The sequence below is a fragment of the Leuciscus leuciscus genome (assembly GCF_965113295.1).
Source record: "Leuciscus leuciscus genome assembly, chromosome: 3".
In the NCBI taxonomy this organism is placed as follows: Eukaryota; Metazoa; Chordata; class Actinopteri; order Cypriniformes; family Leuciscidae; genus Leuciscus; species Leuciscus leuciscus.
In genome coordinates, this window is record NC_138727.1 from 40,963,153 (window position 1) to 41,035,241 (window position 72,089).

Below are 72,089 nucleotides of genomic sequence, written 5' to 3' on the forward strand. Positions count from 1 at the left end.
TTTAGTACTGAAAATAGTGTGGAAAAGCTCCTTTTTACCTTCACTGGGTAGTAAAAAAAAAAGTTGCCTTGGAACATAAAAATATGTGGGTCAAAATGACATGCGGACATCAGAATCATAATAGAAATTGTGAGTACACTTCAAAACACATCAGTGTATCCTCACTCTGCATGCATGTTTATGACTCTAAATGAGAAAAAGTCACAAAGCGTTAAGAAAAAAAATTATAGGTTAACCGGTATTTCCGACAACTCAAAAGTCATAATGGGTCAAACTAATCCCCAACATCATACAAGGGTTAAAGGAGACTATTAACTTCAAAATGAATGGTGTCTCAGTCATCTTTTATTAACTCTCATATAGTTCCAAACCTGTTTTCTAACTGGATCCCTGAATTATTATTTTTTTCACTGGTATGGTCTGGTCTGCTGAGATTTTAACCATGTGCTTGCTCATATGAAGCATATATATATATATATACATACACACACACAAAAAAATTCAAAACAACTTTCAGTGTTACACAATTAGAACATTTATTTTCAGTCATTATTCCACCATGTCCCGGCAGAATGGATTAATAAATTATGATATCAGTGGGGTGGGGTTGGGGGAGAATACAATTTTAAATATTAAAAATTAAAAGCTACATGTTTGTGAAAAGATATTATATTACAGATTTAGTTAAATCATTCCAAGGTCCTCAGAGACAACCTCTCGTGTTTGGCTTAGCTTCTTTTCTTCGAGAGCCTGAGGAGTTTTGGGTGGTTTGTTAACTTTGCTGTAGATGGGTTGGTTCTCATCAGTCATTTTGTTTTGTTGAGAGCTATTGTTTTGGATTGCCTGTATAACCTCGGGTACACTATAAATGGGCTCCTCAATCCTCTGGTCAAGTTTTTTACTTAAGTTTAGTGCGACATGGTCATACACCTCAGCGTACACAGGTTCTTGCTGCTTGTCGTTGTTCAACATTGTCTTGACGGCCTGACAGTCCATCGTGTCAGTAGGGTTGGCATGGACACAATTGTTGGGTTTTGGGCGGATAAAATCAGCAGGATCAGAATACACTGGTTCTGAATCATCCCTTTCAGGAGATGGGAGAGGATCTTTATGATGCGATGTGATGAGATCTGATGGCTGTGATTCATGTCGGCCTAATATAATTACAGGATTTGAATACACAGGCTCAATCAAGCTAATATCGCCACTAGGATTTGAGTGTGTACTTTTTGAGGAGCTTATGCAATCTGCAGGGTTCGCATATACAGCTTCGGTTGAGCCAATAGGACTCGCAGGTTTTGTATGCACAGGATTTGAGATGTTTGGGCCAAGAGCATCTGCTGGATCAGGGTACAAGGGCAGTTTTGAGTCAGAAAGCTGAGGGCTGTTGTTGCCCTCTGTATCAAGCAAAGGAAAACTTTCAGGGCGTTTGGGCAGGGGTGAGCGAGGAGAGCGAGAACGTGGAGAATGTGGCGAGTGCCTGTCTCCAGTAACGGCAAGGCTCTTCTGTTGCCGAATAGCTGACTCAATAAGGCGGAGAATCTCTTCACTCTGCCTGGTCTCAAAGTTAAAGGTGCCAGGGCCTGATTCACAGCGCCTGCCTGCTTCTATAGAAAACACCATCTGGAGAGGAATAGACAGAACGTTGAAAATATTTGTATGCACTATTTGTACAAAAAAAAATATTTCAATGGAAAAATTAGATAAAAATGGATGTTAATTGATTAACTTGATGATAATATATATATATATATATATATATATATATATGTGTGTGTGTGTGTGTGTGTGTGTGTGTGTGTAAGGTATAAACACACACTGACAGACATATATACATACACACACACATATATACACATATATATATATATATATATATATATATATATATATATATATATATATATATATATATATATATATATACACACCCACGCATATATATTATGTAATTTTTATGATAAATGTGATTAAATCGCAATTAATCGATTTGACAGCACTAATTATAACACATAAAAGTATTAACATTTGCTGAATATTATAAACTAAAATAAATCATGAGTTTGTGTACCTTCATAGTAAATTACTGTTAAAATTATGTTGTTTTTTTGCTGGTAAAAAAATGACTCACCTTAAAATTTACACTGAAAAACATTAAAAAGATGCTTCACATGGAGCCCCTTCATGGGTTAAAAAAAAAATGTGTTATGGTAAAAAATGAGAGGGATAGGATTTTTTTTCATCCCACTTCATATTATTTCCATCAGGAGTTTTGTAAACAAACAGAAATGCACCGAAATATAATTTTTCCTCCCGTCTCATTTTTTCCCCATCACTGTGCTCTGGGGCTCTGTATTAATATATGTATGGTTATAATTTGTACAATCACAATGCCGTCCTGTAGTAGGCCTACATTAAAACTTTTAGGCTGTATCACAGCTGCCGGCGTTTTGCCATGAATTTAACAACATCTTTTTTTTTACACATCATCACGGTCCTGCACTTTATCAAGTCCATGGTTACAGCTGACCTTATCTCGCCCGTAGCGGCGCAGCAGCTTGTATGGCCACTCCATTACAGTCTTCCTGGTCTCCAGATCTTGTAGAACAAGTATGTCTTCACCAGCTTGCAGCCAGTACTGTCCTTTCAGGCCACAACGAACTGAAGACTCATTCTGCAGCGCAACTACTTTGAACTCACTCACTAAAATGAAAGAGATATTGAGATTAGATGATCAGAATTAATCTTAAAGTGTGATTCATTTTTAACCTGGTAAAATAAAAGAATGAATGAATGAAAATTCAGAGTTCAGAGATTATATAATCTATTTATGTTTTAAACCAGGTCTGCATGAAGGTCCGAATTCAGGAACATGACAGCAAATTGTTCTGATAGATTTGTGTGTACTCACGTTGTTCTCTGGACATGTAGATCTGATTGTCCTCCATTAGTGGTACCGGTTGTGGAGCATTTTTAGTGTGTTTCTATGACAGAAAAAAAATATGAATACATACACTACCGTTCAAAGGTTTAGGGTAGGTAAGATTTTGATGTTTTGAAAGAAGTCTCTTAGGCTCATCATGCCTGCATTTACTTAATCAAAAATACAGTAAAAACAGTGCGATTGTTAAATATTATTACATATATTTTACAATATATTTTAAAATGTCATTTTTTTCTGGGATGGCAAAGATGAATTTTCAGCAGCCATTACTCCAGTCTATATTGTCTATGTTCAGAAATAATTTTGAATATGCTAATTTGGTGCTTCAGAAACATTTATTATTATTATTATTATTATTATTATCACCACACATATAAGGCTATAAGTTGAAAGCAGCTGTGTTTTTCTGTTTCAGGATTCTTTGACAAATAAAAAATTCTAATCAAAAGAACAGCATTTATTTGAAATAGAAATACAATCTTTTGTAACATTATAAATGTCGTTACTGTCGCTTTTGATCAGTTTAATGCATCCTTGCTGAATAAAAGTATTTCTTTAAAACAGAATCTATATGCTTAAAAAAAAAAAAAAAAACCTCACCTGAAAGGCAATGTTACATATTATGTCCACCCATTCTCCACAGCTTTCTCTCTCTGCTGCAAACACCAGCTTCTTGTCCTCAGTCTCCAAACAGAAGGCAGCCATGTTTTCCCCTGGACAAGCCTCTGCATGTGGAGGCAGCTTGACGACACTCACACAATCAGCCAGACGTACAACTTTCCTCTCCGGGTGTCGTCTGACCACCACAGTTGACCGTTCGTGAACGGCTTCTGATAATTCTAACCGTGCAATGCCATGCCGACTAGCCGGATGAAGGGCCAACCAATATCGCTTCCATTTCTGTTAATAACAAATCAAATATTATTACTTAGCCTATTTTTATCATTTCCCTAATGCATTATTATGCAGTATACCAAATTAAATTAAATTGTTTGACAAGATCCAGTCAGATGGATGTTCATCAGGTGGAACTTGTACTTCAGGTAATGAACACACCTCAGTCTGGACTCATTGTAATTTTTTTTTTTTTTTTTTTTGAAAAAAGAACTCATGTTGGAGGAATGGATGTAGATTACTCACTCAGCCAATCCCTCATTTACCTCACATGTGTGTTAGGCATACTGTCTATGGTGTTAGGCAGGGCCTGAGAATGCAGTACAACGTGAAGTGCACTTTCATAAGGGCGTGTTTTTCTGTCAAATGGAATGTGCCGTAATATGAAAATCAAGACCGAGATGTGCGCACCAAGTTTCAACTTGTCGTAGAGGCAGTTCCGTCTCATACCAGAACATAACTTTACACCAGAGAGCTCATGGTAAAACATGCGAGCTATAATCTTTTTCTTTTTTTTTTTAACTTGAGCAAATACCATCAGGATTATTAGCCCTGCTTTATATAAGTTTTTACAAACAAGAATATCAATATTAAGAGTGCATCATGCCAAACAGTTTCATAAGCATTTTTATTAAGACTAGTTTTTATTTAGATCAGCTCAGAACATTTTGTAGTTTTAGACTAGAGGTTGACAAACAAAAACAAACGTATAAACAAAATAAATGACAATGTTCCGATGATGTCTTACCTCGCCATGTTTCTGATGTTGTAGGTAAACTTCACCTTGTTTCCCACGTGTGTCCATGTCTATTTCCTTAACTCTGACAGATCAAAAAATTGCTTTAAAAGAAGTTTATACTTTTACAGTACAATGTGTGACCTCTTTAAACTGTTAAGACATATTACCAAGCCTATTACATGAGGTAGAGTAAGTGCAAACTTAGACTCCTCCTCTTAATGAAAAAAAGGACAACCACTGTTTGATTTACAGCAATATTCACTTGATTTGTATATGAATGATACTTTTGAATGTTTTTCTTATTCCCTCAACTTCGATCTATCTAATCAAGGTAGCCTATAAATAAACAACAAACAGCTGGATAACCATGGCACACATTTTAGTTGAAAAGCCTTATAAAAAGTGTATGTATAGCCATGAGATAATAAAGGCTTAACTAAGATGTGTGCCATGGTTATCCAGCTTTTTGATGTTTATTTATACATTTATTAGACCTAACAGAGATGTAAATGTTGAGGAAATAAGAACAACATTCAAATGTATAATTCAGACATAAATCAAGTGAATATGTTTTTACTTTGTTGGACTATGTTGAACTCTTGACCATGAACCTTTACTGTACTCCACCATAAGCACTCTCTACAGTTGGGCATCAAGTATAAATACACATTAAAATATGCTAGGTCTCACTATTTGAAATCATAAGCCCACATGGAATATAAAGAGAATTTAAAGTACAAAGCCGCTGTGCACAAACTATTTTTAGTAGGGTACAATCTCAACAAAACTAAACCTTCATTTATAGAGCACATTTAAAAACAACACAAGTTGAACCAAACTGCTTTACAGTGTCCAAAGCAAATATCAGAACTATGTACATGCTCAGACTGGCACACAGACATAAACTCATACACCCTTATGGACACACAACATTATCTAATGTGTGTTAAAGTGAGCAATGGTCTAAAAATGGTCGTCATTCATTCACAAACACATCTTTCACACTATTATTTACTGAAGGATCAAGTATGTAAACACCATCCTCCTCTCTGACATCGTTCAATTGTTGCACCAGCAATTGAATGCCAGATTATTCGGACAGCAGGAATTACCTACAGCAGTGTGCCCAGGCTCTTGAACAGCACTTCATCCGGGCTGCTCCTCATATCTGGTTTCACACCACTTCTACAGACCTTCACTCAAACTTATACTGTAAGGGCAACCTGGGCAAAATCTCTAATGCAGGAAATACAAGACAGTTGTATGGTAAAACATCTGCTTGGATATATAAACAGTGTGGAAAGTCTCAGAACAGTACCTATGGGAAAATGTATCTTGATTTGAAAAAAATCATGGTAATTGACCTTAATAAAATTTAAATAGTTATACAATCATCAACAGAATATGAATATCTTAAAGAATTAAGAAACCAGGGAAACCCACTGGGCAAAGAAACCAGGGAAGTGAGAAACTGGTAGAGCACTCAAAAATAAGTTATGAAAAATCTTGAAAGTTAATGTGAAATATTCTTTGCCCCTATGAGCACAAAAAAATACAAAACTCTTGTCCCAAAAGGTGGAGCAGTTTCGCTATGACAGTGTTTGATTAAGCAACACCTGACACATCTGTCTGCAGTTATACCTGGGTAATCCAAATACTGCTCTAGGCAAACACATACTAAAATGTAAAGAGTTATACACTGAAAAGATGTCTTCTGAGTGGCTTTGGACTAATGTTTAGGCTAGCCAGTCGATGGAGTAACATGAGACTATAGACACTGGGAAAATCCCTCATTTCAATAGTCAACAAGAATCCTGCCAGAAACAAGAACAGCTACTGCTGACAATTTACAATATACTGCATCGCATCGGTCAATTAAAAACCAACAAACAATGTGACGTTAAAAAGCCTGAAAATAAACATTAAATTATTAAGGAATACATTTTGTAGCAGCATGCCTTTATGATTTAGTTCAATTTACAGTGCAATAATTATTTAGCTCACCAACTGATGCATTTAATAGCAATTTGCAGGCCCAAAACTCTCAATATCACAAATGATCAACCCGGTTTGAATGAAACGCTAACATCACACTGGTCTAATACTGCTTATCTACCCTGAAACCATTTAATATAACATAAGACCCCCAAAAAAGGCTTTTGTTAAAGTTAAAATTGTAATATGTTCCTCTGGTATTCTTGACAGGATGTTTGTCAAAACAAGTACTATAATGCTACAGCATTTAATGAAGTAAAACTTTGGGATGAGAACTATCAAGACTGAGGTTTAGTTTACATTACATAGAAAGCACAAACACAAAACATCTTCCAACATCATCAACCTGCTTGTTTTATTTGATTTTTTTCCATTTTTGTTAATGCATGTTGCACACTGTGACAGAACTTCAACGGAGGAAGGAAAAAAGAAACAGGAAAATGTTTCTGTGAAAATCCCTCAAAAGTTGTCAGCTGCCACCAGTTCTGTCCATCAAAGAATGGTCCACCTGTCAACAGTCCTTGTACTGTAAGGTTTCCTTTGTCCCAGCCCTTTCCCCTCCCACTCGTATGACACACACCTCCCCGCCAAACTTCCTTTTAAAGAAAATAAAAGAGAAGACAGAAAAAAAAAAGAAAATGGCAATGACACGGGGACAAACTGCTAGTCACTATCACGATAGTGGAACTCACACAACTGTTCCTCTGAGATTAATACAAAGATCTTCCAGGAGAACTAGTCACAATCTGCAGCGGTCCAATAGGAACATTACACGGAGCAACCCGCCCACGTTATACATGAGACAGACGGAAATAAAAAGCTTATAGAAGAGCATCCAGCACCCCCTCCCCCCACCCACAAGCCCCACCCCATCAAGCCCCACACAACCCCAGGAAGATTGAAGTATGTGTGAGGGTGACCCCTGGCCACCAGCGGTCACATAAAGTCTCTATAAAGGAGCCCCTAACTGGAGGGTCTCTAGTATTTCACTCCAGGAACAAACTCCTTGGCCTCTGGGTTCAAGCTGCTTTTGCGCTGAGAAAGAACAGAAATGAAGTACACATGAGTACAATATCACAAAAGTTTATTTGAGATCTACAAAGTGGTTTCCTTTCAGGAAGGATGACACTTACTGCGATGTCTTCGGCGTTTCCGTCACTGACCGACAACCCGCTAAGCTGCTGTTGGATCTGCCCTACACCAGGGGGAAGGTCTCTGGCAGGAATGAACCAATCCTGATCCTCCTCCTCCAACATCTCCTGGAAACAGCGTTCAAGAAACTCCTGCTCCAAAAGTTCCTCTTCCACCTGCAGCAAGACATCAGACCCATCAAAATTTGTGTATGAAATTGTAAGGTTCCCCTTTTCAAGAGTCATTACGGTCATTTTAACTCGCTGTACAGTTAGATGAAGACAAACCCACTGCAAATGGATGTAAAAACAAATTGAATTGCAAATGTGAATACAAATCAGACTATGCTTGACGTAATGTCAGTCAGACAGTGAGGAGCACTAGACCATCACATTCAAACATTTCGCTTTCAGTCAGAGTCACTTGCAGTTTTTCGCAAATCTGCGATCACTGAATACAACGCAAAATCAACAAAATGGCGCATTATTGGCAATCCTGCATAATCGCCATTACACCACAAAAATTAAAATGTCTCACAAAAAAATTTAAATAATATTATAACAACTGGAATTAAACCGAATTTAAATAAAGTTGAAATGCATTATTTTCACAAGGTTACAGATGTTGTGCACGCAATGTCAGTGAGTGGTCTGTGAGAGAGGAAGCGTACTTTTCTCACCTGCCATGGTCTGGGTGAAGCGCTTAAGAAATATGAATGAATGACCAAATAAAAAAGTATGATATGCTTGATAGTTCTTAAAGTTATTGAAAGCACTATATACTGCGAAATAATTCACTTTGGCACTGACATACTGTGTGTCAGACTGGCTGGGCATTTCGGTGCGTGCTTTTGCCGCCTGTAAGCATGAGAGTACAAAAATCTGTTCTCTTAGGCTATTTGTATTTGAATGGTCAAATACATACATAATTATGTCAAAATGCCCACCTTGACGTTATGTCTTAAGTGAACTACCGGGGGGGGGGTGATGTCAGTATTGGATCCACGCATTACTGTAGGTCTCAATGTGACAGAAACCTAATATACATGCTGATGCCTGCGTTGTTAAAGGGGTGGTTGATTATGATTTCACTTTTCTAACTTTAGTTAGTGTGTAATGTTGCTGTTTGAGCATAACCAACATCTGCAAAGTTACAACGCTCAAAGCGATATATTTTCTTGGCTTTTTAAGGACTACAACAAACGGCTGGTAGGGACTACACGAGCTTCCTCCCGGGTTAGTGACATCACCAAACCTAAAATTTACATAAACCCTGCCCCCGGGAACACGATTTATAGATTATCATGACAGAATATGCTAATCAATGACTAGAAGATAGACACATAAGCTACATAAATTCATCAACTAACCATTCAGAAACGTCCTGTTGCATTCTACATGTTGTCACTTCTTGACTCTCTCCATCTTTGTCTGACTCCGGTTCTAACATAAAAGGCTAAACATTTTCAGTGCATGTCTGTGTGAGAAGGTAATCGAAGTCGTTCGTTTGCATTTAAAGGGACAGACACAAAAACGGTGCGTTTTTGCTCACCCTCAAAAAGTGACAATTTTAACATGCTATATAAAAATATCTGTGGAGTATTTTGAGCTAAAACTTCATACACACACTCTGGGGACATCAAATACTTATTTTACATCTTGTGAAAAGGGCATAATACCACCCCTTTAAAGCTACACTGTGTACATTTTTTTGTTGATTCTTAGCAAAAAACACTTAGTTCTTTCAAAAATATATGTGCTCATTAATGTATATTTACTTCTTTCAAGTAATAAAGTATTCTCGTAAGTTTATAATGTGCCATTGAAAGTACATACGGGTGAGGGGTTCGAATGCCGGTCGCCATGTTGCCCCTCCATCTTGAAACTACATTAGCCAAAGAGGGACATACCTGTAAATTCAAGCTTCGCCTTTCGTGCTTTACACTCCGTGACACAGAGACGAATGCGAGGGGGAGATTACTCGCGACTGCCGGCAGATTTGAAAGATTGCTGACGGAGGATCACGCCTATTTTCGAGGACATGTAGCAGAGTCGCCAAGGAAGCGAAAGAGAGAATTAAAACATCAACGCGACAGGCAAATCAGCAAGACCAAAGTCAATACTGGAGTAACTTTTCCCAGATGGAAAGAGCTCATGAGGAGCAAAGATTTTAAAACGGACGCCGAAGTTGCCTGCTTTCTTCTCGACAGGTAATTCAGCCTATTTGTGTAAATTCGAAGTTTTATAGTTGCTTGTCTAACCATAGCATAGTTGTGCATAACGCCAGAACGACCTCTAGTATAACTTGCGTTACTTTTCCTCACGTCAATGGAGAAAAAGTATTGTTTACCTTGTAACATGAATCTGTGCTGCGACGGATCACAGGTGATAGTTTTAAAGGCGCAATTGGACGAAGTCGAACTGGAAGCCATGTTAATCTTGGAATAATACGGCCACCGTAGGAGTTAAAACGCCCTCGAAATTGAAAGGAACAGAAACTAATATTCACTGGGTAGTCATATACAATTTCACCGCTAGATGGAGGAAAATATCACACAGTGTAGCTTTAATGTTCAACAACAGGACAAAACCAGTACTTAAACTTAAAGCACTGTTTGTATCTATCTCTATGCTGTACTTATTTGTCATTTGTTTCTTTGTTCTTATTTTATGACTAACTGTTTATTTGATCATTTAAGAACTGTTTAATTGTATTAGGTGAGTATTTGTTTTATGGTTTGCTCATAACATTTTGGTCATATTGCTCACACCAAGTGATTGTTAATTTGTTATTAAAGCTAGTATTACACCACTCTACTATCCTATATACAATTATTTCAGATTTGTGAAGACTGGGTAAGGCTGTGCAACAATCAATATGCCCCTTTCCAAGTCTGAAAAGATTGTAGTAAAGGTTAAAATGTATTATTTGGTATGAGACCAAAATAAACAAGAGTTATGCATTTTGTTTGTCCTTTGTGTCATGTATGACTATTGGGCATCTAACATAATAAACAATGTCCTGGTTTCACAGACAGGGCTTAAAATAAGCCAGGATTAGTCCTTACTTTAATTAGGACATTTAAGTAGCTTTTTATAAAAGTGCCTTAGAAAAAAACATTAATGAGAAAGCAATGGCACTGACATATTTAAAGATATGTCAATGCAAGTTGTTTTCAGTTAAAACAGCTAAAAATGCTAAGATCATAGATACTAATGATTTCTCACTGAAGCCGTTTTGGACCTTGTGATTGATAAAGTTCTCTAATCTGAGCGCATCACTACTGCGTGTGATCTCAAGCACTGCAGAAATACATTTTTCTCAGACTTTATTGCCTACTGTTAATATTATTTCTGCTGCTCTTATGAAACTAAGAAAACATGCTGTTTATTGACGTAAAGTTTAAAGTGCCCCTATTATGCTATTTTAAATGTTCCTAATTTTGTTTTCTAGGACCTACAATAGGTCTACATGCAAATTATGTAAAAAACACTGTATATTAGGGGTGTAACTGTACACAAACATGATGGTTCGGTATGTACCTCGCTATTAAAGTCACAGTTCGGTACAGGAGCAGGGATAACTAAAAATTGCTTTTTAAATTAAAGGGATAGTTCACTTTGAGATAAAATTTTGGTATGTTTTAGCTTACCTCAAGGGCATCCAAGATGTAGGTGTCTTTGTTTCCGCAGTAGTTTCAATTTTGATATTTTTAGGTCAAACCGTTCTTGTCTGTCAGTCATATAATGCAGGTCTATGGTCACTGTCTCAAAGAGCATGCAGAGAGAAGTCCAAATTACACAATTCCCCATCGTAAGTACACATTGATGGCCTAAGACACGAAACGAGCGGTTTGTGTGAGAAAACGAACAGTATTTATATCGTTTTTACCTCTTGTACACAGCCACGTCCGAGTGATCTGAGGGCGCGCGCGCTTCCTGGTGTGTGACGTGTGCACGCGTTCTGGCTTAGTCTGCGCAAGCAGATCACTTGGACGTGGTTTTGTACAAGAGGTAAAAACGATATAAATACTGTTCGTTTTCTCACACAAACCGCTCGTTTCGTGTCTTAGTGTGTACTTGTGTAATGTGTACTTGTGTAGTGTAATGTGTACTTGTGTAATGTGTGTGTACAATGTGTACTTACGATGGGGAATTGTGTAATTTGGACTTCTCTGTGCATGCTCTTTGAGGTGGTGACCATAGACCTGCATTATATGACTGACAGACCTAAAAATATCAAAATTGAAACTACTGCGGAAACAGACACCTACATCTTGGATGCCCTTGAGGTAAGCTAAAACATACCAAAATTTTATTTCAAAGTGAACTATCCCTTTAAACTAATAAAAATGTGTATGTGTTTAAATTAATTCTATTATAATAAAAGTTTTCTAAAGAAAAAAAATATATATATTTTAGCTAATGCTGTAAACTATACGAGGAGCCCTTAGTTACACTTTACTATAATATTGAAGGTTACAATTAACAAGAGCCCAAATTATTACATTTAGTTGCCATTTATTTTTAGATGCACACAAGGCAGGTTTTGCGAATAACTTCTAAATCTAATTATAAAGTACATTTTCTACTCAAATTCATTTTTGAAATATAATCATTTGCACAGTAGCTGTCATAAATTTATTTGAACATTAAATCATCAAGACATTACTAACAGGTTAAGTAAATATAATGAATAGGCTATACGAAATGCTTCTCTCTAGTTAATTTCTCTAGCGAACTAACCTGCTGTCAACACAATGCCTACATGTAATGCCTAAATGTAAACTGTTTTGATTTCTTTCCGCAGTTGAAACACTGGTTGAGAGATGTAAACAGAGCGATCGTCTCTTCTGTGCATTGCCCTTGATTGGAGTGTGGATCGCCTGTGACAATGTATTCGCCGTGCGACTGCATGGAGCGAACTGTAACGTCCGTTCTGTGCGGTTCGGGGCGAATACATGTACAGTTATACCCCTACTGTATATACAAATTGCACATCTCATTTCTCAGAGTCTGAAAACGGTTCGTTAGAAGATTCAGTCTCTCTAAACCCCACCTTACCACCAGCCAATAGGGCTGTCACTTTTGTGAAAAATCCTGTTCAATTTGAGACACAAGTGTTCATTGAATCGATTGTAAAATAGATTTTCCATGTCTAAAGACGTTTAAACGGCAAATATAGGCAAATCCACGGACAACTAACAGGCATTAGGACGAACATAAAGAGGGCGCTTGAGACGCGCACAAGTCAGCAATATTTCTGGTGATTTATTGGCGTGAAGTTTCGTGCACAATAACAATAGGCAGAGTGGACTGGACTGCCATAACATCAATGAAAAACATTACTGCAGGATTCAACATGGCTGTGTTTACGATTAGAAATATCAAACAAATTTCACCTATATAGGGGATTGTAGCCCGAATCTGAATGCATGAGACTGTCTGAATGCCAGCAGCATTCACATTTTTGTAGTAAAAAGAGACATCATGCAGAAGTATGATTTGCTGTTATGTGTGTTTGTCAGAGCCTGCAGTTGCTGTGTGATGCACGTTCGCTGCGGGCGTATCGTGATGAGCTGGATGTGCTCAGAGAAAAGGCCGTTAAAATCGATTCCCTATTTTTGTTTTCAAAATTTGTGTCGGTTGGTCCGATCGATTGTGCAATCGATTTTCTAACGTAAAGTGACAGCCCTACCAGCCAACGCTGGTCTGATTCGTCAGACATTTGTGAATCGGAAATTTCCCACTTCTGAAGTTGTGATTACGAGCTCGCCGCATTCGTGCTTTGTTGTCGGAGAGAACAGGAATCATAAAGCACACCAGGTTAATTCTTGCCTATTTTTTGGGAAAATCTTATTTAACAGATAGTTCACCCCAAAATGTTAATGTTGTCATTATTTACTCATCCCCATTTTGTTCCAAACCTGTATGGGTTTCTTTCTTCTGTTGAACACAAAAGAATAACCAGACAGTAGCCATTGACTTCTATGGTATTTTCTTCCCTACTATGGAAGTCAATGGCTACCGTCAACTTTCTGGTTGTGTTCTTTTATGTTCAACAGAAGAAAGAAACTCATACAGGTTTGAAACAACTTGAGCGTAAGCAGTGGTTAAAGTTGGATTTGGCAGGTGGGGGAACCCTCAAATTTTGTGTTGGTGCAATAGGGAAAAATTACTCGCCGTGGGACAACATATTGAGTATCGTGGTACAACAATACTTTTTGGGACAAGATTGTCACTGTGGCACCAAGTATCACAATACGTATTTAATACTTATTTTAATGTTTTTATTTTGGTCCATCTACATCTACACTGATATGATGACGATACTATGTAAAAATTGCTGAACACCACGATATGGAACACAACCTTGTTTTTCACAATGTAAATTTAAACATAAAAATGTGAAGTCCAAAAGTGACAGAAATGTGCGGTAGTTAGGGGGGTTCGGGGGCATGCTCCCCCGAGAAAATGTGGATTTCTCTGACCAACATGTGTGCAATATAGGGCTTTTGAAGGCCAAAACAAAATTTGATAAGAAATAGCTTTAAAACTTTGTCATTAGATTATTAGCTTTAAAACTTTGTCATTAGATTATTTGTCAAAATACCTGCTCTCTCCTCATCTTCATCTTTCTTTTTCTCTCAGTCTCCTTCTTCCCTAATTCTTCCCCTCCTAAAGCTGAACTTTGACTGATAGTCTTTTCATTTTCGTCTGTGTCAGTGAAGAAAGTAAACAGGCTCAACTGATGTTTATATGTTTTATGAATCATTTTCTGAGAAGTTAATTTACTCAAGGCTACCAGGAAAGCTGTAGCCTAAGGCTATGTTCACACTTAGCGTCTTTTTTCAAACTGCCAGCGTCTGTTCTACATTATAACCCTATGGAGTAAACCGTTTTTTCAAAAAAGTCCTGAGCGCTTTTTTAGACGCCACCGCCGGCGTCTTTTTCTGCAGCTCAGAGCGTCTTTTTAAGTTGAAAAAAGTTCAACTTTTCTGAAAAGAACGCCCTACGTCAAGCGCCTTTTTGACAGCTGACCAATGACAAGCGAGTAGCGAGACCTGTCGTTTCCATAACAACAAGAACAACTGTCTGTCGTGCACCCACAAACGTCTTTGTGAACCGACATTCTCCTCCCCGGTAACTTCAAAAGCCAACGCAAGAGCCAACTTTCTCTTTCTCGACATTTTTTGCATCACACAGCACTAGGCTACTGTTGCAGCTGTTGTTATAGCAACAAAAGACGCGCTCGGCTGCTATTTGCAACCGAACGCTGCCAGCGTTTTTTTTTGCAAAAAAAACGCCGTTGTGAACTTTTTCTTGTCAAAAAAGACGCTAAGTGTGAACATAGCCTAAGTCAGTATTGCCAATAGGAATCTTCTACAAGCTTTGGAATTTGAAAACGTCTGTTTTTAAATGTTAAAAGTAATTTTAAATAATACAAATTATACGTTTAACGCAGTTGGTGGAATTGGCAGACGTTCCCTTAAGTATCATGCGCTGTGGAAACGCGTCAAAGCATTCTCAGGTATAAATATAATATATAATATATATTACAAGGGAAAACAAATGTCCGGCAAATATCGAACCCAAAACTTACTTTACCGCGCTCAACCCCCGTGAGTGCAATCACGCATTAGTAGTCGCTGGCGTTCAGCGGGGAGGGGAGGCGTGAACCGGTGCAGATGCACTCAAATCAGACCGGAGAACCGTGACTGAGAACGTAACGTCGGGAAGCGTGTTTGCGAAGGCGCGGCCAGGCGGTGATATTCAGTTTTGATTTGATGAATGATGAGAATCATTGAATTTGATGAGAATGATTTGATTCGAATCTATTTATTTATTAATTTATCTGAGGTGCCGGAACGCAGTTCCGGACCGTTCCGGCCCACTTTAACCCCTGAGCGTAAGTGTAAAAAACAACAACATAGTTTTGGGTGAACTATCCCTTTAAAGGGGATATTGCGTCCAAATGATCTGAGAACGCGGGCGGGTACAGATATATACAATAGATGTCGGATTGGCTACTGCGAAACCGTAGCCAATGCGACATCTATTGTATATATCTATACCCGCCCGCGCTCTCAGATCATTTGGACGCAGCTGTGTTCAAGAGGTAAAACCATATAAATACTGTTCGTTTTCTCACACAAACCGCTCGTTTCGTGTCTTGGGCCATCAATGTGTACTTACGATGGGGAATTGTTTTAATTTGGACTCTCTGCATGCTCTTTGAGACAGTGACCATCGACCTGCATTATATGACTGACAGACAAGAACGGTTTGACCTAAAAATATCAAAATTGAAACTACTGCGGAAAAAGACACCTACATCTTGGATGCCCTTGAGGTAAGCTAAAACATACCAAAAATTAATTTCAAAGTGAACTATCCCTTTAAAGCCAAAATTATGTTTAGAGCCCCATTCATTTAGCCTGGCTCCGCCCTCCTACGTACTTCCCCTAAATTTTCATTTTCCTTCAGTACTCCGTCTGGGTTTGCGGTATATTTGTGGGTTTTCTCTGCAAAATTTTTACCGGTCCAATCAGCGAACAGAGGGAGTGGCTGAACGATGAAGTTGAGGTCGTGCGCTAGTTTCAGTTATAGGGTTACTTCACGACCAAACGTTAGCGATTGGTTATGGCAGATCCAATAGTTTTAAACTTCAAGAGAGTACCCGCCTTCAAGGAAGTTAACGCTTGTCAATGGAGAGTGGCCAGACTCTCTGTACAAATGAAATGTACGAGAGTCTAGTAGGACCAGGCTACCATTCATTGACAACCATTGTGTAAAACATAAAATAGCCTTCAAATGATTATTCATATATATAAATATGCACTTTAATAACAAGTTGATGTAGCTGTTGAGGAAAAAAAAACAATTAAGAATAGCAGTCACAGAAGCAATCGTTCTCACCTCCGACATGTATAAAGTTTATGGCATGCCCAACTCGGAAACTTGGTATCAAAATGATCCCAGAGCTTCCCAGTGGTAAATACGACTTGTTCATGTCCAATTTTTAACTTGAAAATTTGTATTTACAGTAATTCCAGTAAGAGCAGCAGGTTCACACTGACCTGTCTGTTGTACTCCTCCTCGTTCTCCATCCACATGTACTCTGCAAAGGGGTTAGCATCCCCCTCCTTGTGTCCATTCACAACATTCTCATCCTTCCCTTGCCCGCTGCCTCCTCCTGGTGTCTTTGCTACCTCTGGACTGTTAATATCAGCAGGTTCTATGGGTGTGAAATGCAATATTAATACTCAACCAAGAATATAATACCCCACCACACACACACATAACACAAGTGATGCCAATGAACATAAGTGACTTTTGGGACACTGAAAACAACTAGTACAGATAGCATGCATAAGTAAACCTCAATCATTATAGCACACGTGCTAAATTAATTATTCAATAAGTATATAAACCATAATGCATACGCAAATGTAATTTAAAATGATTGTTATCACAACCAGGAGGACTCGTCCCTCGGTGTTTGGATATTCTCTCGCGCACAAGCACGAGACTTGCTACCAACTTAAGACGTTTTATATTACAATATGAAGGCGCAATTACGTTGATTGAACTCTTCTAATACCTTCGACGCGACATAGTGCATAACTCACATGGTTTAGACATTATGTAACTATCTGTTACTATCCATCATAGTGTTGCATAAATGAGACAAAGAGGAGGTCAGTCGACACCATCTTTCTCCACATGGATTTGATTCATTGTAACGTGAGGCCTGGCTAAGGCTCCAGGGATAACTATCTATAGTATATAAACCATTATGAAAGTCTAAAATTAAAACAACTCCCTTTTGCTTAAGATATTTCCTGCCTTCGCATAATAAAGTTAAACAATTGTTCTAACTTCACGTTTGGCGAGCGTATACAATACTGTGAAGCTAACGTTATGCGTGTTAGCTCGAGCCACGAGCGAGCCATATCAACAGCGGTCTTTCCGCGTGAAAAAAACATGTTGCCTGGCCTCAAAGAGTAACGTTTAATGGCTATTTTGCTTCTATCGAAGAAAAAACTGATTTTAGTTATGTTAAATAGTTTTAAAGGCTTCTGTGTAGTAAGTTAAGAAACACGACGGATGCGTGTGTTAGCCACACGACTGCATCACATACACATTACTAGGCCTCCATGCACACTGCGCTTAACACAAACTCTACCAAGTGAGCATATATGGGCTTAATTTGCTTTATATTGTATGTTAAAGGTGCTAATTCACTTATATTTGGCTACTGCACGCATTCAACGATGGCTACCATTTCACAAAACAAAGAGAGATAGAGAGTAGTATACCGCATTTATAAAGTCAAACGATTAAACATTGCTCCTTTCAAAGATTTGATCTGTTAAGAGGACTTACCCGGCATTGTAACGCTTCTGTCCCTCTAACTATCACCAAGTAAGTCGACTAAAAGAGGTAATTTTCCTGTTTGCAGCGACACCGTTACCTGGCTAGATTTCAAGCCTACGTCAGAGTGCTCATGTGGGCCTTTCACACAAACATGTCGCGCGCGCCCCCTGTTGGTCATCATCGGTCTCTCTAAAGTTTAGCGGCCACAGGCTGTAACGTCTGATACAGCTACATGGATTCAAGCGTGTTTGCAAGAAGCTATCAATGTGAAGTGTTTAACGGAACTGCCCGCATGCTTGTAAAATATATTAAAAGATGAATCTTTTTAAATGGATTTTTATCCAGGATAAATTAAAAAGGCTAATATATAAAAAAAATCTATACATCTTCATAAGTTGGTCAAGTTTATTTGACAAAAAAATATTAATATATTGTTATTAGTAATTTCTGAAAGGCATAAACAATTTGGAAGGGATTTACCAACATGGAAATTCAGTGGAAAAATAGGCCTTGCGTTACTTGGTTTCACGCCAACGTCTTGAATGCGGGTTGGATAGTACCGAGTAGTAAGGAAATATCATTGTAAGCCTATCTCATGATGCTTTATCTGCATTGAAGATACACAGTATTTTATCTGTCCACTTACTGGGAATCGAACGCATGACCCGTTAAGGTACATATAAAAAAATTTCAGGAGTTAAATGTTAGTATCATCAACCCAGATTTGAATCTGATATCCCACTCACATGTTTAAAAATAGATAGAACAACCCGGGTGATTAAAAATAATTTAGTACAGACAGTTGTAAAAGCGAAACGAACCAAGATGAAAATTCAACATTATAACTGTCCCTGTTTAATCGGAAGAAAGCAAACGATCTATTTTACTGGTCTGAAAACACCCTAAAATCCAAATAGTCAAACGTTGTCCAATAAAACCATATGATTTGACTCCGACTGTATTTGTCGGTGGAATTGCATCACTCCCTGGTGGTCTAGTGGTTAGGATTCGGCGCTCTCACCGCCGCGGCCCGGGTTCGATTCCCGGTCAGGGAACGTGCACTTTTTAAAGATGTACTGCTTGTGTTTGTATGAGAGGTCAACGTGAGTGCATTGTAGTGTGGCTTATAATAAGAGATAATATTCGCTTTGGCACAGCTCAAATCTCACATGCATTGCAGAGGCCTGTTTTAACTTGGTGCATCCAACAAATCCGGTGCTCTTTTGTTCTTCTAGCGACCCCTATAGTCTAATGCGTTCATTTTATGGCGAAAATGAATATACATTTTCTTTGTGTGTATGTTCCATAGAAGAAAAAAACATCATGCTACCAATAAAATAAAACTAAATAATAATTTTAATTTTGGGGGGTGAACTATTTAAAACTGTGATTTTGGTTTGTCACCTAGTGATCTATAATTACAACCATGTCCTATAATTATATGTAATTTTGACAATTTGGTATTCAATTAATTACAGGGTTCCCACAATTTTTGACCTATTCATTTCAAATGACTTTTTCATGGCCTTTAGTTGATTGAGATTACTGATAATGACTTTGAAAAAATCATTTTATGGATATTGCACTCACAATTTCTGGTCAATGAAATACTATAAAGCAGAAGATAACCAGAATAATTTAATCTGGTTTTAAATTTCCATTACTTTTTCATGGAAGAATAGAATTTTTTTTTATTTACTTTCCCAGGCCTGTAAATCAGACTTTTAAAAATGTCTGATATTTCCAGGTTTTCCATGACCGTGCAGTGACTGTAGTTAAATATTTTGATAAAAATTTGTAATTGTTATCTTCTTCTTCTTCTTCATAAATATACAACTTTATAAAAAGAGAAAGACAAACAATAATATTCTTATGACCTTGTTTCATTGTATTTTATTACACAGGTAATGAAAATATACCAAATTTAAGGGGAAAAACTTTGAGGGTATTTGACTGAGTTGGCCTCAGATGTATCTTTCTGTATATTACATCCTCTGCGGAAAGAGAGATGATGGTTGTGATAAAGACAAGGAATTTTTTGAGACCACTCAAATACAGATAGAGCAACAGAAGCAGATTCCATTTCTAAAACCATATGGACACTGCTCTTGTTCCAAAGGCACTGTTCAGCATCCATCTAGAAAACAGAAAACATCATAAATTCACTGATCTTTTAGACTCAAATAATGTATTTCTTCCGAATGACCATGGGAATGAAGTCAAACTCTTTCATGGTTTCACATATTTTTCACTTTTACTCCTTTTATATATGCAGTCAAACATGTCTTTAGTGTTCTGCAACGGCATAGCTTACCTTGTTTCCATTAAACACCAGAGTTCTGAAAACCTTTCCAAAGGGTTTTAGCAGCCGTAGCACTCCTGTTGCAGCACAGGGCTGGTTAGGTACATTACATACAACCAGCAAATGGTCCAAAGGCGTCAACAGCCCCTAAAGGACAGTGGGGACTTGTTGTTAAGAGTCATGGAGGATGGATGGAAGTTAAAATAAAAACTCTTGAAAAGGTTTTTATTAAGCTTAAATATTTGAAATGTCTCAAGAACAAGTGATACTTGCATTTGACATTGATGGCCCCACAAAAGCATGAAACACTGACACCTAAGGCAAAAGTTAATCAAACCCAATAAGTAAATAAACAAAAAGTTAAGTATTTATGCAAGGAAACATTCACTTATTTTCATCCATCCATAAGTGTGTTAACTCACAGGTGAACTAAGGTCAATGTTTTGGGACACCAGCTCTAAACTTTGCTGTCTCATATGAACCGGGATAGCAGAGTAAACCTTTACCATCTCCTGGGCTGAGAATTCAGTTGGAAGCATCAATAAAGCCTGGAAAACACACACAAGCTGATATAGGAGTGCTGTATGTCTGTTGATAATTGTTTTAGAAAGCATTATCCCAAATAAAATATGTTCCAAGAATGTTTTGCTAATGTTTCCATTAAGATATAAAACTTTATTTTTGAATGTTCTCTGAACGTTTTAAAAACACATTTACTTGGTTATGAGAACATTAATGGAACATTCAATGTGATCATTTTGCAAACATTATGGGAACGTTTCAGAGTGTTCAGAGAACATTCAATAGTAACATAAAAAATAAAATAAAATAAAAAACAGGTTTCCGGAAAAAAAAGTTCCATGAACGATGTATAAATAATGTTTTTGAGCTAATGTTGTGTGCACATTATTAAATACCAGATGACTATGAAAGAACGTTCTGTTAATGTTACTGGAAGAACGTTTGTTTGAAGAACCTTACCAGAACATTATCCAAAGTTTAACGTTCCCTGTTAGCTGGGATTTTTTGTCAAAACTTTCGGTAACACTTTAGTTTAGGTCCAAATCTCACAATTAACTAGTTGCTTAACATGCATAGGCCTATTACGGATATTCTGTTTATCTTAAAAGATTTCAATGAAATTTAAGTTTATATTCTAAAATAGCACATACCTTCTTCCACTCTAGACAGGTTTCCATGTCAACCTCAGTTGCCATTAAAACCTCAACAGGGTGACTAAAAGGAGATGCCATTTTGATTAGTTCACTTTTAGAGTAGTCAAGAGAGATTCCAGACACACGAATTACACCCTTCTGTTGGAAAACACAGGAGCGATGAGGGAAAAAAAAGTAAAGCTTTATTAAAAGAGTGCTGAGTTTGTATATTAAAGCACATATCTGTGCTGTTTCTTTTCCGAAACATTTAAGTGTCCTAACAAAATCTCACACCACTAGAGGTCCCTGTCTCCAAATTTGTTAACATGGGACTGTGTTAGTGTGAACTGTGTGTTTTCGGCCTGCAATGCTGAGACCAAACTGATAATTTAATGGTTTAATGGTGGCATTTCAATAATGGTGATTGTGATTACACTATTTAATGGTTTAATGGTGGCATTTCAATAATGGTGATTGTGATTACACTATTTAATGGTTTAATGGTGGCATTTCAATAATGGTGGTTGTGATTACACTTTTAAACACCTTTAATAAGACTGGCTATTCTTATCATAATGATATTAAAAAACAATCACTTGTAATTCACTTCTGCTACACCTGCAAGAGCTTACAGTTTGTGATGATGTTTTTTCAGTCATCTTAGTTACTGGCATCTGAATGTTCATGGATTCAGTGGTTCCTTCTGATTTTGCAGACTTGACTGGAAAAGACTGTTGCTGACCATTTCTCATGGAATTGAAAGTGGTGGATCTGTGTGTAGAGGACAAGGATCTTTTTGTTGTATAATGTGTTGTTTTATTACAGCCTGTAGAGACAAAGCTGTGCCGTATGCTGCGTTTTGAAGGAGAGGGAAAACAGACTGAACCAGGCCTCCACCTGGTGACATCAGCAGGCCCATGCTGCAGTCTCTTAAGGAAGGAATTGGATCGACTTCCTAAAAGGTAGAGAGAAAGGGGTTTTGTCAAACTCTTTGCCGTGAAACCTATGATACAATCTTTTTTCAAGCTGTATATTTCTGTAAGAGATAAAGTTATAGTAAATAAATAAATAAATACCATAATTTCTATAATTTCAATAATTTGATGTTCCATTTTTCCAACCAACATTTTTAGATATTTTAAGTTACAATAGCCACAGTTTAATCTGGATCATTGGTGCAGTTGTAGTAATAAAAACTCACCTGATGAATCTCTTAATCTTTTCAATGCTCTAGACTGGGTTGAGAAGTGCTCATAAATGTCCTCAGATGTGCTGTGTCTTTTAGCGCTGAGGGATCTATGGGAATGGGAGGATGGACAGGATTGCCCATAGGGACTTGGTAAAGCAGATCCCTGCCATTCACCAATACTCCTTTGATCATGATGTTTCCCATGAGCGTTTGATTCCACCGGATCAGATGAGTTCCATCTAGCATGGCCATGATAAATGCCCTTTGCTTCTTTGCGTTGTTGGATGTCTTGTATAATGAAGGGAAGTTTCTCTGTTGTTAACTGGTTGTCTGGGAAGTGACTGAGTAATTCTAGGTCCTCAAAAGAGAGGCCAAGGCTAGCTAAAGCTTTGATTAGGTTTTCTGTTGGAAAACGTTGCGTTGCTTGTTGCTTTGGCTCTACTTTTTCAATTTGTGGTCTATCAGGAGAAATCATTGCTTTGGCTGTCATTGACTGGTACCGAGAACAGTCCACATCTGGTTTGAAGGCAAAATGCTTGCCAAGATGGTTGGTGCTGGATCTAACGAGAGGTTTCTCAGATGTTGATAGTGGCACTTTTGTGTTACTAATGATGGGTATTTTCTCCTGATTGATCTCTTTTGCTAGAAGGTCACCACTATCCTTATTCACAGTAACTGAATTAATTTCTGTGAATGATGATGAGGGGTAACTTTCCCTGTGAGGTATGGAATTCATGTTTTTTTTGTGCAATAGATGGGAGAGGGTAAAACCCCCTGGGGGCTGGTACATGTTCAAAAATGAGGATCTTTGAATGCCAGCAGGCTGTAAGAGACTTAGAGGAACAATGGGGTTACCATAACTGCTATTATTTCCAGCTGCAATGTTACTAATCAGGTTCAAGACCAACTGAGCTTCAAGCTGGGCTAGTCTCAACAGGAAAGCTTGTGTTGTTCCAAATAGCGGTGACACACCGGTGAAAACACTGCTCATCTGAGACGAACACACTGGCCTGGTATTGATTTGAGGAGCATGTGAATGTCTGTGGGGGGAAAAAGATGTAAGAATATAAACTTCTAATATTTCTGAATCATTCAACCCATACATTCAGCACAGAGTCATTTTTCTTTTGTTTGCCAGGATCTATGTATTCAAAAATACATTAAAATGCAATTTATATAATGCCAGGTGAAAAAAATGTGAGATAATGAACACTTCAAAAATGATCTTCTTCCTCAGAATTTGTGTCTTGTTTTTCTTTACAGATATCTACATTCTTAAAGGGGTCATATAATGGTTCATGCACTTTTACAAGTTGATTGTACTGAAATGTGTGTTGGCAGTGTCTGTACACAACCATCATAAAATGATAAAAATCCATCCAGTGTTTTGTTTTTTTAAATCTCCTTATATGTTTTCCCCTCTCTCAAATCAAGCAGTTCGACCTAGTGACGTCACACGGTCGGACGCCCCTCCCACGACTGTTGATTGACAGCAGCGTTTCAACACAGACCCGTGAGCAAGCTGTCAATCATAGTCCGCATTGTTGATATGCTGGGGCAGAATGGCGTCTAAGCGATTGTGGTGTTCTGTTCTTGGGTGCAATAAGGAACACAGCAGTCATTTTGATGTTCCTAAATCCGAACCGCTGAAGACGCAGTGGCTGAGTTTTGTTTTTGAAGGGAATATTCCCCACGATCAACGTCAATGCTTTCATGTTTGCGCGAATCATTTCTCACCAGACTGCTTTATAAACGAGAACATTGAAAAAGGTATTAGCTCCTGTCTGAGTAACTTATGTGTTGTTTATATGCCTAATAACTGTCATAGTCTCACAGACTGGTTATTTTTTAAACAGATCAGTAAAATTTTAGCGCTTCAGCCTTGACAGTTGTACCTAACACTGCATAGATAACGTTACGTATCACGGACAAGCCTACATTTACCGAAAAAAAGTTTTTCATGACCATAAGCTGTAACATCAATCTGTCAATGAACTAACGTATAATGTTCTTTTTCTAACTTCGCTCGGTGTTTCACTATGGGAATTGCTTTGGGCGTGACCAACTACGGAAGCTCCTATGCCACCACGTCTGTCTTTGACAGACAGGTCGACCTGAGATCAGGCTCCGCCCCCACCTATATCACTCAGGTCGACCCCTAACGAAGTCATTCTCGCTTTCTTCCCGTGAGGGACTACAACAAGCTCTCTCAGCACGTCCGACTTCGTCGCTGATTTCGCTGAACAGTTCAACAGGCGGACCGTCATTGGATTACGCCACCGAACGCGACATCAGTGGATTGGACTGTGTTGAGTGTCACACGGAATAGTGTCCGCGTCAAGGCGAGCTATTCTGTTCTATCGCGTGTTAAACTACGGCGGTAGGTTTTTCAGTGGCGTCAAGCCATCCTTAAGCTTTACGCGTTAAGGCGAGCCGTGAAAAGGGCTAACTACCCTAGTGAACCTTCAGACTAACGTGTCGTGACGAGTCATTGAATCACTCTTTCTCTCTTCAGCTGCTATGTCGACAGTCATTACCCCCGCCAAAGGGAATGAGTCGAAAAGCAGGGAGCCTGCACCCCGCCCGTGTCCAGCGTCATGCGGAGCAACCGTCTCGGGCAGGGACCCCCATCCCATGTGCATCGTTTGTATGGGCGCTATGCACGCTTAAACGTCGCTCGTGGACCCGCAAACGTGCGTTCACTGTGCGTCAATGCCGGTGAAAATTTTGGAGAGAAGGCTGAGAGTTGCGGTGGCTAGTCAGCAAGACCCATGTCTGTCCGGAGCTGCCGCGAAACCTAAGGCTACTGACCATCAGACGCGAGCTGATATGATGGAAGCCGGATCCCCGGATATGCCTCCTTTGTTCGATGGCCTTCTCGCACACGAGGAGGAGGAGCCGGGAGACGAGGACGCAGAGGGCGATGCTAACTCTGACCTCCTCGATTTGGACATGGATGACGAGGAGGAGGAAGAAAACTCTCTCTTCCCTGTCCAACAGTCTAGACCCCCTTGCACGACTGACTCGGGCTCTCAGGCAGACGGTAACCTGCACGAGGTGTGCAAGTGAGCCGCGGCTAAACTGGGCCTAGCGTGGCCCGCGACGCAGGATGCAGAAGGAGCAGAGAGGGACCTTTATGACGGAAAAAGGCTACCGCCTGCTCAAACCACAGCGAGACAACTCCTACCCGCCATGCCGGCGTGCATGAAGGAGATGTCCCGCCATTGGGGTAGCCCCTTTAAGAGCAAGCTCCCGACCAAGGGATGTTCTAAGCTGGAGATTCAGGGAATGGGAGAGCTGGGGCTGGCCGGACCCCCAGCGATAGAGTCTTCAGTGGCCTATCACCTCCATCCGTATCAACACTCTATTTCCGCCTCCAAAGAGAAGGAGGGGATCCAGCCCTGTTATTCTGAGTTCAGCAAGGGCTCTCGCTGTAGGTTATCAAGTTCAGAACGTTCAGGGTCGTTGTCATGCTGGAAGACCCAGCCACGACCCATCTTCAATGCTCTTACTGAGGGAAGAAGGTTGTTGGCCAAGATCTCGCGATACATGGCCCCATCCATCCTCCCCTCAATACGGTGCAGTCGTCCTGACCCCTTTGCAGAAAAGCATCCCCAAAGAATGATGTTTCCACCTCCATGCTTCACGGTTGGGATGGTGTTCTTGGGGTTGTACTCATCCTTCTTCTTCCTCCAAACACGGCGAGTGGAGTTTAGACCAAAAAGCTCTATTTTTGTCTCATCAGACCACATGACCTTCTCCCATTCCTCCTCTGGATCATCCAGATGGTCATTGGCAAACTTCAGACGGGCCTGGACATGCGCTGGCTTGAGCAGGGGGACCTTGCGTGCGCTGCAGGATTTTAATCCATGACGGCGTAGTGTGTTACTAATGGTTTTCTTTGAGAATATGGTCCAAGCTCTCTTCAGGTCATTGAACAGGTCCTGCCGTGTAGTTCTGGGCTGATCCCTCACCTTCCTCATGATCATTGATGCCCCACGAGGTGAAATCTTGCATGGTGCCCCAGACCGAGGAAGATTGACCGTCATCTTGAACTTCTTCCATTTTCTAATAATTGCGCCAACAGTTGTTGCCTTCTCACCAAGCTGCTTGCCTATTGTCCTGTAGCCCATCCCAGCCTTGTGCAGGTCTACAATTTTATCCCTGATGTCCTTACATAGCTCTCTGGTCTTGGCCATTGTGGAGAGGTTGGAGTCTGTTTGATTGAGTGTGTGAACAGGTGTCTTTTATACAGGTAACAAGTTCAAACAGGTGCAGTTAATACAGGTAATGAGTGGAGAACAGGAGGGCTTCTTAAAGAAAAACTAACAGGTCTGTGAGAGCCGAAATTCTCACTGGTTGGTAGGAGTGGGCCAAATTCCCTGCTGCAGTGTGTGCAAACCTGGTCAAGAACTACAGGAAACGTATGATCTCTGTAATTGCAAACAAAGGTTTCTGTACCAAATATTAAGTTCTGCTTTTCTGATGTATCAAATACTTATGTCATGCAATAAAATGCTAATTAATTATTTAAAAATCATACAATGTGATTTTCTGGATTTTTTAGATTCTGTCTCTCACAGTTGAAGAGTACCTATGATAAAAATGACAGACCCCTACATGCTTTGTAAGTAGGAAAACCTGCAAAATCGGCCGTGTATCAAATACTTGTTCTCCCCACTGTATATATATATATATATATATCCTTGACAAATATATTTACAAACATCTTTGAAAACAATGTTTTAAGATGTGTGCATGTGTATTTTTTTGTTGCTGTATTTTTAAACCACATTTTCACAAAATTTTGTCACTAAATTGAAAAATTTCCTGAAAATTATATTACACTTGAACACTTATCAGCATGAACACTACATTTTTAAAGGTCCCATGACATGCTACTTTTTGTAGGCTTTAATATAGTCCTTAGTGGTCCTTAGTGCTGTATCTGAAATCTCTTTCCAAAAATTCAGCCTCGGTGCAGAATTATAGCCACTACAAGCCAGTCCCAGAATGAGCTTCCTTCAGACGGGCAGTTTCGGTGTCTGTAGCTTTAAATACTAATGAGGAGGAGAAAGGCGGCGCAAGGTGGAGGGTGGGTGTGGCCTTGACCATCTTGCGCAACGATACCATGCATGTTTGTTTATGTTGGATATATTGCAATGGCACGAAGACACGCAGTCGTTCAAGCATTTCAGTTTGACCCAGAATCTGATCCAGATGGAGAAGCAACGGATGAAGAAGTTGCAACTCAGCGGCTCCAGCCGGACGTTTCCGAATGGTTAGTTTAAAATATTAGTCTGGATACGGTACTTTATTCGGATGGTTTACAGTTATCATCATGTAGCTAACGCGAACCTACTGTTGCCTTTTCATGAGAGATCTGTAACGTCTGTAATTTATCTTATTACAATTACATCAAGCTCTGCGATCTTGAAATGCGGATATCGCGCATATAACCAACAGGAAAACGGTTATCCAAATAACAAAGAAATGTACAACACTCGCGTTACAGTATGTGTAACTTGATGCTGTCTACCTTTACATTAGCACAAGTAACTGCATAGCTGCATAGCTAATGTGACAGCCACATTCTATGTGTAAGAAGCTAGGTAACCATAAACAGTAAAGCAACACACAATATATAATTTGTTGACTTACTTGTCTGACGTTCAGCAAGCCCAGCTCTGTATTGACCATTCGATGTTCATTTGTACATCCAATTATTGAACAATTATTATGCTTCGCTCGCTCAAAAGCCATGATATCTCTCGTGGACAAACTAAAATCGCGCACGCGCGTTCTACTTCCTAGCTCATTTTCTCATGGGCAGAAATATTCTCTGGGCGGGCAAAGCAGAGAAAGGGGAGGTAACATTTCTCCTTATGACGTCATAAAGAGGAGATTCACGATCAGCCCGGTTGAGCTTCCATTTTCTCAAAGGCAGAGAAAAATAGCAAAAGCTCGATTTACACCGATTAAAATTTTTTGAAACTTTGGGACCATATACAGGCTAGGGGAACTCATATTAATGTTAAAAAACCTCAGAAAGTGGAAATTTCATGTCATGGGACCTTTAAGAATTTGACACCTTGAAACCTTTTCCCCTCTTGTTTTATTTAATTTTATCATTAATTATTTGTTGTTGACTCTCTTGACTCAAATTATTCAAATTACATTTATTGAAAAGCTTTTCCTTTCAACTAGGCCATCAATCCATGACTGGGGCTCAACGTTTAGCTTCCAAGCAAACTGTGAAATAGTTCTCCGGTGTTAAACATGCATAAACAAATACTTTAAAGAGTAATGAATGGATGACTATTCTCCACAGAGCATGAAAAGACAACTTCATGGAGGCTTTCACTCAGGCATGTGTTCACTTAATTACGTTCTGTATAATTAATAACACTGTGACAGCATGTCCTCGTAACATGAGTAAGAGGTGAAAGACATTTGTCTAGTGTAAAGTACCACACAGCTGCCATAATTTCACAGCCACCATAGCTCCCTGCATGTGTGTGTGCACTCTTCTTGACAGATTTTTTAATAATGTGTCATCCGATTAATAATTATATTTTTAAAAGAGGGTTTGACAACCTGAATGACGCATTATTAAAAAATATGTTCAAGAGAGTGCACACCTGTTCACAGTTCAAACTTGGTTTAAAGGACAACAGATAATATACAGAGCAATATCTGCTAAAGTGACATTCAAAAATAAGTACCTTTATCAACAATAAAAAAAATATAAAATCTATATCCTGTGAGAAATTAGGCTACATTGTTAGATCTCAGAAATACTTTTCCAATCATGTTTACCCATGTGAAAAAAAAAGAGATAAATTGTATTGAATGTGCATTTAGTGTTCTTAAAATCTTAAAGGTGTACGCAATGTTTACATAAACACTTTTTGTTATAGGCTACTCTATCTATTAACATCCTGATAGTGATAGCAATCAGACTACATCCGGATACATTTGATAATGGCGTTTTCGTTTGAAAACGCTCTCAGTCCACTAGCGTTTTCAGGCGTTTTCCAAAAGTTTCTCATCCATACTGAAACGTCGGAAAACGCTAAATTCACCTTACTGCGCATGCGTAAAACCTCATGGAAGCTCGCTGAGATGATACAGACGAACAAATAAATAATAAAGTTATCGCGCAATTCTTCTGGCAGGATCATTTTATTTAGCAAAATATTTCACCATTCTCTGATGTGTCTTGGTCACACTGACTCAGTGTGTTTTATGTTTGGTCCAAAACGCAACTGCTCTCAGTCATAGCCTGTAGCTATTGCCGCAGGACAGCATGTGAGTACATTTTCTGTTATCTTTGCAGGACTGTGATATGAAGAGTGTGCAAAGTAACATATTTTAACAACAGTGTGAAAGTGAATAGCACATAACAGACACAATACCGGTGGCCTAAACATGAATATCTATTGGTGGCCTATACTGTATGCGTCACATGACTAAACTTATGGCATTGTTTTTAAATAACTCCATTTTGACAGTCCACACTACAACGCGAAAACAGCGTTTTCAAATTGATCCACTTTGAAGAGCGTTTTCAAAAAGGTTTGTTTTCAATAATAAAAAAAGCTGACTAAGTGTGGACATCATATGAATAGTGTGTCTGAGGTTAGATAACAAAGATATGCTAACATAGAGGCATTTATGCATTCTGTTATTGGAGAATTTCTTAGATAAGCTGAACAGCATCATCTAATTTAATAGAAGATCAGCATGTTCCTGAGTGCGCTCTCAGATCCACCTGGCCTATAACTGAAATACCAAGTGTAACGAGAATCAACAACCACAAGCTTGCTTTCCTAATGAAATAATTTGAGCCTTCTCACTCTGTCTCTCTCACTCATCGGTCACACATCTATTTAGGTAAATCTTATTTTTAGATGCTCATCTGATGCAGGATCACTCCCAGAAGTATGTTCAGATTCACATAGTCAACAGATTCAATAATTCAACAACTTCCTGGGACTAATAGCAAGAGATGTAATGAAAATGTAATTTATATGATCATAATTGCACTTTTACAATTTTTGTTTTTGTTTTTACTGCAGTAATGGTATGTTGCTCAGCAGATGGTGCTAAGTTAATAAGCTAATCTGATTTACAACTCCTGCATAGATATTCATCATGCTGTCTTCATTCCTGGAAGGTGGGGACATGGGAACAGCCCATGCTGGTCAGTCAAGGCAAGGGCAACCCAAAACTAAGCAAAAATACCTCTGAAGCACAACTTAGCACAATACCTTTGCTCTGTATTACTAGGATATAGGGTCTTAGCATATTCTGAGACCAGAAGTATCTATGTTGTTAACTCGTAGATATGTTAATGACCCAGCACCTCGAAAAGGCCAAACGTACTGAATTACAGAAGCCTCGCCTGAAAAATGCTGGTCTCTGTTACAGCTAAATGCAACAACTTTAGAGGTGGGGGGAATCCTGTCTCTCTGGTACATGACCCTCAAAGAGGTTACCCAGATCAGTATAACCTCTGAGGTCTGTGCTTGAATATTTGAGTTATGTACCCCATGAGGAACTGTATTGGACAAGGTCAGAAAGAGGAATCCTGCTTCACCCATACATTTCAACACGCCCGCCACTATGCTAATGGTCTAAAATGTTTTGTTCAAAAATGCACTCATAAATTTAAAATAAATAAATAATAATTATATATATATATATATATATATATATATATATATATATATATATATATATATATATATATATATATATATATATATATGTATGTATATATATATATATATATATATATATATATATATATATATATATATAATTGTTTATATTGTGTGGTGGAATAAACCTTAATTGGCATAACCCAGGAATTGAAAGCAAATATCATATTATCCAGTTGAATATAAAGTATGTGGTAAACAAACTAAGAAGTATTTTTTTGCAATGTGGGAATAAAACTAAAGACTTAACAGCCTGTTGTTAGCCCGTGGACAACAAGAGACAGCAAGATAACATGAATGTGACTTTGACTTGAGGACAAATTCAAGACCTTGACACACTTGTCCTATTTAAGTTCATAATGGATGTTAAAAATGGAATGCAACAGGTGACAAGATGTTCCATGGGCATCAAAACAGATCACGTCATACATTTTTGTGCTTGTGATTAGTGACTTTTGACTGATGGCCTCTTATACTGGGTGTTGTATGTGAAAACAATTTTAGGACCGATTTTCAGTTGAAAGTAAACAAATAAATATTAAACAAACAAACAAAACCAAACTATTATAATGCATAATAATGCCATTTTATTTCAGGTAAATATATCTTGCTATCTGACTGCCACTGTTCTAACTAGCGATACATTTGCATAAGGAAAAGTTATGTATCAATGGATATATTAACCTCAAAAAAAAAAAAAAAGAAAAAAAAAAAGATATATATATGAAGAGTTCAGATGCAAAAGCCTAAGTGCCATCTGAAATGTTCTTCTAGAATGAACATTTTTATCAAGCTCGTATATTTAAGTTCAGTAAATTCACTTACATGGCAATGAAAATGACCTATTAATTGTCATTTAAGTGAAATTACTGAACTTAAATATACGAGCTTGATAAAAATGTTCATTCTAGAAGAACATTTCAGATGGCACTTAGAGGCTTTTGCATCTGAACTCTTCATATATATATGAAGAGTTCAGATGCAAAAGCCTCTAAGTGCCAATATATATATATATATATATATATATATATATATATATATATACATAATATGTTGTAAATTTGAGGCAACAAAATTAATTTCGAGACATAAAGTCGTAAATATGAGATACAAAAGGGAGATATAAAGTTATCCCTACTCACATGTTGGCTTTAGCTATAGTTGAGCTGGAGGTTGTTTTCCTTCGGATTGAATTCTTCATTATTGGGTCAATCTTTAAACTTCAGATTTTTTTAACTGTTCCTCTTGATTAAGTATCATAGCACAAAAACACTAAAAACTACAAAGTACATCCAGATTATTGACTCCGAGAGCAAAATGTCTGTTGTCGCCTTCAGTAAATCTCATCCCCACTCTTCACATGGCCAGACACACACTGTAACACATTCTTTCTTCTCAGTATGTTTTCATCCCCCTGACCCTGCTCGCCCTGCCAACACCACCCCCTACCATTTCCTTCTGAGCACCTCTGCAGTCACACACTCTCTCTTACACACTTGATTATATTAACAATATTAAGTACACAATAAAACGACTGATGATCATCACTGTATTTTTAAGGATCAAGCATCAAAGAGTGGTTTAGCATGAATGACTTGATCACAGGATTGAAGGTTTCATAAAGCTGGACTTCTCGGATTCTGTTTCACCCATTATTCTTATACAAGGAAATTCTAATATCTATCAAATTGATAGTGGGTATCATCCCTATTCAGGATAGAATCAACAACTTTTGTATTGCCGTTCTTATACAAGGATGTTTTGCTTCTGCTTTGTGATCACAGGACTGCATAAAACAACTTCATTAAGGCTTTTAGTTCAAAAGCACGCACATTTTGAAAAATATTAATACAATATCATATTCTTACGCCACCTTTTTTGAAAGAAAATAATTTAATTTTCCTCTAAATCTGATGAGTTTTAAGTGCTCTCTCCTGTATCACTATACTGTTACTATACTGTTATCCTTTTGTAATGGATGAAGGCCAGTAAGAATTGTGGCTGTAAACGTCACTCCCCTGGCCTCAAAAATGCAACCGATCCTACTCAACCCACTCTGAGCTGGATTCGAACCGAAGTCCCCTGGCCGCAAGGCATCTTTGTTATAGCACGCCTGCCTTCCACACCAGAGACCCCAGTTCGAATCCCGCTTGGAGTATGTCAAGTAGGACTGAGTAGGACTTTGTTAGCACACCCGCCTTCCACGCCGGAGACCCCAGTTCAAATCCCTCTTGGAGCGGGTCGAGTAGGACTGCTTAGCCTACATTTGGTGCCATTGACCCGGATGGGAGTGAGACTAAGAGGGGTGAGTCTAACGGACGTAGGCCAGTAAGAGCTGTGTGTGTAAACTGCACTCCCCTGGCCTCAAATGCAAATTTGCGCGCCCGCCTTCCACGCTGGAGACACCGGTTGAAATCCAGCTTGGAGCGGGTCGAGTAGGACCGGTTGCACTTTCAGCCAGAGCAAGACTGGAACAGAAAACTGGAGTAATGATGTAATTGATAACATGTATAAAAAAAACAGAGTATATCAGAATTAACAGTATAAGCAAAAACATTTTGGATGACCTGCTAAGTCTAGTGAGATTCTGAAGTGCGTATCTGATGAACACTTTACTATCTCATGAGGCATAGTGGTAATAGGAGAGAAATTGTGAAACACTGTCAAGTGAAACAACTGACACTGTAGGTCACATGACAATGACAAAATGACAAATGTAATGCATCCTGGTTGCATTCATACTATAAAGAACAAACTTTTTTAATGGTTAAAGGAAAGCTAAACTAAGTTTAATTTATGCATATAAACTGTCTACCTGTCTAATTAATTTATGGCAAAATGTCTACCAGTTTGATAACATGTTTATGGGTGACCCTCTCCGAAAAAAGTACACCTACTGAAAATATCAATTATACTTCTGTAAATTCAGACTAAATGTCAAAATACAGGACCATAATTTTTAATTCAAATATTGCACCTTTTCATAATATGCTGTTGCAAATATTGATATTCATAAGCAAACGTTAATCACGTGGGTAAAAAAAACAAGGACAATCCTATGCAAACACAATATGCATGAGCACAGACATTGTCTTATGAATGGATAAAATAAAGTCAGACACTTTCGGTGGCTCGTCGTTGTTCGGATCAAACGAAACAATTCTTTAGTGTATTTTGCATTCTGTTTCATCAACCAAGGTATGACATTTCACACAATCTAATAGTGGCAAAATATTTGCAAAGTCTGATCCAGAAATCAGTCCTTTTTAGAAATTATGGTAACACTTTATTTTGATAGTCCACTTTAGACATTCTACTAACTATAAGTAACTTTGCAACTATATGCCAACTACCAGTTATTACAGTATATGGAGACTGTCAGCTTATTATCTGCTAACACTTTACTTTGATGGTCCCCCAACATACATTCTACTGACTATAAGTAACTTTGCAACTACATGTCAACTTATTCTACTAACCCTAACAATCTAATCCAATCTAACAACAAACCCGACACGTAGTTGCAAAGTTAATTATAGTATGGATTATTAGTGTAACCAAAATAATACAGTTAGGACTTTCTTTTAATTTGTATTAACTTTGCTTATATTTTTGAATCTACTTCATTTCTTCTTCCCCAGATTAGTAGAACCATGTGCAATTCATCCTTTCAAAGCAACAATTCAATCTCAGTGAATGAGGAAGCTCTACAGTGGAAATGCATTTGTCAAGAACACTTGGGAAGTCTTCTCATTACTACCTTTACAGCATTTTTCTTATTTTTGGGAATGCCGATCAATTGCTGGTCCCTCTGGGTGTTTCTTAAGATAATAAAGCCCAACTTTGTGTTTTCACTGAACCTTACTGTACTTGAGCTGTTTTATTGTTTTTTTTGCTTTATAGAATTAATCCTTTCCTACACTGGTTTAAGCTCAAACTATCAATTGGTTATATTTTTTGTTGGTCTCAACTGGACTGTCAGACCTCTTCTCCAGATCTGCATGTGCACTGAACATTACCTGGCAGTGATTCAACCTCTAACATTCCTGAGATATAAGGGCATTCAGTACAGGATTGCATTGGCAGTGGCAGCTTGGTTGATTGGAGTGGGAAACGCCTTAAGGATCATTTTATTTAGAACACACTTTTTTCCAGATGATATATTCTTGATTCTTTTTTGCATTGCTGTGATAATAATCACCTTTTGCTGTGTGTCTGTCCTTCGTGCCCTAAAGCGTCCAGGACCAGGAGATCGAAAGAATGTAGAGATGACAGAGAAAGACAGACACAATAAAACTGACAGAGGCAGAGCTGTTGAGAACCAGCAGAAAAGGAAGGCCTTCAGAATCATCTATAATATTTTAGTGTCTATTTTGATCTGTTACATCCCTCAGGTAGTAGCTTATTTTATGCACAAAGCTAAAGTCAGTAGTCAGTTATACATATGTACAGCTCTTCCGATTATTATGTGTGTCACTATGATTACTGTACCACTTTCACCACTAATCAGGATGTACAGTGAAGGCCACCTGAAACACATCATGCGTTTTTTTTAGGTTTAGAGAACAAAACAAAAAAAAAGCAAATACGACACTGAAAAACAGAGATACCTATAAGAGCTTCACTTTTACAATTCTTTATTATTTTTAGATTTTTTAAAAAGGAAAGGGACGTGACAATATACCTGCTGGTGATAAATATAATGCAATGCGGTTACTTATCTGATTGCATCAAATATTGTATAATAAACTGAGTTTTAAGCTTATAGTCAAGGAGTAATTAAAGAGTAAACAAATAATATTTATTACATCTTAGTCAGGATAGCCAATACAATGACGCACATATCTGAAATGCATAATGTGACAACTAAAGGAAAATAAAACTAATTGGAAAAAACTATTTGTATTTTGAGTGTACACTGTCTGTATTGAATACCTGCTAGAGATAAATGTAATGCAATTTGTTGGTTTCACTTGTACATTGATCAGCTAAAATATATAAAATATAGCTACTTTTTCAATCAAATTCACTTGTATGTTTATACATGGAAAAATAGTTTACTTTTTATAATGCAGCATTTTTAAAGCATAGGTTTGACAAAATAACTTATTTTTGTCCTTAGCATATTTGTTTATTATGTTTTAGACTACTATGGAAATAATTCATGAAGTATATTTACATATAACTGAAACAACAACTGAAAATAGTCAATCAAATTTTTTTTTGACAAAGATATTTGTGTGATATACAATTTTTTACGAAATCTGAACTATTTCTGTCGCTTCACTATCTAATTCATTACATTTATATAGCGCTTTTCTCAGCACTCAAAGCGCTTTACATAGAAGGGGGGGAATCTCCTCAACCACCACCAATGTGCAGCATCCACTTGGATGATGCGACGGCAGCCATATTGCGCCAGAACACCCACCACACACCAGCTTACTGGTGGAGAGGAGACAGTGATGAAGCCAATCAGTATATGAGGATGATTAGGAGGCCATGATGGACAGAGGCCACTGGGCAAATTTGGCCAGGATGCCGGGGTTACACCTATACTCTTTCGAAAGACATCCTGGGATTTTTAATGACCACAGAGAGTCAGGACCTCAGTTTTACGTCTCATCCAAAGGATGCTCTTTGACAGTATAGTGTCCCCATCACTATACTGGGGCGTTAGGACCCACACAGACCACAGGGTGAGCACCCCCTGCTGGCCTCACTAACACCTCTTCCAGCAGCAACCTAGTTTTCTCAGGAGGTCTCCCATCCAGGTACTGACCAGGCTCAGCCCTGCTTAGCTTCAGTGGACAACCGGTCTTGGGCTACAGGGTGACATGGCTGCTGACATCTACACAAATAGCACGTTGACACATCAAAAAGTTCATAAAGACATTGTAAAATTAATTCATATTTGAATTGAGAACTTCAGTCCAAATTTTCTGAAGAGACACAGTCTACATATAAACAGTGTTTATATGATAAACAGATTTAATTTAGGCTTTTATTCAAATATAAACATTCAGTAACGCACACATCAGATCTGGTAAACGGAAGCTCAAGCATGTTCGCTTGACGTGTGAGAACAAATGAGGTTCATTCTCGTGTGTTACACAGCACATTTGAGCTTCTGTTTATGTTTGCTGATCAATGTTTAAATGTGAATGCCTAAATTCAACCTGTTCATCATTCAAAGCGATCGAGTCTCCTCAGAAAATTCGGACTAAACTGCTCAATTTCATATAGATTTGTTTTACGATCTCTTTATGAACTTTTTGAAGCGTCAAAGTCATGGTTGTGTAGCTGTTAATAAAGGGAAAGAAATCTCTCAGATTTTATTACAAATATCTTCATTTGCTTTCTGACTAAAGTCTTACAGGTTTGGAACGACATGAGGGTGAGTAAATGATGAATGTTAATTTTTGGGTGAACAAACCCTTTAACTTTTTCCTGAAAAATGAATTGTAAACTGCTGCAATTATATCAGTCGAATTTACAAATGCATTATTATTAGGTGGTATTTGGAAACTGGGCCATTGAATAGAATCAGCTCCAAAGAATGATTCGTTCACAACTCAGACAATAGCTATTGGGTCTTGGAGCAGGTCTTGATTTCTTGATTTCTCAATTCAAAAATGAATGCCATATTTTTCTGAAATGTCAGTCTATATAAAAAACACTCAAATGAAGTAACTAAAACCCGTGACCGGCCAGCCCAATTGTTCATGTCTCATGTATCACACCGATCTCTCTTGTTTCAAACAAACACAGATGCCATTATTGATTGAAGTGAAATTGACCTCAGAGGACCTCAAAATTAAAATCAGGCTACTGTATTGTTGCAGTGTTTGTCTTGTTGCTAGGCCGATTTAGACATTATAATGGACTTAAAGCAGAAGCTTTACCAGACACATTACCACATAGCCTATTATTCATAAATCAATATTTCATGTCCACTTATGCATTTATTTATTTCGCAATAGCCACGTGACAAACAGACAGGCTGAATGTAGATTATCCCTTACATAGTGAGACCTATCCCCTTACTACATAGACCTAAAATACATTACAATTTTGTTTGTTATTTTTATTGAAATATTGTATTGTATTGTATGGTAAAAGTTCAGTCACCCTCTCTCTCTCTCAAATACACACGCACATGCACCAAACATGCAGACACAAAAGTTCAAGTGATTCCTTGCAATGCCATTTTCAACAAATATAAATTAAAACAGTAGGTTTATTAGTTTCCTGTTTATTATACTTTTTATATATAGCCAATATAGTGTTGGTCAATATAGTGTTGGCCAATATAGTGTAGGCCAATATAGTGTTGGAGGATTCACAACAATCTTCACTGATTTTGCATTCGATCAGTGAAAGCAGAATGTGAAGGTTGAATTAGCAGAGCTATAGCACAGCTGTACATAATATATTGCAATCCACACAATATAATTGGAGACATATCAGAGTTCAAAAGAGGACGAATTGTTGGTGCGCGTCTCGCTGGCTCAACTTTGCGGTGTATCAAGAACTATGGTATCCAGGGTAATGTCGGCATACCACCACATAAGACGAACAACATCCAACAGGAATAACTGTCGACGCAAGCTGTCTGAAAGTGATGTCCAAAACCAATCGTTTCCACCAAAACTCTTAGTCGGGAGCTTCACAGAGTCAATATTAATGGCTGGGCTGCTATAGTCAAAACTTTGGTCACTTGTACCAGGGACAAATATCAGTTTCAATAGTGCCTACACTGCAAATCTTGGGCTGTGGACAATGTGAAACATGTATTGTTCTCTGATGAGTTCAACTTAACTATCTTTCCCACATCCATGGGAGTTACGGAGTGTAGAAGAGTGTAGAACCAAGGAAGCTAAACACCCAGACTGTTGCTGCCCAGAGTAAAGCACGGGTGGATCAGTGATGGCTTGGGCTGAAATCTAAAATTTAATAATTATTGAAGCTCTTAGATATTTCTTTTTTTCAATTTGTCTTATTTGCTTTTTATTTGTCCTCTAAGCTTATACACATTATGTGCTTCAGATTGCCTTCACAATACATCCTGAATAATGGTGACATTATTACAGTAATCACAGAGATGGACAAACTAAACGGGAAAATGCTACACAAATATGTCTCCTTATCAATATTAGCTATGATCGTAAAATAAGCTACTACGTGAGGTAAATAACAAACCAGGATAGACACTAAAATATGAGAGATGATTCTGAAGGCCTTCCTTTTCTGCTGGTTCTCAACAGCTCTGCCTCTGTCAGTTCTATTGTGTCTGTCTTTCTCTGTCGTCTCTTCATTCTCGCGATTACCTGGTCCTGGACGCTTCAGAGCGCAAAGGACAGAGATGCAGCAAAAAGAGGCTATTATTACTGCAATCCAGAAAACCAAAACGAATATATGATCTGGAAAAAAGTTATTTCCAGAGAAAATGAACCTAAAGCTGTTGCCCACTCCAATCAGCCAAGCTGCCGCTGCCATTGCAATCCTGCACTGAATGCCCTTATATCTCAGGAATGTTATTGGTTGAATCACTGCCAGGTAATGTTCAATGCACATGCAGATCTGGAGAAGAGGTCTGACAGTCCAGCAGAGACCAATGAGAAACAAAGCAAATTTATAGCTTGCCATTGAGAGATAATAGGTATCAATTAAGTCTACAAAGCTTTGAAAACAAAGCACTAGCTCCACTATAGTAACATTCAGTGGAAACACCAAGTTGGGTTTGACATTCCCATGGAGAAACAAGGACCAGCAATAAATCGGTGTTCCCACAAATAAGGATAATGCTGTATTGATAATAATGATACGAGCGCCAAAATATCCCTGACAAAGGCAGTACATGAACCACGTTGGAGTCTCATCGAATATGGAGGTTGAATTGTCGATTTGTTCAGATGAATTACACATGGTTGTACAGAGCTGGAAAACAAAACAAAAATGAATGAGTTAGTTAAGCAAATTAAGTTCAAATGAACAGAACAACACATAATATTAAGACTTGAGAAAAGGTTAATAACAAATCTTGCATTTGGTGTGTGTGTATTGTAACAAAGTCAATAGAATTAAAAATGATTGAAAGAAACACCATACCTCTATTGATGAAAGAGCATGCAAAATAGGCTAAAGAATTTTCTCATTTGATCCCAACAGTGACAAGCCTGACTTTCATCTGTTTTTCTTCTGTTCATGGGGAACTATAAATATCTGTGCTCATACAAATTGTGTTTGCATAAGATTCTCCCACTCATTAGTGTGTTTATGAATGCTATTTGCTACAGAATATTATGAAATGTAAGCAAATTTTGGTGTATTATTTGAATAAGAGAGAATGAGGTAAAATGAGCACCCCCTGTATCTAACAATTTTTTGTAATCCAACCACAATCAATGAATTGTAATTTTCTATTTGAGCATAATTGTAAACAAATGACATATTCCATTTTTCTAATAGATTAAGAATTCTTTGGATATGCAAATGGTAATGTAATAAGCTGGTAATAAGCTGCAGTCCGTAGGTTTTCCTCTTTGTCGCCATCTCTGTTCGAAATCTGCAATTGCAGTTATTCGCAGAATTATCAACTTTACATGGGTTGTGCCTCGGCATGGCACAGCGCGGATGAATCAAATGTTTTGAGGAGAATGTGCGGCAGTCAATCACCGTGCTGGTGTGGATAGGCCTACTGTCATTCGGAATCACAGATTTTACTTTTTGGAAGTATGACCAACATAAGAATTTTCACCGGAAAATGTCATCTGAACAAGTAAGTAACATCCACTTTTGTTCTGACCAACTAAGGGGAAAAAAGCATTGCAGTAAATCACTCTGATTAAATCTAACGATCGCTTATCATATCACGTCAAACCGTGCAAATTATACTTTGTTCTCAAATTGTTAATGTTAACAGCATCAGCATTGCGTGACTAATGCCCTTCCGATATTTATCCTGTTTTCGCATGGGCCCGGTTGCAGTCACTTTTTTTCTGTATATAGCCACTCCGAAGTCTTTTGCATTTTTCAACGGGTGAATCTCCAGTTGTCACTGGCGATTGTCGTTTGAACCTTTCTGGATCCGCCATCAAATTGATTCGTTTAATTATACCAAGTGCTATGAGAAAAGGCTATAAATCTCCACCTCCAACATCCTCACTTCTTTATGTGTACAGATGTGACGTAATGATGCAAAGGCATACTTGAATTTCCCGCGGAAATCCACCAGTACCACTGGAATTAAAAACATTATTACAAGCTTACCGTTTAGAATCAAGCTAAGGCAAGCAGATCGTTTTGAACACTGGCTGGTATATGTTACGTATGACACTGAAGCTTCGATGCGCGTATCACACAAGCGACACAATTTCTAGTGAAGCCCCGTATCGGGGCGTGTATCGGTTTACTAGAGTCACGTGATCGATGACAAACGAAGCCTCACTTTCTGTCAAATCACGTGCGCGTTTCGCTTTGGGTGTCAGAAGGCTCGAACTCCAGATCGTATTTAACGAGTCATTGTTGCCTCAGTCTGGTTGATGGGTTTGTGAGGAGAGTGCTGTACTTTGAAAGTTAATCAATATATTACATTTAAATAACCAACATTTATTTTTCATTACTTAGGCTATTATTTTTTGTTGTTTTTGTGTCTTTTTGTTATTATAAAATCTTTGCATTTTTTGGTGATTTTAGGTCATTTGGTGTTGGTATGGTTTAAGGTGGGATTAGGGGGGAAGGGATAGGGTGTTGGTGTTTGGTGAAGGGTTTGTATTTAGAGCAATGGCAACAGCCAAAAATAATAAATATAATTAAACACTTTATCACCTTTCTGTCATTCCTACAGTTAAGCACTATCAGTAACTAGTGTCATAAGCACATTTAATTACAGATGATATCAGACAATGTCCTTATTCATTTTGTGTGTGTGTGTGTGTGTGTGTGTGTGTGTGGAGAGAGAGAGAGAGAGAGAGAGAGAGAGAGAGAGAGAGAGAGAGAGAGAGAGTGAGAGTGAGTAGGCCTACATTAAATCTTGTTGAATCATATAAGCTTATATTATATTTTATTGTCACACTTTAATGGGAAAATGAATTTATTTAATGAACAAATCAAACACAAACATGTAAGGCTTTTATTTGTACACATAACATTGAAACTATGGAGTGTGTTGTGGTTGCTTCATCTGCCAGAGCTTCTAACACAGGCTTCTGGCTGCTTTATTTTAAATAACCACCAGATGGCGCGGTTCTCAACCAGTTCTCGACACTCTCGAAGCTTTGAATCTTTTCCCGGAACAGTCAGGGGAAAGCCTCAGGGATTCATGAGGCTTCAATTCCCCATCCCTACTGACTGGTTATGTACTTGCTCAAAAATTTATTTTGGATAAGTTTTAACCCAAAAAAGTTACGGACTGCAGCTTTAAGGAACATTCATTCCTATTAATTATGTTACATGTTCCCTGTTTGTTTGGACTTTTATATTGTATTTCTAGTTTCTTTCTGTTCATGTTTGTAATCAGTTTGTAGTTTTCTTGTTAATTAGTTCACTGATTTTTTCCAGGTGTGTCTTGTTTGCCAATTACCCCTTGTGTACATCAACCCCAGTGTTTCCCTTGTTCAGTGTCTGGTGTTGACCAAGTAGATGGATGTATCATGTGTGTTGCTTTTGTTTCTGTTTTCGGTTATGTTTGGATGTACTTTGTTTTGCCTGTGTTTTCCTGCCTGTGCTTGGATTTACTTTTGTTATATTTGTTAACCCTTAAACGCATACCTCGGGTCTTTAGTGACCCGGGACGTCATTGACTACCCTCCTCCTCGTTCATTTTTTAAAGTTAGACCTCAACCTTCTTAGTATTCCTCAATCAATTATTTATAAACAATAGCCTATAACAAGATTATTATTTAATTTTTTTTTATAAAAGAATGCCTGTTTTCCCATAAAAAAAAAAAAAATTGTGTAGGGTTGCTAACTGTAACGGTCACTAGCTGGAGTGCCCTTGAGAGCCACCAGAGGGCACTCCACATCAGACACTCACGTTCACTCTCAGACTACATTTCCCATACTCACTGCCCGGACTCATCATCTCTGATTACTCATCACAGTCACCTGTACCTCATTATCACTGACTACATTCACCTGTGTCCCATCACCCTGTTAGTCTCAGTCTATTTATACCATGTTCATTCATTCACTCACCGCAAAGTCTTGTTTGTGTTACACTGCATTTCTGAGCATTCCCCCGGTTTTCTTGTTGCTTGGTTTTTGGATATCTTGCCCTGTTCCCTGGATTACTCTCTTGCCTCTGGTCCCTGCCTGTTTTGTTTCTTTGTTTGTTTCTTTGTTTTGACTGCCTGTCTGTGTATGACTCTTGCCTATGTAACATAGTTAAGATTCATGTTAAATCCTACTAAATGGGATTATTGTGCCACCTGCTGTCATAAAAGTGTAACTGCAGCGAACGCTAGTAATGACGAAGGATTATGGGTAATCCTCAAAGCAACGGAGGATTTCCCCTGAGGTAACCGTGGACTAAACAATGTTAACTCACTTGAAAAGCATGTAAAAGTTAAGCTAGATTTTTTTGATTGAATAATATGTGTTGTAGATGAAGTCAACCATCTGGTTATGTGTTTTATAGCCGATAGAAAGTCTCTCCAGTATAGCTAACTTTAATATGATGCCGTCTTTCCAGATAGAGCATGCGCTGTTTGTCCACATGAGATGACTACGATTGTTATCCTTTGTCATGAATTCAGGTATGTTATTATCATATGTTGTTATAAAACGTTGTAATGTTTGAACATGAGATTGAGGTATTTTCTGCTGTTTATCTGCCTCTTGTATGTTGAATTGTAATGAAGTTACATAATTGTTTACACATAACTGTTAACATAAAATGGAAAGGTAACTGTAGGAAATCTGTATAATTACATAATTTTATGTTATTTCCTCATTGTAAGATTAAGAGGGACAATTTGGTTTGTTTTAATTATTTTGTTTATATGAGTTAAAATCCACTATACGATCAAATCAATGTGTCAAACTGTACTTTACTTTTGTGTAAAGCTTACATATGGGTAATCCTAAAAGCAACGGAGGATTTCCCCTGAGATAGAGCATGCGCTGTTTGTCCACATGAGATGACTACGATTGTTATCCTTTGTCATGAATTCAGATGCAGATGTGAAATAAACCTGCTGTTACCACAAACCTGACGGTGTCTGGGAGATTCTATCAGGCAGGAGACATTACACAGAGGTCACATTGGTGCCGTGACCCGTCCATGACTACGCCGGACCGGGACTGATGTCTTCTTGCCGCTGCATCATTGTGGAGCTGAACTTCCTCCGTTAGTGTATTTGATTGGCAGGTTTATTTAGTTATTAACAGCCATATTTACTTAAAAACTGTCATTTTGTTTGAGTAAGGGTCCCATTATGAGTTTCAGTAAATTCACTACCTCTGAAATGACTCCCCTAGGTATTGGTAGAGGTAGAGGGCTACATAGCACACCTGTTCCATTCTCATTGGGTGACCATCAAGGGGGGGATAAGACATATTTTGGTGAAGATTCTGTTCACTGTCCTTTTAGACATAGGGAAGTAATGGCAACCCAAAGTCAGCCTATGATTGAGTTACAACCACCACAGTGCACTAGTACATCAGTTCCTAACCCTCCCCCTGATGATGTGAGACTGGCTGATCAAATGAGCACCATTGTGCAGCAGATAGGGAAGCAGCTGGCTGATAGCATTATGTCACATCTCAACACAACTAGCCCTATAGCTACTGTGCATGAAAGCCATGAAGAAACATGCAATACAAAAGCCTCTTTACCTGTCAACACGCTAGATCTCTCCCAAGTCCAGCTTGTCACTCGGAGAGAAGTCAAAGACCCACCAGTTTTCCGAGGAGAGAGCTCAGATGCACTGGCTGTCGATGAATGGGAGGAATTAATGAAAAATTACGTCAAAAAAAGCAATGTTCAGCTGGAAAATCAAGCTGAGGAAATCATTGTTCACTTGAGAGGCAGAGCAAAGGATATTGTAAGATTTGGGATAAGAAATGGTGAAATTGATGTCCAGAATAACCCACAGGCCATCTATGGGCTCCTGCGCAAACATTTTGGCTCAAGCCATTGCTCCTCAATGCCCCTAGCTGACTTTTATTCTACACTGCCAAATGACCAGGAAGACCCCTATGAGTACTGGCTCAGACTGAACAGAGCTGCTGATGATACTTCTAGCTGCCTTAGAGAGCAGGGTAAAACGTTTGACAACCCCAGTGTTGAAGTCACACGTATGTTCATCAGACATTGCCCCAGTAGAGATTTAGCTCTTACCTTTAGGTCCAAGACGATTGATAAATGGTCAGCTCGTGAGGTTCAGGAAGTGCTAGATGAATACCACCTGGAGAAGGGACTCAGGTCTTCTACTGAAAGGAGTAGACAAATCAGCATGAACAAAGTCGAGGTTAGCCCTAACACTCCATTAGTTTCAGACGTCCCAGAACAGAGACCAGCTATAAGTCAAGACACCTCCACTCTAGAGAGGTTGATTGGAATGTTAGAGAAAGTTTTGCTTCAGGGCCCAGGTTATGCTCGAGCCAATAAAAAATCAAATACCAACAGCAGACTTCCACAGATTGAGGGCTTAAGAGACATGCCATGTTCCATATGTAATGACAGCTCACACTCTGCCCTCACACACTGCCGGGAGAACGGACTGTGTTTCCTTTGTCACTTACCTGGCCATTCAAGACGCAACTGCCCGGAGGGGAGACGTCCTTCTCCACATTTGCAGCAGGGAAACTGAATGATCTGCGCACAAGGGAGGACAGCGCAGATCAAGTGAGTGAGCCTCCCACCTTGGATTTGTCAGACATTAATGATTATGAAACATTGTGTCACGCCTACAGCAGCGTAGTGCCACCGCAAAAAACACTGATTGTGCAAGGCTTGCAAAGGCTTTCAAAAACTGATAGCCTATTCTACACAGAGGTGTCTACTGATAGTGGTCAGGTTCTTCGAGCACTGCTGGATAGTGGCTCTATGGCGTGCACTCTAAGTGAAACAGCCAACAAAAAAATTTCGCAATCTATTCCTAACATTGAAGTGAAAACTGCTGAGGACTTTGTTATTGTTGGCTGTGGGGGTCATCTGGTCACACCTTCTGCCATGTATGACCTCACTGCATCAGTTTATGGCTATAAGGTGATAATTCCTGTTCTAGTGGTGCCAGGCCAAACCGATGACATGATCCTTGGCAGTAACGCCATCAAGTGGCTAATTTCACAGATGAAAGACACTGTTGAGAGCCAAAATATCACGTCCCCAGTAAGTAGTGCCCATGCTGATAACTTGCCCAATTTGATATCTCTGTTGTCCTGCTCAGACAAATGTGGAGCAACGCCGCTTAAAATTGGCACAGCAAAGCTCAAGAGATGTGTCACACTACAACCTATGTCTGAACATTTGGTGTGGGCTAAACTCCCTGCATCTGATGTTTCTGCAGTGGGAAGTACAGTCACCATCGAACCCACTCAGTCCAAAGCCAGTCCAAAGCCAGACCTGCTCAAATTCTAGTGGGGAGAATTGTCACCTCATTATGGGGAGATGGCTGGGTTCCAGTCAAAATAGTAAATCCTACTGAAAAGCCACTCATCCTTAAAAGAAATGCAAAAGTTGCAGATGTGTCACCCTGTCTTTCTGTGCAGGACTTTCCTGAGCCAAATCACATCCAATCCAGTGCACAGTTCACACAGAGCTCATCACCGGCACCTAGGTCAGAGGATGAAATATCACAAATTTTGACTGACATGGGCTTGCAGGATTTGAACCTTTCTTCTTGTGAAGTTTCCCCTGAGTGGAAGGATAAACTGCTGCGGATCATTGAGCAGTATGAGTCCATCTTTTCGAGGCACAAAATGGATTGTGGTGATGCAACAGATTTTGTACACAGAATCCGCCTAGTGGATGACAAGCCCTTCAGATTTCCATACAGGCGGGTTCCACCATGCCATTATGACAAGCTTCGGACTGCTCTAAATGAAATGGAGGAATTGGGGATAATCCGAAAGTCTCAGAGCGAGTATTCATCTCCTCTCGTCCTAGTTGTCAAGCCAAGTGGTGATCTTCGCATCTGTAATGACTTCAGGTGGTTGAATGCAAGAACAGTGAAAGACGCACATCCCTTGCCTCATCAGACAGATGCCCTCGCTGCACTTGGTGGCAATGTGTTCTTTTCAACAATGGACCTCACGTCAGGGTTCTACAACGTCAGAATGCATGAAGACGACAAAAAGTTCACAGCGTTTTCCTCCCCATTTGGCCTCCATGAATATAATAGGATGCCCCAGGGCCTGACAAACAGTCCTGCGACCTTTATGCGAATGATGATGGCCATCTTTGGTGATGAGAACTTTACAAGCCTGTTATGTTATCTGGATGACCTTATGGTCTTTGCGCCGTCTGAACAGATTGCACTTGACCGTCTGCAAATGATTTTCTCACGTCTTGCTGCCAACAATTTGAAGCTCTCACCTAAGAAGTGCTACTTCCTTCACCGGTCTGTTAAGTTCTTAGGACACATTATATGTGGAGATGGTGTTAAGACAGACCCGAGTAAAGTGCAAGCTATAAATGATGTGCAGGAAGCTGATCTGATGGAATCTGATATGAAGACACCAAGTGCTAAGAAAATCAGATCTTTCTTGGGAATGGTTCTTTACTATCACCATTTCATCGAGGGATGTTCTGCTAAAGCTAAGCCATTGTTCAACCTTGTGGCTGAGCCTGCTACACCACACAAAAGAGGGAGAGGTCATAAACCAAAATTCAAGAAGGGCAATGTTAGACTGTCTCCAGCTGACTGGACTGTTGAGTGCAGGGAAGCATTCAAAACTTTAAAACATGAGCTTGTGCATAGTGTCACCTTGGCCCATCCAGACTTTAATGCACCATTCATCCTCGCTGTTGATGCCTCCTTTGATGGCCTAGGAGCCGTCCTCTCACAGTTGCCTCCTGATGGTAATGTTGCCAGACCAGTGGCGTTCGCCAGCAAAACTCTATCGCACTCCCAGCTGAACTATCCAGCACATCGCCTGGAGTTTCTCGCTCTTAAATGGGCGGTCTGCGACAAGTTTAGCCACTGGCTGAAAGGACGACGGTTCACAGTCTGGACGGATAATAATCCGTTAACATACATCTTGACCAAACCTAGGTTAGATGCATGTGAACAGAGATGGGTCTCAAAGCTCGCAGCATACAGTTTTGATCTGCGCTATGTCCCTGGCCCAAAGAATGTGGTTGCAGACGCACTAAGTAGAGAGCCATTTGTCCAGTCATGCATAGGCCATCGTCTTGTAAGTGAACCTTATGCATCATTGCTGAACCAAGTGGGTGGAATGGTGGATGAGACAGTACAAGATGCATTTAGATATACTGCTGCTAACTGCCAGTTTGTTGTTGATCAGCCCATAGATGATGCTGTCACCCCGCCCCCCCCTCAAGGGTCCCTCTCCCTGCAGGATGTGTCAGCTGTGCTAGAGGCGCATGACTCTGGAGGTGTTAGCCGAGTGAGAGGCACGGGACCAGCTATTCCTCAACTAGTCAGTGTCGACCAGAATGCCTCTCTACCAAGGAGTGAACTGGTTAATCTTCAAGAACAGGATGACATCTTGGGCAGAGTTCTCTTTTACATCCAGCGTCACAGGAGGCCCACTCGACGTGAACGTGCCAGTGAGTCTCGTGGAGTGATGAAAATGTTGAGACACTGGGCAAAGCTCTCCATCAAAAACGGCATGTTGTACAAAGTAAAGAAAGACAGGCAAATGAACATGGCAATCCACCAGTTTGTTGTTCCAGACTCCCTCAAGGGCCAGGTTCTCTCCGGCCTTCACGATTCAGCTGGTCATCAGGGACAGGCTCGCACACTCTCTCTTGCCAGGCAGAGATTCTTTTGGACAGGGATGGAACATGACATCATCAACCATGTGAGGAACTGCTTTCGCTGTGTGGTTGGAAAGACCCCAGAGCCCAATGACCGTGCCCCTCTTGAAAGCATTTGCACCTCTGAGCCAATGGAACTTGTGTGCATCGACTTTTGGACTGCTGAGCAGTCGGACAAGAAGTGTGTGGATGTTTTAGTTGTTACGGACCACTTTTCGAAACTGTCGCATGCATTCCCCTGTAAGAATCAGTCAGCAAAGCACTTTGCCCGTCGTCTGTGGAATGACTTCTTTTGTATATATGGCTTCCCAAAACGCATCCACTCGGACCAGGGAGCCAATTTTGAGAGCCAACTCATTAAAGAGCTCCTGGAGATGGCTGGTATCCAGAAATCGCATACCACCCCATACCATCCGATGGGAAATGGAGTTGTTGAGCGGTACAACAGGACTCTTGGGAACATGATAAGGGCCCTGCCTGCCCATTCCAAAGCCAGGTGGCCACAAATGCTTCAGATGCTGACATTCTGCTACAATTGCACTGAGCATGAGACAACAGGTTTTGCCCCCTTCTTTCTCATGTTTGGGAGGATTCCACGTCTGCCTGTGGATGTTTTGTTCCTGCACACCCTCCCCAGCGATGCTGTCGTTAGCCACCGTGAGTTTGTCTCTAACTTGAAACGTGACCTGTCTGAAGCGGCACGCATTGCCTATGAAAACAGTCGGACAGAGCAGGCTCGACAGGCAAAGAACTACAACCGCAAAGCAAAAGGGTCTCCCCTCACTGTTGGTGACAGAGTCTTGCTTGCAAATCGTGGTGAGAGAGGGAAGAGGAAAATTGCAGACAAGTGGGAATCCACAGTTTATGAAGTTAAGTCTGTGAAACCTGGAATCAATGTCTACTGTATCAGTGACCCAGTGACATCCAGAGAAAAAGTTGTTCACAGAAACCTCCTACTCCCAGTGAATTTCCTCCCAGCAGGAGGTCACGACGTTCTAGAGTCAAGCTGTTCATCAGATAATGAAAGTGGACAAAGTGACCCTGTGGTTCCTGTTGACGTGCAGGACAGTGAGACAAAGACACTTGAGTGGTTACTGCAAATGGATGAGGCTAATGGTGAGGATGCTACAACTAGCCATCCCAATTGCTCACTTGTTGTAGCTGTGAGTGCCTCTCCCTCAGAGACTGAAGTGAATGTAGTCCCACATGCTGTGAGTGAGATTTTGCAAACCCCTGTTTCATCAAAATCTGCTGAGCAATCACTTTCCCCTGGCCCCCCTGTAGAATCTGTGGTGTCTGAGGTAGGACCCTCCCCACCCTCAGTAGAAAGAGCTCATTGTGTCTCCTCCCCTGAATATGCAAGTGACGCACAGCCAGGTGCATTCACACAGGACCACGTAGTTTGCAAACCGCCACCTCCACTCTGCACTAGGGCAGGTAGATCTGTTAAGCCTCCAGTTCGACTAATTTGTGAAATGAATGAACAGGTTGTAGATGACTCAGCTTCAACAGTTGATTCTTTGTTTTCTTTTGTGAGGAACATGTTTTCTGGATAGATACACAAGCAATATGTCATAAGAGTTTTTGCACTAGTTTATCTGAGGTATTTGACAAGAATCTGCTATTGAGCAATGTTTACAATATGAGAGGTGTACACGGCATCTTTTATGTCTTTGTTGGTATGGGGCTTAGCTACCCCCTTATTGACATATTCCCAGGTGGAAAGTTTCTAACTGACTTGAAACGCATTATGCTCCTAGTACGTAACAACTGTTTGGTATCTAATGAAAAAGAAAATTTTGTTTCATTTCTTTTTATTTATTTTTTTAAATTATTTTTATTATTGTGCCCCAATTTAGCAGGATTTAAGGGGGGTGTATGTAACATAGTTAAGATTCATGTTAAATCCTACTAAATGGGATTATTGTGCCACCTGCTGTCATAAAAGTGTAACTGCAGCGAACGCTAGTAATGACGAAGGATTATGGGTAATCCTCAAAGCAACGGAGGATTTCCCCTGAGGTAACGTGTCTGTGAATGTCCGTGGACTAAACAATGTTAACTCACTTGAAAAGCATGTAAAAGTTAAGCTAGATTTTTTTGATTGAATAATATGTGTTGTAGATGAAGTCAACCATCTGGTTATGTGTTTTATAGCCGATAGAAAGTCTCTCCAGTATAGCTAGCTAACTTTAATATGATGCCGTCTTTCCAGATAGAGCATGCGCTGTTTGTCCACATGAGATGACTACGATTGTTATCCTTTGTCATGAATTCAGGTATGTTATTATCATATGTTGTTATAAAACGTTGTAATGTTTGAACATGAGATTGAGGTATTTTCTGCTGTTTATCTGCCTCTTGTATGTTGAATTGTAATGAAGTTACATAATTGTTTACACATAACTGTTAACATAAAATGGAAAGGTAACTGTAGGAAATCTGTATAATTACATAATTTTATGTTATTTCCTCATTGTAAGATTAAGAGGGACAATTTGGTTTGTTTTAATTATTTTGTTTATATGAGTTAAAATCCACTATACGATCAAATCAATGTGTCAAACTGTACTTTACTTTTGTGTAAAGCTTACATATGGGTAATCCTAAAAGCAACGGAGGATTTCCCCTGAGATAGAGCATGCACTGTTTGTCCACATGAGATGACTACGATTGTTATCCTTTGTCATGAATTCAGATGCAGATGTGAAATAAACCTGCTGTTACCACAAACCTGACGGTGTCTGGGAGATTCTATCAGGCAGGAGACATTACACAGAGGTCACACCTGTACATCTGATTACGATTCTGGATTGCCCCATACAATAAAGCTGCATTTGGATCTCAACCTTCGTGTCTCGGAGCGGTTCGTAACACTAACGACCCGAGGTGTGTAACAGTGTAAGTATACTTTTTCTGCACAACAACAATTTAATCTTTGATGACTGAATAAGTGCAATTCATTTTTATTCCACAAGGTGGCAATGTCTGATACACAATGATGAAGGGATGTTTCACTCAGTTACCGCAGGCAGGAAAAAAAAAAAGAATAGGATGTATCATCAGCAAAACTTGAAATGGCTCAGTGATTTACTGCAGAGCAAGTACTGAACGCATTTAAATATTAGTGTCACTTGATGGTGGATCTGGTGAAAAAGCTGTCAGCGATCAAAATATTGAAGACATTAAAAATGATAGTTTTGAGAATACGTTTGGGATCACGAATATGAGCCAGATGTATGGAGCTTATAATATGACAAAACGATTTGAATTTGAATTGTGTAAATTTGAATTATTTGCAAGTGAAATCTAACAAAATTGAATTTTAGGTGGTAGTTTAAATAGTTCTGAATTTGATTTTTTTAAAACGAATATTGAACATTTGAAATTTAACAAACTGAAATGTTTTTATGGCTGAATTTTATAGACATGTATTTTCCAACAGCTAGTTTTTTTTTGTTCTGAATTCGTATACTGCAAATATTCAGTTTAAAAAAATACAGATTCAAGTTTTCAAGATGAAGAAATTCGGAACTTCAAATTCAGTTTTCTAAAATTCAAGTTCAAAAATTCAAGTTCAAAAATTCAAGTTCAAAAATTCAAGTTCAAAAATTCAGATCTTACAGAAAGTAGGTCACAGGTCATCCACAGGGAAGAGTAAAGGATCTCAGATAAGTCGAACAGAGCATTTTGGCTGCACTGCAGTAGTTTTCTGCCGCAAACGCGGTGGTGGTTCAAGAGAATCCGTGTATCTTTCGTTCAGTCGTTTTTTTATTTAATATTAAGAGTAGAAAAATGAGAAAACAGCTTGAGTATTAGATTTCTAATATTCTAGTAATAATAGTCCGCTGTTGCACGGAGCTTACAAAAATTGTGTATTGCAACTATAGGCTATATTTCATTTCCTCATCAAACAACTAGACTAACGAATGGCTCGGCACAACAGAAGAGCCCAGAAAGGGCTTTCTCTCTGTGTAGACCAGCAGTTGGTCTGAATTTGCTATAGCCTATTTTCCGGACTGTATAGGCTAAGTCACGTTTTATGAAACACGCTGTGATTTATTCCAAAGTGACTCTGGCATATATAATGCATTTAACATTAAATAATATAAATGTTGACTTTCAAAAGTAGGCGCGCCAAGAAGGCTATTCTCTGTATTTTGGTTCATTTTTGGTGAGCGCCAGAAAGATCTAAAGAGACCGAGACGTGCTAAAGCAGCGCATCATGTTGTTTTATTTATTTTTCAATGGCATTATATTTTGTAGTCATTTTGAATGTACACAAATTGACTATAAATAACAGAGTATTAAGTTATTTCCCAGCAGTGGAACAAATCCAAGTGATGGCGCTCGCGCATCGCGCTCTCACACAACATAGCCTACTATCAGACCTGGCGTTGCTTCATATCGCAAACTGCTCATTATCAAAATGAAACACAGTCAAACAAACATATAAAAAGGTATTCTGCCTAATTTAATTGGTCTGTTGTACAATATAAAAGGCAAGCTGTGCCGCACACAGTAGCCTACAGTCCAAACATTTCCCTTGAAGACGCTGATTTAGCCTATAGCCTAGGCTACGTGTATTTTGGGACTCGACTGAAGTATGACGCCTTTTTATTTGTATTATAATATAATATATTAAAATACATCATCTTCTGAGTTTTATGATGTAGCTAGGCCTTTTGTGTTTTATTTAAATTAAAATGTATTGTAATTTACATCTCAATAGGATGCGCTTTGTGCATTCTCTGACATTACATTTATTTATTCCATTAATATTGAGTATCAATTGATGTTAAACAAAACTGTGTTATTTTCTATGGCAACTAAACTTCCAAAATAAATAATAATAAAAAAGAATAAAAAAAAAAAAGCTCCGCAGCTTTTCCACACAGATTTTGAGAATTGGCCAGCTAAAAAAATAGGCCAAGGAAGTAGACTAACGGCTAGTGTCCGGGAGATGCGTTCATATTTATGAAATAAACATAACTGATTTTGTCTACACCTAAATACATTTCCAAGGAACCCCTAATTATAACAGTGATTAAGCCCAAATGTGGGTGGGGGTAATGAACACAATATGTTTTTTTTTGTTTGTTTTTTGCCCAAATGGTCTCCACCAAGAAAAAACAACAAGAATGAAAAATAAGTAGCCATGTAGGCTATAGGCCTAATAAAATAATATAGGCTACATAGCCTATAAAAGAGGATATTGTGCCCTTTATTACAAACAACATTTAGCCTATTTTAAACGCCAAGCCTAAACAAATTTATTTAAATCGAAACGGTCGCGCATCTCTCATTCAGTCAAAAGTTTTCATATTTGCAATGTAACACGTGGATGCTAACTATTAATATAAAGAAGGCGTCATACTTCAGTCGAATCCCAAAATACACGTATAGGCTAAATCAGCGTCTTCACAGCAAGGGAAATGTTTGGAGTAGGACTGTGTGCGGCACAGCTTGCCCTTTATATTGTACAACAGACCAATAAAATTAGGCAGAATAACTTTTTATATGTTTGGTTGACTGTGTTTCATTTTGATAATGAACAGTCTGCGATATGAAGTAACGTCAGGTCTGAAAGTATGTTGTGTGAGAGCGCGATGCGCGAGCGCCATCACTTGGATTTGTTCCACTGCTGGGAAATAACTTAATACTCTGTTATTTATAGTCAATTTGTGTACATTCAAAATGACTACAAAATATAATGCCATTGAAAAATAAATAAAACAACATGATGCGCTGCTTTAGCACGTCTCGGTCTCTTTAGATCTTTCTGGCGCTCACCAAAAATGAACCAAAATACAGAGAATAGCCTTCTTGGCGCGCCTACTTTTGAAAGTCAACATTTATATTATTTAATGTTAAATGCATTATATATGCCAGAGTCACTTTGGAATAAATCACAGCGTGTTTCATAAAACGTGACTTAGCCTATACAGTCCGGAAAATAGGCTATAGCAAATTCAGACCAACTGCTGGTCTACACAGAGAGAAAGCCCTTTCTGGGCTCTTCTGTTGTGCCGAGCCATTCGTTAGTCTAGTTGTTTGATGAGGAAATGAAATATAGCCTATAGTTGCAATACACAATTTTTGTAAGCTCCGTGCAACAGCGGACTATTATTACTAGAATATTAGAAATCTAATACTCAAGCTGTTTTCTCATTTTTCTACTCTTAATATTAAATAAAAAAACGACTGAACGAAAGATACACGGATTCTCTTGAACCACCACCGCGTTTGCGGCAGAAAACTACTGCAGTGCAGCCAAAATGCTCTGTTCGACTTATCTGAGATCCTTTACTCTTCCCTGTGGATGACCTGTGACCCACTTTCTGTAAGATCTGAATTTTTGAACTTGAATTTTTGAACTTGAATTTTTGAACTTGAATTTTAGAAAACTGAATTTGAAGTTCCGAATTTCTTCATCTTGAAAACTTGAATCTGTATTTTTTTAAACTGAATATTTGCAGTATACGAATTCAGAACAAAAAAAAACTAGCTGTTGGAAAATACATGTCTATAAAATTCAGCCATAAAAACATTTCAGTTTGTTAAATTTCAAATGTTCAATATTCGTTTAAAAAAAATCAAATTCAGAACTATTTAAACTACCACCTAAAATTCAATTTTGTTAGATTTCACTTGCAAATAATTCAAATTTACACAATTCAAATTCAAATCGTTTTGTCATATTATAAGCTCCATAGATGCTGAATGTACTGGGAAATGAACTCTGACGAGGACAGTGATGATGGTGTAAAACATCTGCTCAAACTGAACCCATCCAAGCTCCAAACGGTAACAAAATATGCTTTATTTTATTCTTATGTAATTGTTACTCTAATATCAGGAGAGTTTTATATTACCACGACAGGTAAAGACCCATCCGTGTTAGAAACAGCTTCGGATCACTAAAGACCCGAATATGTAATAAAGATTGCTGAAACATTCATGCCTTTAAGGGTTAATAAACTCAGTGTACTGCACCTGGACTTTTAGCGTCCAGAGCTGAAATTCTGATATGGTAATGAAGTTTCAGACTCATATTGTAAACTGTAGACTAATCATTATAGATTGGGCCATCTGACCAAATAGAGCAGAGTACGCTCTCGGAAAGGAGGGGTTTAGAGAGACTGAATCCTTTTTGACTAAGAATGCATGTAAATATATTGTAGGAGGCCTCCCCAAAAAATGTATAAATTAGGAACTTTTAAAATGAATATGAAATGTTAGAACGGTGTCCTTGTGTTGACAAATTAATCTTCGGAACAACTATACTGTGGACAGTGAGGAATAATATTGATGAAGAAAAACTGAAAAAATCACGCTCAATTCATTATTCTTAAAAAAAAAAAAAAAAAAAAAACTTTTCCCAATGAATGAATGGTCTATGAACGACCCACCTAAGGAGCAGATAATCTGGCAGGGATTGGAATTCGGCACAAAACCGCTGTAATAACCAGTCTGCATGATGCATAAATAAATAAATCATAAGTTGACTCTACAAACCAAAAGGAATAATGATGATTTTCAGGATTCAGGAATAATGCAAAACCCTAAAGCTAATGAAAGGTAATCTGTAAAATAACCATGTTTATATAGTGTAGCCTACCATTTTCTATTCAAATACTGCAAATAAGATTTATTTGCAACATTTTATAATGTGCTGTTGTAAATATCGACATTCATAAGAAAACTGTCATGAGTTAAAGAGCAGTGACAATTCCATGCAAATGCGATTTGTATGTACAGGTACATTTGTAGTTCTTTAGGAACAGATGGAAGGCATTATTTACCCTAGTTTGCATGCTTTTTCATCAATCCAGATATCACAAACCTTTCCATCATTTGAATTCAAATACTTCAGGGTTAAATCACACACAAACTAACAAGAGGCAAACTACGGCACATGGTCACCGCCTAGCAACACAATAAGCTGGCAACGATAATCCGTCCTAAAGCCCTTAAGTAATAAACAGGAATAATTGCCCTTTTGCAAATCACTAAAGCTAATGAAAGGCAATCTGTAAAAATGTCTTTGCAGAATAACCATGTTTATGATTGGGCACCATGATTTGTTTTTTTAAATGCATCAAGATTTGTTTACATGAAATGATGCTGTTTTAAATATCAGCATCATTATTGTTATATGGTTGACATGACAGGAGTAAAAAAAGCAGGTATGCAAACAATATAGAAGGATATTTCCTTATGAACAGATGAAAGGCACTTTTGGTGGCTCATTGCTGTTGGGATTAAATTAAGCAGTTTATTTCTTTTCATTCTTTTAGTGCATATACTGCAGACTTAACGGTTCATTTACACAAAACCTAACAGAGGCAAAATAATTGCAAGGTTTGATCTAGAAATAAGTCCTTCTGTCCAGCCCTACTATACAGAATTGCTTTGTGTTCATTTAAACTTACTTTGCTTGCCTAATTTTGAAAATCATAAAATGAATGAAATTGACTCATTTCTTATTCCCCAGCTCTGTACAACCATGTGTAATTCATCCTTGCAAATTGACAATTCAACCTCCATGTACGATGAGGCATTAATTTGGAAATGCGTTTGTCAGGGACATTTTGGCACTGTCTTAATTATTATTTTCTACACCATTATTCTTCATTGTGGGAACGCCGATCCTTTGCTGGTCCCTCTGGGTGTTTCTTCATGGGAACATCAAACCCAACTTGGTGTTTGTTTCCACTGAACATCACTGTACTAGAACTGGTTTATTGTTCTCTTTGCTTTTTTGACTAGATTATTACCAGCTATTTCTCAGTGCCAGCCTGTGAATTGGTTATTTTTCTCATTGGTCTCTGCTTCTCCAGATCTGCATGGGCTCTGAACATTACCTGGCAGTGATTCAACCAATAACATTCCTGAGATATAAGGGCATTCAGTGCAGGATTGCATTGGCAGCGGCAGCTTGGCTGATTGGAGTGGGAAACGCCTTAAAGGGTTAGTTCACCCAAAAATGAAAATTCTGATCATCTTCTCAGCGTCGTGGCGCTCTCGTGAACGCTCTGTGCTTCTGTCTTTCGTGCCCTGAAGCGGCCAGGACCAGGAGGTTGAAAGAATGTAGAGACGACAGAGAAAGACAGACACAATAAAACTGACAGAGGCAGAGCTGTTGAGAACCAGCAGAAAAGGAAGGCCTTCAGAATCATTTTTACATAATATTTACCTCTTGTAATAACTTATTTTATGCACATAGCTAAAATCAATGAGCATTTATATTCATGTACCATTTTACTATTGGTCTATCACTATGATTAGGCTACTGTGTTAATTTCACCTCTTGTAAGAATGATGCACATCTGAAACACAGAATGTGTTTTTCAAAGCTTAAAGAACTCAAGAAAAAAATGGAAAATAAGAGACCATAAGAGACCATATATATTTAAATAAAAAGTTTTTATTTCAACATTTTGTTTTCTCTAATATATTTTTTTTTTGAATTGATATATGTGACCCTGGATCACGTCACCAGTCACAAGTCGCACGGGTAGGCTATATTTGTGGCAATGCATTGTATGGGTCAAAATTATTGATTTTTTTTTTTTATGCCAAAAATCATTAGGATATTAAGTAATGATCATTTTCCATGAAGTTATTTTGTAAATTTCCTTCCATAAATATATAAAACATTCATTTTAGTGAGTGAATGCAGTACAATCGTGAACATGCGATTTTCTCAGTGTTTCGATTTTTTTTTGCACCCTCAGATTCCAGATTTTCAAATAGTTGTATCTCGACCAAATATCCTATCCTAATAAACCATATATCAATGGAAAGCTTATTTATTCCGCTTCCAGATGATGTATAAATCTCAATTAAAAAAAATTGACCCATGTGACTGGTTTTGTGATCCATCTGAATATGTTGGCCAATTGACATGTATTTGGGCACATCTGAAGCACTGCTTCATGAAGTTTTCAAATCTTTACAAATCTTCGGAGAGAGTATCAAACCGATGTGTGATTCCAGTAACCAAGGCAAGGTTCGTACTGTATTTCAAGTCAGTTTTATAATTTTATTTCATACAAGTTTAGTAGAAATTTCTATTTATTTCTTAACCTAGCAAGCAACAGCCGTCACTGCACTGTCTAGGTTAACTATAGACCTGATATAGTCCAGCTATGAGTAACCCACTTCTAGCCAAAATAACCTTGAATTTGGTTACATGTCATTTTTGCCAAAATAACTTGCGAGATGTATGATTTTCCATCATATAAGCAAAGTAAACACTGATTATAAGGTGTTTGGTTTCATTTCTTCACTCATTTAATTTCTTTGTTATCTAATTGATGACTAGTCTAATCTTGGGCACTGGTTAGACGTCAATTAAATTTTCACTGACAGCCCAAATTTTGCCTTGTTTTAGCCTAGACGTCTGGGCTGAGTTTGGACGCCTATTAGACGTCTTTTAAATGCTAAATTGTTTGCTGGGCAGTGTCATTTCGTGACATGGTCAATCTGTAGTCACGATATAGCTATTAAACAGCTTTTAGACGGCTATTAGACGTCTTTTAAATGTAAAATCGTTTGCTGGGCAGTGTCATTTCGTGACATGGTCAATCTGTAGTCACGATATAGCTATTAAACAGCTTTTAGACGGCTATTAGACGTCTTTTAAATGTAAAATCGTTTGCTTCTGTAAAAAAAAGTTACATGTGGCCTATTTGTTGCTAGGCTACACAGAATAAGTTCTATAAATGAATAAAAAACTAAATATAACAGGTTACCGATAATGGTATTTGCTATATATACAGACCCTTTCCAAAAAATTTGAATATCATGGAAAAGTTTATTTATTTCCATAATTCCATTCAAAACGTTAAACTTCCATAGATTATAGATTCAGGGCTCACAACTTAAACGATTTCAAGTATTTAGTTGTTTATTTGTACATAATTTGGGCTTCCAGCTCATAAAACCCACGAAAACAGGATTTCAAAAAAATTGAATATTACATGAAATCACACAGTAAAAAACATGGTCATTGAAACAGGTTTTGGTTCTTTTGGCAGTGTGGGCAGGTGCAAATCCTGCTGGAAAATGAAATCAGAATCTCCATAAAGCTTGTCTGCTGAAGGAAGCAGAAAATGTCCTGGTAAACGGCTGCGTTGAGTGGACAGCACAGTGGACCAACACCAGCCGATGACATGGCTCCCCAAACCAACACAGACTGTGGAAACTTCACACTGGACTTCAAGCATCTTGGATTGTGTGCCTCTCCATTCTTCCTCCAGACTCTGGGACCTTGGTTTCCAAATGAGATGCAAAATTTACTCTCATCAGAAAAGAGGATTTTGGTCCACTGTGCTTTATTAAATCCAGAGTCAACGTAGCCGTCTACCAGGACATTTTCAGAGCACTTCATGCTTCCTTCATTTTCCAGCAGGATTTGCACCTGCCCACACTGCCAAAATAACCAAAACCTGGTTCAATGACCATGGTATTACTGTGTAATTACTGTGTGATTTCATGTAGTATCCCAATTTTTTTAAATCCTGTTTTCTTGGGTTTTATGAGCTGGAAGCCCAAATTATGTACAAATAAACAACTAAACACTTGAAATCGTTTAAGTTGTGGGCCCTGAATCTATAATCTATGGAAGTTTAACGTTTTGAATGGAATTATGGAAATAAATAAACTTTTCCATGATATTCAAATTTTGTGGAAAGGGTCTGTATATATATATATTAGTGATGGGGACGAGACCGCCTATGCCGAGTCCGAGTCATGAAAAAATTACACTGCCTACGTAGCTTCTCTGCAGGGGCGGCGCCAGAGAATTTTTAACGCATGTGCTGAGGAGGTGCTAGATCATTGACAGGGGGAGCTGCGCAAAACTTGGCCACTAAATATTTAATATTCAATTATGATTATTAAATTATAATGAATTATGAATTATTATTAAAAGATGTAGGCTATTATTATTAATAATAATGTTATTTCAACATAATATCTCGTTATTTCGACATATGTGTGCGTGCAACAAGCAAGATGTACATTTGTAAATCTGGTGACGTGTACATGATTTTTATTAATAAACTAGTGTTTTCTGACAGTGTCGGCTGCAGAGATGAAGTTGATGATCGCCATAGGCTATCCGTAGTGAACGCGCCTATAGAGAGAAATGTACATAATGGATTACATAATCAGAGAGTAGCCTTTTTCTTTTTTCGTTTTGAATTATTTCGTTTAAAGACATTTCAAGCTTTGTGTATTTGATGTATTTCTCATGTCTGTGTGAGGCATACTCTGAGTTTCGTTAAGTTAGGATGAGATGCGCTCCAGTTAACGTGCAATGCGTGCGCTTCCATGATTATATTGTCTGTTATATTTGCTTCTTATTCATTAAATCCAGGCAATTGGTTGATGGAAAATTTATTAAAATTAAGATACAATTTATACAAAACGAAATTCATTTTAAAGGGCACCTATTATGCCCCTTTTTACAAGATGTAATATTGGTCTTGGGTGTCCCCAGAATGCATTTGAATGAATGAATGAATGAGGTATTTATATAGCGCTTTCATATGTACTACTGTACACCCAAAGCGCTTTACAATCATATCAGGGGATCTCTCCTCAACCACCACCAGTGTGCAGCATCCACTTGGATGATGCGACGGCAGCCACAGTACAACGGCGCCAGTGCGCTCACCACACACCAGCTATAGGTGGAGAGAGGAGAGAGAGTGATAGAGCCAATTCAATGTAAGGGGATTATTAGGAGGCCATGATTGGTAAGGGCCAATGGGTGGAATGTGGCCAGGACACCGGGGTTACACCCCTACTCTTTACGAGAAGTGCCATGGGATTTTTAATGACCACAGAGAGTCAGGACCCTGGTTTTACGTCTCATCCGAAGGACGGTGCTCTCTGACAGTATAGTGTCCCCGTCACTACACTCGGGCGTTAGGACCCACACAGACCACAGGGTGAGCGCCCCCTGCTGGCCTCACTAACACCTCTTCCAGCAGCAACCTGGTTTTCTCAGAAGGTCTCCCATCCAGGTACTAACCAGGCTCAGCCCTGCTTAGCTTCAGTGGGCAACCAGTCTTGGGCTACAGGGTGATATGGCTGCTGACATTTGTGAAGTTTCAGCACAAAATACCCCACAGTTAATTTATTATAACCATTTGAAAATGTCATTTTTGGGGCCTGTTTTAAAAAGAGCTGTTTTGAAGTGTACCACCTTAAATGTTAATGAGCTGCATATCCCCGCCCTGCTGCTGGACCCAGATGATGAAGAGACACGAATGAGAATGGACTAAACGTCTCGGAATGGTTATTTGATACATTTATGTACTAACAAAGTTTTAATCGCGTCCCCTTTGCAATTATGGATGTGCAACACACACACACACACACACACACACACACACACACACACACACACACGAACTGTGATAACGTTCGCGCAATTTTTTGAAACTACACACACACACACACACACACACACACACACACACACACACACACACACACAAATACTGTGATAACGTTTGCTAAGTACAAACGATTTATTTAGTTTTTTCTTAAGGGGAGGGAGATAGACGTTTATATACTGTCTATGGAGATAGAGCAGACCTTAATTTATTTACATTTGTAATTGCTGCAAAAATGATAGCCTACGTGACATAAAACTGTCTGACGTTGTTTGTTGAGACATCTATGACGACGACAATAAATAGCTTTAGACGCATTTGTTGTTGAACTGGCTGACATCGATTGAAATGACTATTTGCTCAAAAATCATAAAATACACTTACTTCTGGAGGTGACGTTGAATCGCGAACTGTAGGCAATGATCCACACTTGATTAACTTTGACCCTCGTTCACTAAACAGTCAGTCAGAAAATGAAGGAAGTTTAAGTGGCGCCGTTTCTTCATAAATAAAATCCATCCGCTGCGTTTTCAGTGGCTCTGATGTCAGTGAAGACTACTATGTCCATTCTTAAATTCCACAACAGAACACCTAAGTTACACTTCTTATGAGACATTACACACCGGCTGTCGTTGAAACAATGGAGGATGCAGATCACCGAGGGCGGGGTCTATGCCAAAACCAGACTGTCAATCAAACCGCGTCGGTGGGGCTTAGCGCATTTCTCCGTCACATTGAGGGAAATCTAGAACAGGGCGTTCTGAGACAGTGCTTGTGATTTATTGAGATAGTAAAAAAACTACTGGGTGGATTTTTATCATTCTAGGGTGGTTTTGCTCACACACTGCCAACACACATTTATGTTCAAACACCATGTAAAAGTGAATTTTGCATAATAGGTGCCCTTTAAAGAAAGGCTTTTTACAAAACAAAACTTAATGAAGTGGTCAAAATCATGTCTGACCCACTCCATGTCTCATATTACGCATCCTATCTCACTCGTGCTGTTCACTTTTCATAATTAACATAAATGGAAAAGAAATAACATTATAATATTTTAACAAATATTTAAAATGCGCTTATTTAATGGCTACAACAGTATAGTAGGCCTACAGACTCTCTATTTGTACAAATTGCTGCACATTCATTTAAATCTGAATTTTGCACACACAAGTTGAAAGGCATTGGTTCAAATCAAGTTCACGGATAATTGTGCGTGCATTTATTAATCATTATGATACTAAAATCATAACAAAGTAGGCTTTGCTATTTTACAAAAAATCAGATGAGCCCAATATGAACGCAATTACACGTTAAGCATTTTCCTACCATAGAAAACCATTATAAGAACGCTTAATGTGGCTTAATGCAGATTAGAATGTCCCCTTATTATGTTGAAATAACAAGATATTATGTCGAACTAACAATTCAGTGTAATGCAAATGCAAACATAAGATTTGTGTAGAACTTCAATGGCGAATAAAGACTAACCAGACAAATAACAACATTGAACACTACACAAACAGTAGGCTAATTTTATTTTTTTCATTTAGGCAATTAATTTTCCATAGTGACACAGGAGGTGCCGGATCCAATAAAAAAGGTTCCGGATCCAACGTCGGAGGTGACGGAACATGTTCCGGCGAGTTCCGGCTCAAATTAAGCCCTCTGCCTATTTTTCTAAACTGCTTCAACAGTGCTGCTCTGTCATCAACATGTTAAGCCCACCCTGACTTTTTTAATCATAGTTAGGACATGCAGAGCAAATTAAAATTTTCTAGTGGTATGTATTCTAGTGGACTAGTGATGGGGACGAGACCGCCTATGCCGAGTCCGAGTCAAGACCGAGTCTTTGAAGGGTCGAGTCCGAGTCAAGACCGAGTCTTTGAAGGAACAAGTCCGAGACGAGTCAGAGAAAGCAGAAATCGGTCTAGAAACCGGTCTCGGGTCCGAGACCGGACTCGAGTACTACATCACTAATATATATACATTATATAGCCTATTTTCTAAATATTACACTTGAGAACATTTTGCGATTGTTTTTTTATTGTTTTCATTTTTACTGCATTCTCATTGCATGATGGCTTTAATCAGCAGATGTCCTCAGGATGCGGACTTTTGAGCGATTCGAAACAGTCATGAATAATTTTGTGGAACAGTATCCTAAAGTTTAAAGTTGAATGGGTCATATGGGGAAGGCAGAAAAGGCTTTAGATTTGGCCATTGTTGGCCATCACCTCCTGAGTGACTTAAGTGTACACATTAAGCACACCATAGCCTAATTTGTATGCATTATCCCACAATATATTGTTGCAAAAATTATATTCATTAGCATGCAATAATAACATGAGCTAAATCAGAGGGACAGACATATGCAAACAAAATAAAAAAGGGAGTGGCCACTGTTCTCCTATGAACAGACCAAACAAATAAAGTTGAAAATGCATGTTTGATAGCTCATAGTTTCTGATCAAATAAAACAATTCTTCAGTATATTTTTCTTTCTCTACCATCAACTCAGGTATGACATTTCTTCAAATTTTTTATTTGTATTATAGTCTATATTTAAGAGTTAACCACACAAATAGTGCCTTACAAAAAGTCTTCACAAAGTCTCACTCCTACATTCTCAGAAAAAAAGGTACAAAAGAGGTCATCTTTCAAATGGTACACCTTTGTAGTATATTAGCACCTTAAAAGTACATATTGGTACCAAAAGTGTACATTTTAGCAACTAAAATGGTATTATAATCCCTTTAAAGGGTACAGTCTTAGTGACAGCTTTTGTACCATTATTTTCTGAGAGTGCATGAAAACTTTTCTGTTTTTGTGATTCATTAATTGAAAGAAAAAAACTTGTGCACACTCATCCATTTTTATTTCCACAGCTCTGTTCAACCATGTGCAATTCTTCATTAATAATCTGGAATGCAACTATATTTGATTGGTTCTGCATTTGTGAGGGACATTTTGGCACTTATTTCAATCTTTTTACTTCAATACTGTGCTTCGTTGTGGGAACGCCGGTCCATTGCTGGTTCTTCTGGGTACATCTCTGTGGGGACATCAAACCCAACTTGGTGTTTCCACTGAACATCACTATATTGGAGATTTTGTATTGTATTCAATGCATTGTAGACATCATTGTTGTCAATTATCGCTCTATGTTAGGCCAGTACATACTTCACTTTCTTATTGGTCTTGGCTGGACTTTTCGACCCCTCATCCAGACCTTCATGTGTATTGAACAATATTTGGCAGTGATTCATCCACTAACATTCCTGAGATATAAGGGTATCCAGTACAGGATTGCATTGATAGCAGCAGCTTGGCTAATGGCAATGGGCAACAGTTTGAGGCTTGTTTCCATTGGGATATACTACTTTCAAGATCACATATTCTTTTTGGGCTTTTGCATTGCAGTCATGATAACCTCATTTTGCTGTGCTTCTGTCCTTCACGCCCTGAAGCGTCCAGGACCAGGAGATCGAAAGAATGTAGAGACGACAGAGAAAGACAGACACAATAAAACTGACAGACGGAGAGCTGTTGAGAACCAGCAGAAAAGGAAGGCCTTCAGAATCATCTCTCATATTTTAGTGTCTATCCTGGTTTGTTATTTACCTCTAGTAGTAACTTATTTTATACGCATAGCTAAAGTCAATAACCCTTCTTATATATGTCAAGCTGTTCCACTGATTCTATCAATCAGCACAATTACTCTGTTAATTTCACCGTTAGTCAGAATGTACAGTGAAGGCCACCTGAAACATATACTGTGCTTTTAAAAAAAAAAATGGATGAGAAAATAATCCACATTATTAAAATAAAAATTGGTATTGGTATACGATTGAGATAAATCCCGACTCTTGTTTTCCTGCGTGTTCGGGACTCGGTCTGAATGAACAGAATGATGACATTGATGGGACGACTAATTAAAAAGTAGACAACTCACCACTTAGATATCACCGCTTCATGTCAGGTCAAATCTTGAAAATAGCCTACTTTAAACTCAAAACCTTCAAACTTCAAGCTTTTAAAACTACTTCAAAATGTCTGGCTAGGCTTTCTCAAGCCAACATCAAAGTTTGTCTACAAACTTTTTAATCTAGTTTGTAATTTAATCTTTGTTTCGACTCTCAAATAGTCAAGACACTGGATCACTTTAAATTAAACTTTTGAAAACTTATAATCTTGAGTTCAAAATCTAAAACTTGTCATGACATTTGGAGAAATAATGTAAAATAACTTAGGGCAATTAAGTTTAACAGGTGAGATAATATTGTTTCCTGCCCGGTTGTAATCATCTCATGAAGTCTGTGTTTCTAGATTTGATGATGTTCAATCAGTATCTGGTTCTGGGTTTAATTTTATATCTCTTTTGTTTCTCTGGCTTAGGTTCACTGGATTCTTGCTATGTATGCCATTTAAAAATTTGTTTAACTTTATGTTGAGTTTTTTCATGCTTTTAACCCTTTCATACATAGAGGTCACTACAGTGGACAGCTATTAAAAAAGCATTTTCTTGAATTTGCACAGGTTTTGATGGCATAGTTGCACATCAACCTCTACAGTGGATCCTGGTGCATCATCCAATACATTGCCATCAAGTGGCAAGCCGTTGTGTTTCGATTTTTTTCCCCCTCCAAACCAAGATGGCCAGTGGTCAGTCAGAAATGCCAAGTTGCTCCGGAATATCCACCCATTCCTTCTATCCTAGGAGACTCTTGTAGGTAAAAAACAATAATATTGCAGCATCAAGCAATATCTAATGAGTCCTATCACAGTTACATTTTCCAAGTTTTGATTTTAGATTGGGAGAAAATTCTGATTAATCATCTGTCCACTAGTGGACCTCATGCATCAATGGCTATATTTCATCTACAATTCATACTTATACTGTCAATGTTGTTTTTGAAAATACTTAATCTACAGCGACTTTTTTTGACTGTAAATAAATGTATTTGTATTATTAGAATGTAATTTTCATTGACATCAAAAAAGTAATGTGATAACATAATGTATGTGACTTGTAATGCATTACTTTACTTGTTAGATCAAAAAGTAATCTGATTATGTAATGCATGTTACTTGTAATACATTACTTGTAACATTAAAAAAATCTGATTACGTAATGCACGTTACTCGTAACACATTACTTTACTTGTAACATCAAAAAAGTAATCTGATTGCGTTATGCGTGTTACTTGTAATGCGTTACCCCCAACGCTGCTCATTTCAGATGAGATTGAAAACACCTGATCGCTAGGTTTTCTCACAGGAGGGCTATGCTAGAAATGTGTCCATCTTGAGCATAATCAGAATTATCAGCTAAGGGTAAATTGACATACTCTGGTACACTGGAGGAAGCATCTGAGTGGTATCCACAGTTGTACCTTGACAGGCTGTAGATATTTCTGATGGAATCATGTCCTCATGTTCTGATATCAAAGATACGCGAAGTCCAGCTTGTATTAAGTTCAATTGCCTTAGCAATATTTCATATATATTTATATTTTTGTATATATTTTATAGTTTTCACAGGATTTGATATAATTTTATTGATTGGTTTGTTAAATACACACACTATATCTGTTGAACTATATATGATTATTGTATTATGTTTAATACAGTATCTCTTCCGTTTAAACCATAAACGCATCTGAAAATCTCTTTGAAAAATGTGTAAAAAATAAAATAAATAAACAAAATCTTGTTTTTCATGCCCTAAGAGCAATAAAAAAATCCCGACTGAGGTTATCATAATTCATGCATGAAAGAGTTAAGGCAGCAGGTGAACTTTTGTTTATAAGTTTAACCAACTGGAAATGTTCAGGGAAAAACATTAATTTTACATAAAACACATACATTACTGTAATATTGGTTTCTGTTCTGTTAATAAAAAGAAATGTGTAAACAGGTGTGGGGATAAGACAACAGCTTTCAAAAGAAATGTAAAAATGTAAGAAAAAAAAACAAAAAAAAAAAACCACATGAAAATAATAAAAACCTTTACACTAGACTAGCGTTGGGCTGTTTTAATGTAATAAAAAAATATGTACAATTATGGCCCATTTTATTACTATAGCTTTCTTCTCAAATAGTCCAGCCATGTATTATTAAAACAAAGTATGTCTACAATAACAAGGCCAGAAAACAGGTGTTTTTGTAAAAGCACATCATGATTTTCTATTCAAATGTTGCACCAACATTTGTTTGGACCTTCCCATAAATAAGCTGTTGAAAAACAACATTATCCTTAAGAACACATTAATGACATGAGCTAAAATAAACAGGGACAAGCAGTGGACTTTTTCTTGAAGATGCCATCATGGGATCCTGGGGCAAGGGGGGGGGGGGGGGGGGGGGGGTTTCACAACAAAAATTGTGAGGTGGGTCGGGGTATAAATCATTCATAAATTATGTATGTAAAAATGCAGAATGTTTTCTGTGATGGCTAGGTTTAGGGGATATAATATAGGCCAAAACATTTTACGGTATATAATTTCAATTTACAATTATATAAGTGGAAACCCCAAAATGAGCTTGGAGCATCCTAAAAGATAGGCCTACTGTAAAAAAAAAAAAAAAAAATTATATATTATATATATACACGCACAAATATACGTATATGCAAAACAAAATAGGAGTGGGCACACATTTGTGTATATAGTTCCTTGGTTGATGAGGTGCTTTTATAGCTTGTTTTTTTACACGGTTTGAAACAGAGGCACGTTTAGTATCTTGTCGCTGTTGGGTTGAAGAACAATTCTTCAGTACATTTTGCACGCTGTAACATCAAACCAGGTAAGACATCTTTTCCCCATCATTTTAATTCACATACTTCAGATTTAAGAATTAAACAAATATAGTGGCAAACCTGACCATCAATGTTTGTGTCAAGTCGGACTATTAAATAAAACACTTTTATAATTTGAACTCCAGGCATAAAACACAAGAAATTACATGCTGTAATGAAAATAATATTTGATCAATGTACCCATTTCTGTTTTCCCCAGTTCTGTACAACCATGTGCAATTCATCCATCAACATCAACAATACAGATTCCATGTTTGATGAGTCAGTGGATTGGTTCTGCTTGTGTGAAGGACATTTGGGCCCCTATGCCACTTTTTTTACTTCAATACTATGCTTCACTGTGGGATCGCCGATCCATTGTTGGTCCCTCTGGGTGTTTCTCCGTGGGAACATTAAACCAAACATGGTGTTTCCACTGAACATCACAATACTGGAGCTGTTTTTTTGCATTCAATGCATTATAGACATAATTGTTATCAGCTATCCCTATCCTTCTCTGCATGGTGACCGTTTAGCCAACTTTCTTATTGGTGTCAGTTGGACTGTCAGACCTCTTCTCCAGATCTGCATGTGTATTGAAAAATATTTGGCAGTTATTCATCCAATAACATTCCTGAGATATAAGGGCATTCAGTACAGGATTACATTGGTAGCAGCAGTTTGGCTGATTTCTTTTGGCAACAGCTTGAGGGTCATTTTCAGTGGGGAAAACTATTTTAAAGATCACGGATTCTTTTTAATTTTTTGCATTGCAGTGACAATAACCTCATTTTGCTGTGCTTCTGTCCTTTGCGCTTTGAAGCGTCCAGGACCAGGCAATCGCAATAATGTAGAGATGACAGAGAAAGACAGACACAATAAAACGGACAGAGGTAAAACTGCTGAGAACCAGCAGAAAAGGAAGGCCTTTAGAATCATCTCTCATATTTTAGTGTCTATCCTGATTTGTTATTTGCCTCTGGTAGTAACTTATTTTATGAATATAGCTAAAATCAATAAGTATTTGTATTTATGTGAAATTGTTCCACTGACTCTGTCCATAACTATAACTGCTGTGTTTTTTTCACCACTAGTCAGGATGTATAGTGAAGGCCATCTGAAGCTCATTATGTGCTTTTCAAACAAATAAAAGGAAAATAAGAAATTGAAAAAAGTGATGTGACAGGATCAGAATTGTATTTGACACTGTAAAAATGTAACAGTTTTTTTTTTAGCGCTAGTCAATATAAAATTGAATCATTTGTATGTTACTGATTTGTGAAAATCTGCATCACAATGTACAAGATCTGAATCTAAATGGTCTCCCTTCCCTCTTGGGCCACAAGACGCCCCCCCTATAACTGTCCAATTGATTCTTACTTGCAGGTATAGATAGATAGATAGATAGATAGATAGATAGATAGATAGATAGATAGATAGATAGATAGATAGATAGATAGATAGATAGATAGATAGATAGATAGATAGATAGATAGATAGAGCACTTTTTAAACACTTTGTAATTCATTCATATAATTAAAATGATAAGAGTTTTTGAAAATGGAAATAAATGGATTTTTAAATGGAAACAGTCTAGAAAAATTTTGATGTCTGCTTTACCCTGCTTGCATCAAGTATGGATTGCACAAACATAACTGTGAACAAATCAGATTTGATTACTTAATGGGAAAATAAATATTTGTAAGCAGTTATAGCAGTTTTTATATGTGTTATATATATATATATATATATATATATATATATATATATATATATATATATATATATATATATACCAAAAATTTGTTTTAGGTGGACAGATCAATACAGTACAAAGAACATGTAGGATGTTGGAAAATAGCAATGTCTTTTCTGTAAACCAAATGCTTTTTAATCTACGCTATTGCTTAAATGAGGGTGAACAAGTGCACCGTTATTTGTTGCTTGGTGAAGTGTTTGTTCAAGTAAGCCAGAAATGCGCAGATTCTGCACAATATGCTGTATTTAAAAGATCACAATGACTCACAAGTATTTGTGCTAAATCCACACAGATATGGCATACACGAACTTCCCCAGCAAAGTGAGTAAACATAGTAACTAAACAAATTGACTAGTGATTTGACAGCATTACCCGAAATTTTTACCCGCAATTGGCAGGTTGGCGGGTGTATATTTCAAACCCTGGGCCTATATATACGTTTCGACTGTGCATATGCACGCATAACATATTTCAAATCAAGTATAACTAATTATTTTGTGACTTAAAATAATAAATACTTGTGAAGAGTTCATTTAGTTATTTGTTTCTAAAAATGGGAAGGGGAATGCCATCAGCATGACCGGTGTCTGAAGCATGTGTGACAAACATGTGTGACATGCAGGCAGGCCAGAAGCATGGAAACGAGATGCAGTGTCTGATTCCCCTTTTCAGGGAACCAGTGTTACAGTCGTAACCTGAGATGTTCCTACACT

At 38.3% G+C, this 72,089-nt stretch overlaps 3 protein-coding genes across 4 annotated transcripts; all 3 read right to left on the minus strand.

The window, feature by feature from the left end:
- Positions 1-519: 519 nt before the first annotated feature.
- dok1a (docking protein 1a) lies at positions 520-5,003 on the minus strand. The gene is made up of 5 exons (XM_082164887.1): positions 4,587-5,003; positions 3,545-3,844; positions 2,912-2,984; positions 2,531-2,703; positions 520-1,623 (listed from the first exon to the last, which is right to left on the minus strand). Exons 1-5 carry the CDS (start codon positions 4,641-4,643, stop codon positions 685-687), a joined length of 1,542 nt encoding a protein of 513 aa, XP_082021013.1. The 5' UTR covers positions 4,644-5,003; the 3' UTR covers positions 520-684.
- A 1,899-nt stretch (positions 5,004-6,902) lies between these two features.
- On the minus strand, positions 6,903-18,248 carry paip2b (poly(A) binding protein interacting protein 2B). The gene is made up of 4 exons (XM_082164946.1): positions 18,092-18,248; positions 16,783-16,940; positions 7,706-7,879; positions 6,903-7,607 (listed from the first exon to the last, which is right to left on the minus strand). Exons 1-4 carry the CDS (start codon positions 18,096-18,098, stop codon positions 7,551-7,553), a joined length of 396 nt encoding a protein of 131 aa, XP_082021072.1. The 5' UTR covers positions 18,099-18,248; the 3' UTR covers positions 6,903-7,550.
- Positions 18,249-19,960: 1,712 nt separating this feature from the next.
- On the minus strand, positions 19,961-32,888 carry LOC309494089 (uncharacterized protein). Of its 2 annotated transcripts, XM_082163297.1 has the most exons (8): positions 32,596-32,888; positions 22,740-23,767; positions 22,171-22,493; positions 21,557-21,697; positions 20,807-20,932; positions 20,658-20,699; positions 20,397-20,531; positions 19,961-20,219 (listed from the first exon to the last, which is right to left on the minus strand). In XM_082163297.1, the coding sequence occupies exons 1-8, from the start codon at positions 32,652-32,654 to the stop codon at positions 20,007-20,009; spliced, it is 2,067 nt and encodes a 688-aa protein (XP_082019423.1). In that variant the 5' UTR covers positions 32,655-32,888; the 3' UTR covers positions 19,961-20,006. The 2 variants fall into 2 exon arrangements, with proteins under 2 accessions (XP_082019423.1, XP_082019424.1); XM_082163298.1 differs by lacking the exon at positions 21,557-21,697.
- Between the last annotated feature and the right edge of the window lie 39,201 nt (positions 32,889-72,089).

What these genes read in the sequence shown, in the direction of transcription:
- LOC309494089 (XM_082163297.1), bottom strand. Translation starts at nt 32,654, where the DNA reads ATGAAGAATTCAATCCGAAGGAAAACAACCTCCAGCTCAACTATAGCT. An exon ending in TGGGGCCATCAATGTCAAAT is followed by an intron (nt 20,532 to 20,657) that starts GCAAGTATCACT and finishes ACTGTCCTTTAG; the next exon opens with GGGCTGTTGACGCCTTTGGA. An exon ending in TGGTGTTTAATGGAAACAAG is followed by an intron (nt 20,220 to 20,396) that starts GTAAGCTATGCC and finishes TCTGTTTTCTAG; the next exon opens with ATGGATGCTGAACAGTGCCT.
- paip2b (XM_082164946.1), bottom strand. An exon ending in AGGAGGAGTACAACAGACAG is followed by an intron (nt 7,880 to 16,782) that starts GTCAGTGTGAAC and finishes GTCTTGCTGCAG; the next exon opens with GTGGAAGAGGAACTTTTGGA. An exon ending in GAAACGCCGAAGACATCGCA is followed by an intron (nt 7,608 to 7,705) that starts GTAAGTGTCATC and finishes GTTCTTTCTCAG; the next exon opens with CGCAAAAGCAGCTTGAACCC.
- dok1a (XM_082164887.1), bottom strand. Translation starts at nt 4,643, where the DNA reads ATGGACACACGTGGGAAACAAGGTGAAGTTTACCTACAACATCAGAAA. An exon ending in AACATCAGAAACATGGCGAG is followed by an intron (nt 3,845 to 4,586) that starts GTAAGACATCAT and finishes TGTTATTAACAG; the next exon opens with AAATGGAAGCGATATTGGTT. An exon ending in TATGTAACATTGCCTTTCAG is followed by an intron (nt 2,985 to 3,544) that starts GTGAGGTTTTTT and finishes TTTCTGTCATAG; the next exon opens with AAACACACTAAAAATGCTCC.